General features: G+C 39.1%; 1 protein-coding gene across 1 annotated transcript; it reads right to left on the bottom strand.

Annotated features, from left to right (window-relative positions):
- Window positions 1-45642: 45642 nt before the first annotated feature.
- LOC124277951 (somatostatin receptor type 2-like) lies at window positions 45643-55216 on the bottom strand. Its single transcript, XM_046713670.1, has 2 exons — window positions 55056-55216; window positions 45643-48120 (listed from the first exon to the last, which is right to left on the bottom strand). Exon 2 carries the CDS (start codon window positions 47756-47758, stop codon window positions 46484-46486), a length of 1275 nt encoding a protein of 424 aa, XP_046569626.1. The 5' UTR covers window positions 47759-48120; window positions 55056-55216; the 3' UTR covers window positions 45643-46483.
- Between the last annotated feature and the right edge of the window lie 16873 nt (window positions 55217-72089).

Here is a 72089-nt window from a genome sequence, read left to right as displayed (position 1 = left end):
GATTGTGTTAACGTACCCTGATGTTGTGGATTGTGTTAACGTACCCTGATATCGTATATTGTGTTAACGTACCCTGATGTCGTATATTGTGTTAACCGTACCCTGATGTTGTGGATTGTGTTAACGTACCCTGATGTTGTAGATTGTGTTAATGTACCCTGATGTTGTGGATTGTGTTAACGTACCCTGATGTTGTGGATTGCATATTGCTGTTACGTGATGTTGTCGTTCGGTGATGGCGTGGATTGCGTGTTGTCGTTCGGTGATGCTCTTGATTGCGTGTTATCGTTCCGTGATGGTGTGGATCGCGTGTTATCGTTCCGTGATGGTGTGGATTGCGTGTTATCGTTCCGTGATGGTTTGGATTGCTTATCGCTCTGTGATGGTTTGGATTGCGTGTTATCGTTCCGTGATGGTGTGGATTGCGTGTTGTCGTTCCGTGATGGTGTGGATTGCGTGTTATCGTTCCGTGATGGTGTGGATTGCGTGTTATCGTTCCGTGATGGTGTGGATTGCGTGTTATCGTTCCGTGATGGTGTGGATTGCGTGTTGTCGTTCCGTGGTGGTGTGGATTGCGTGTTATCGTTCCGTGATGGTGTGGATTATTGTTTCTTAATATGTTTTCAGTCATTCCATTATTGAGATACATCTCACACATCTGTGATGATGCTTTAAACAACATCCAGTCGCTCACTATTGTAAGTTGGAAACATTCGTAGTATGATATAAATCGGAGAATGTGTGCTCTTTTAGACTGGAAGGTAATCAGTTGTGCAAGCAATATATGTGGCCCACCACTGGAAACCTTTGTATGCGAGACATAACTCCGCCAGATACGTTATGTCCGGGGGCTTTTGTCAGATACTGTATGTGAAAAAGAGAAAGGAACAATTTGGGTTGAGGTGAAACTGAAGGAACATACATCAATGCTTAGCAATGAAACGGCAATGAAGGACGTAACCCTGGACAACACGTATAGGAGGTGTTATGCCAGGGTAACCATTGTGACGGACACTCGTTTGTGAGCAGACGTATACTGCCTTCTTGGAGCCAAACGCTCAAAGAAATTTATTCAAAATATTTTAATCATTGAGTAAATATTGACCATGGGACATTGGCACACGTCAGAATACTGTTGCCCCCAAACTGGATTTTTCTCTATCTATCATTAGCAGACTGGGGACCCCACCCCAACAAACACAAAACGTCAATGATCGAGGCCACTCTGGACATACAAGGGCAACAACTCCAGCCCAGGACAAATTCACCAGACCGATGGCAGGTCGCGTAAGAATGAGTACATGCCCAGATGCGGGGGAAATCGTGTCCATTAATGCCCGTTAATGAATGTATAATTATAGCAATTTACTGACTTAGGGCTTGGCCGAAGAAATGTTTGTCCCGCTTAATACAGAACAAGACCACAATCACGGTTTCCAAGCTATATCAAAATATAAGTTCGTATTTAAAGACCTCGTAGTAAACAAATCTGGAAAGGTATAACATTTTATCGTTGTCTTACTAGCAATTGTATTTTGGTATAAAGTGATATAATGACTGAGCTGGTACAGTGGCTTTGTTTTCAAACAAGATAAGTTAATGTTATAACATTTGACAGTACGTACATTAATGTATAACATGTGGCATTGTTCTCTATCAAAACGCTATAGTGCATTGCATATGCATGTAAATGATTTGATTATCTAAAAGTCCGATAGAAATGTACAGAAGTGATCATTGCATCAGGTGTATCTATGTAAAGTTGTTGGTGAATTTATAAAAATACCATTTTCAGTACAGTCAAGCCTACTGACATGAAATAATTGAATAGTTCTAGTAACCAAATTTGTAATACAAAATGACCAAATGCGTTGAGGTGTCCCGGACGAGAAAACCGTAATAAGAGCAACTCCGGAATGTACTTACACCCCGATGTTTCACTGACGTTAACTTGGATAGCTGAAATGTTGAAAACATTTTATTAATATCTTGTATCGTAAGTAGTTCCAAGCAGTTCTCAAACTCAAAATCTGTGAATACATTATGATAGTGGAATATCGCCAGGGACAAGGCAGGGAGAGCACACATCGGCACATAAACGTTATAAAGCTGCGACAAATTGTTACTATGTCCCATTACACGGTCCAGCATGACCATCATCTGTAGCTTCTTCCCAGCCGCAGTTACATTGTAACACAACCATACCTGTCATTACTTTCACAACAAACATATGTATGTGTTTACGTCAAAACCATCGATCAGTGTTTTCGAACATCAATCCATGAAAACATGTCCGGACCACAAATTGTCAGAGGCGGCTCCACCTGTCATCTATTTGCAACACAAATGTTTGTTTGTCTGAGAGTAATATGTACATGTTTGTATCAAAATTCCATAATAATAGTGGCGCTCACATATATCTGAAAATGGACGATGCGGTCCTCTAAATTCAAGAATGTTTCAACATGGACTGACATTATATCAGGTATACACCAAACCATATAGAACGAAACAGTTCGATATAAGTTCACTACGATTCACAGAATTCGGCTGTCATGTATTTCTACATTTACGTCTCATGTTAGACATTTCCAAATTGATATATTTTTCACTTTCATGAAATTTAGGCTGATGATGAATATAAAGCGATTCGTTACATTGTAAATAGCAGCTGGTCTTTAGCTATTGGTTGGCTTAGGCTCTGTCGACGTCGTCATTTCACATAGTAAGAACATCGATGATGAATCCCCTCTTTCACAATGCAACTGGCTACAGCCTTCGTGATATGTTACTGTCTTTGTCCTTAAGCTTGTAATTGCTTAATTGGTTTGTAAACTAAGCTGATTCCCTGGACGGAAAAAGAGGGTATTGATTCTCCATATGTATTTACTCACTTCAGCTAATATATCTTGCCGGAGGAAGTCCCAACATTGGAGCCCTGACAGGCTGTCTCAATAAAGAATCACATGTGAGATAGCCGTGTTTATTGAATGCAAACCTAGCCATATGTTCAAAAACATGTTCGTCGATATAAACAACAATTTAATTATAACGTGAATCCTTACACGTCTCCGGCCGACTATACATCATTAACTGTATCTCGGGGACTGGCTGACCACCAGGTGATTAAGTACTGGAGTCAACCTCAGTTGTCAGTTTCACCTCATTTATTTCTAGTAGTGATAACAGAAAGCGTTGTTACTGATGATCATCAGATAACGATCCGAACTTGTCAATAGACTTCATAGGTCTCTCTGCTCGGCGGTGTCGTAATATGAAGCCACTATTTCATCAATCCGAAAGAGAATTTGTATGCTCTGAGGCTGAAGACAAGTTTGTATTTGAGATATCGCTGTAGAAATCAAAGCGATATCTGGGGACACCATTGGCATTATACAGCATCTAAGGACAATTTCAGAAAGGCGTTAGCTATCGGTTATATTGCGCGGATTGATAGATTTAGTGGATAAAGACTGAGATGTGGTCGAGGGAATTGGAAAGTGATTAATACGTGTTCAACGGGGGCATGCGTTTAGGATTGATTAATATTTTTTAAAAGAGAACAGATGATATATCATATGAAAAAAATCCATTTCAAAGGGACTGCGTTTGAAATTGACCGAGAGATTAAAAGCATCTAGTTTGTGATAGGAATACTTTGTGTCTGTCAGACCAGATTAAATGAGCTTAATGGACTCTAGCCCGGGTTGAACAGATACGGCAGGATAAAGGACATGAGCCCCCCAAAACGTGGAGTCTGGCATCCTTGTGAAGAATAAATAATGAGAAGGTGTTTTCAGTAGATCCTGTAGTTATTCATCTCTAGTTATCAGGGACGTTTCTGGGCTGTAATAGTATAAATTTGCCTTCTTTTTAGCAGAGTGTCACACTTGACAACCTGAACTTTGTCTTACTTACTCTTGTGGACAAAAACCTGGAATATTTGGCGATTTCTGTGTTAGAAAACTTCCTTGAAAAATAATTACATTGCACTGGCACTGGATCTTCTCTGTTATCCAGTCGGCTTTGAACTTTTGACAATTTCTCACATTATTTTAGCCAGTACAAAGACGTTAAACATTGTGTGGTGATATTCATTATGTCAGTTAATGTGTTTCAAGCGTGTAACCCAGAGATTTTCCAACACTAATTGTTTTATTGAGAGGTAATCTTTAAATGATCCGCTAACGTTAACGCATCATGTTTAATTCTGAATGTTTCCCTGATGTCCTCCAAACTACACGTTAATGTATCCACTAAATGTCACTGGATTCGGCTCAGCGAAATTTCATTTGTCGGGAGTGGTAGTCTGGGGTTGCAATCAACGGGTTCCCCCACTCCATTCAACACCTTCTTGTAGAGGGCTCGCCATGCATTAAGGGGCTTTACCGGGCGTAAATGAACTTTCCTACATGCCAGAAACGCTCAGTACACTTCCTTGAATTGGGAGGCTCAATTCACTGCACAGTCCGCTACACGTGAATAGCACATCCCAAGAGAAATGTTTGAACGATTAAATGTGTCAATTTCCAGCGCTGGTAGAAATTACACAATGTTATTGACAGTTGGAAATTCTTATGGTGGTACCTCGTGCTCAACGAGTTATGCCAACGTTCAATTAATAGATAAGATAAACACAGTGCTGTGACTCTTGGTGAATCTCCACTTAGTGTTCGCAATTGTGTGCTTGATTTCACATGTCCAAAACAGTGTAGCGCATGTTTGTATATGTCCCTAGACTGTCATACCCACTACCCCTGTCAAGTCTCATGCCTCGCAATAGAGTTTTAGTGTGTAAGGTGTTATATATAATAACCGAGTGATTGAATCCACGTCTAACTTCAGGGTTATCTACTTGTTTTACATCAAATATCTCATACAGTTTACGAGTTTTCTTTCATTGAAAACCTGTATAGTCCATTCTCTTATCTGGGTGAGTGAGCGAGTATTGTTTTACGCCACTTTTAGCAATATTCCAGCAATACCACGGCGGGGGACACCAGTAATGGGCCTCACGCATTTTTTGTCCATGTGGGTAATTGAACCCGGGTCTTCAGCGTGACGAGCGGACGCTTTACCCTTAGTTTACCCTACCACCCCATATCTTATCTGAGGATAAGAGGTAACTATGTTGGTCCAAATGGAACGGGATGAACACCTGCATTTGTTTCAGTGTCAGTTCAGTTTCAGTTCGTAAGAACTAGTTAAATATTCTTAAGATGTCCAATGAACGGCTTTCTGAAATTACAGAAACGCACAGTGCAAAGAACTGGACTGATGGGAAATTAATTTTGCATGTTAGTCACTAAAACCCATTTCTCCCGTACTCCTTTAGCCACAGAATTCCACATCCTTATAGCAAATGCGTTCCTTGTGGCATGCAGGAATTTTCAAAGTGTTGGTACCAGACAAAAGTTACTACACTGAACATGTTCATTGGTTAAACAAAAGGACAACCACTGCCTGTATTGATCGACTTCAGTTTTCAAGACATAATTCCGGCTTTACCTATTATTAGTAAAGATATATACACCAGTCATACATTCAACGTTATCATATCTATAAATATTGAAGAAAAATATAACAATAGCTACACCTTTGGATTTCATTAAAATGATAATAAACATTAAGTCAAAACCATATTTAACATTCCTATGTCCGTATCTGTTCATTGGACTGTTCTATCTTGTGTAATTGTGATCTTATCTGAGCGGCAATAACGGGCAGACAGTAAAGACATATGTATGTCGAGGCAAACATATGGAGATGAAAAGATTTACATGTGTAGTGTGAAACTGGGATTTACTGCACAAAGAACAAGGACATAAATTATCTGTCATTTCTGCTCTGTCGTGGTTTCATGTCCGTGGGATAGCCGTTCATCTGACCTCTCCTTACGTTTCTTATAATTAACACTCCCATTTGTCAAACACGAAGGAACGGATTGGATTGCAGTTATATGTTTTGTTTGAATTTCATTTGTGCAATAACCTACAGGAAATCGTATGATTATTGATTAGATGTCTTGAATGGAAATAATTCAAACGTTGTAATTGCCTCACCTCTGTCAGCAAATGACATTTACTTTATAAATATATTGCCTGTATTTCTTTCACAGACAGAAATTAACTACTTCAGTTTCGTTGGCGGTGTGTTCCTATGCAGAGATGGGCATTGTTGATAAGAAAGTTTCAATGAAGGATTACAGGACGGTAGTGAATTAGATTGAAAAGTTTCCCTTCAAGTGAGTAGCCATATCAAATGATCTGCCAACTCGGAACAGAAAGTCAGCATCATACACATTCAGAGGCAAAGCATGAATATTACGTGCAGAAAGCGAAAACTGTCTACTTTTGGCAAGCTAAGACATCCATCAGTGTTATTAGCCGTGGATGCAGAATTCGATTTCCGGGCTTCTAGGCCGACGCTTCACATTGTGGTCAATGATAGTTATGAAACGGAAACCAGATATCTGGTCCTATAAAACCTAAACCAAAGAATATCTTGCTCCACTAGACCCGTGAGCTAATAAACTGGATTTACAGAAAATGATACAACCGAAGAAAAAAGAACGCACAGAGAGAAGTCCTCTGGGGTCTTTGTTACGAAATCCCTTGAATCTTTGTCAATTACATTACGTCGTGTAGATCAAAGATTGAGGCACAACCTTTTAATCCTAGCATGGCGATACAATATCAGAGAACGGGTCTGGTTAGGGGAAGCGAATGTGCAGATGAAAAACACTGCCTCATTACAGGGCCAGATTGGGTGACGCTGTAGAACGCTGCCGAATATGTCCCTGCCATGACAATGGCGATGTGACGTTCGTGGCACTGACGTTATATACACTGATAATCAGCTCTTAGCCATTACTCAGAACATTGCGGACCGGCGTAGTCCACAATAGTTCACTAACGTGATCTTTGCTAGATTGAGAAAATGCCCCCAGCTAAATCACTGCTGCAAGAGGCCGCTGAAGAATCTTGACAACCATTAGGTTTCCAGCAAGTGAAACGGTCGTGGGGACGTGATCTCTTGTACCGTCTAAGAGAAACCTTGTGTCGCCCTAATGTTAAATATAGTGGCCCAATTAGCGACGTAGCCCAGACAATAACCTAATGGCGTACATGAATTCTTCTGACTAGGAATTAGGTGACATTGGAAATAGGGCCAATTTGCTGTGAGATTTTGTATCAAGGGCTGTTTAGGGTGGTTATTTTAGATCCCGAAGAGCGTGGAGGAACGTCCCTTGAAGGGGGGATCTGATTTGCGCTGTTAGATTTCGAGGTGGTCACAAGCTCACCACGTTAATCTCGAGTGCATAAATCTTCCAGCCATAGCTTAGTCGAGATTTAAACACGAATATGATTCAAATTACCTTGTCAGAGGAATTTCAGAGAGCTTAGTCTGAGAAACCGCTATGCCGAAGGTGGGCTTATTCAGTATCTTAGTAACAAGATTATTTCCATTAAAATATCATTGTTTTCATCTGATTCTGTCGTGGCAAATCATGGATAATACGATTCAGCACTTATAATCGATCTGGACAGCTTTACAAAAAATAAAAGGCCAAAACGCCTCAATTATTTTACATCTAGAGGATTTCTTCCTATCACGCGGACACGTTTCAAATTAACGGTAAAACCATAGTCTTGTATGACATTTTCAGCCAATCACCGAGGACTTTGCAAATATTGAAGAAGACTTATTAGTGTTCGTTGTCATTGGTAACCATGTAGCAGTAAAAGCTTCCTGCTTCACAAATGGCCCACAGCAAGACAGACTGCCATGAGTGAAATTTGACTTTACAGTGAGGCCAATCTATTTTTGATCACAAGCAGAAATTGTCTAGCGTATAGCCGTCGTCACGTTGAAAGTCCCTGTCAGCCTTCTAACAAATCCTAGAGGACATTATCAACGAGCTCATCACATTTCTTTTTTGTGAGCAAATAAAACTATGTATCCGTTTATTTTTCCTGTACTCTTAACGCGACAACAGAGTATCGCCATAGTCCTGCGGCTGGTGCGAGGTCCTCAGGTCGTTTGAGACAAAAGCATTGTGTATCAAAACAGAAAGACATGAAGGCTGACTTTGATTAGACGGATCTTGGTATGAATGTTTGAACCTCCATTTACAGGTCGCTATCTAGCGAATGTTTATAGATCATATAGATGTAGATTAGATATAAATTTCTATGTCACTGATTCATATTATGCATGCCAAGAAATTGAATTTACACCCACCCTCCCGAAATGTTATCAATATCTTCAATGAGTTGAGTTGAGTTGAGTTGAGTTGAGTTGGGCTTTACGTCACATCGGCATTATTCCAGCCATATAGTGACGAGAACAAGTCTGCATTAATAAACATTTTAAGTACAGAGTCAAAATGAGTTTTATTTCAAAAACTTGTATTCATCACATTGTCTTCAAGCCAAACACGAGTCTTACCCATTTAAATCTGATTATGTGACTCGGTTGTTCGTGTTCTACATAATGACCGACTTTTACAATCGACCCAACAAAGTCCCGAATGTGAGACTTCACACAATTCTCTACCCACACAATTTCGTGAGGTATTTAAAATCGTCGTAAAATGCTATGGTTTTCATTAAACAAATCTCCATTGGTCGTTCACTTCATCTGACAATAGCTTCCTAACTCTAAATATGTGAGGAGACTTCATTGACAATGGGGAATTCAAACACACAGACTGTCTCCGACAAATGAACGAAAAAGTCTCTAAATCCGACGACAGACGTATATTATATAATCAATTTTGGAGTCTAAAAATACTGAGGCGGTGTAATGTATCACGTTACGAACAGATAGTTGTCAAGAGTGAAAGGACAAAAAATATATAACAAACTATATGTGACTGCCAATGTGCGCAAAGGCAAAAGCTGCATGGAGTGTGATATTTTCAGCAAAGGACACCGATAGCCCACGGTTACATCAAAACGTCTTTACGTCATACGTGGACAGTTTTACCACACAAGCGTTATAATGACGGAAAACATATGTCTTTCCTGCAAGGTGTAAGGAACGTTCTATAAGTAAGTGACTATAACGTTGGTCTAACCTCCCACGACCAATGTTGCACTCGCTCGAAATCATAATATGCCGAGTTTTAAAGAACAAACAAACTTTATTTTTTTGTACTCTTTTAACTATACATATGAACGATCTGTGGTTAGTCTTATGCGGAACACCAAATTCATTCTTTAAAAAATTGTGGTTAATTAATACCGAGCGATTAAAAGTTGCCAAAAAGTCGCCTGCTTCACTCTCGCCCGCCAACGAAACCACAGACAGGTTACGTAACTCTGTCGTCGGAGCACAGCAGTGACGTCATATGAGGAAGGCTTTTCAGTTAGTTGTATAGAAAGCGTGTAGCAAACTCGTCATTTTGATGATTTCTCGACATCAACGAAAACATGCCAAATCGTTGTGTTGTCGTCAATTGCTCCTAGGGGTCGGGCAATGGTGTCACCATGCACAGATTTCAACAGGACCCCGCAGTTCGTGCTAAATGGGTTATGTTTGTGAGTGCGAAGCGAGCGTTGTGGAAGCCTGAAAAGATATCCTACTTGTGTTCAGATCGCTTCACGGAAGTTAAAGAATCAAAACTACTTACTAGTTGTAGTAAAATATGTATATGATTGATGACCATAAAGATTTTCCATGACACAACTTGTAACATAACGATTTCTTCCTCGGAAGCGAGGCTGTGGTCGAAGTAACAATAATACTGTAAGAAGTATTATATTGACACTCACCTCGCTTCCACGAGAGAAATTGTTATGTTATAAGCTATGGCATGCAAAATCCTATTGGCCATCAATCAAATACATATTTTACTACCAGTAGAAAGTAGTTTTGATTTTGTGAAAACAAACCTAAATAGCATTTATCCTCAGACTGGCGGATGTTCGCGACAGGGCGCCGCCATTTTTGAAAATCGTAAAGTCACGGGCTAAAGTCTGTTAGAAAATCAAAACTACTTTCTACTCGTAGTTAAATATGTATTTGAATCATGACCAAAAGGATTTTGAATGACACAACTTATAACATAACGATTTCCTCCACGGAAGCGAGGTAGGGGTCGAAGTGAAAAGAACCAAGTGAAAAGAACCAAGTGAAAATGCTGCGCGATAAATGTCTTGCTACATTCACGTGGTTAACGTCCACTCACCAGTATGTAGATACTAGTCAATGTACGTCTTTATATTTGGTATTATAATCCTAATTAGTTTATTATCATACTTGTATGCATTTTGAAACTTAATAAAAAGCAGGCGATCTGCTGATACTTATAGTGAATTTATAACAGGACTGTAATATCTGGACATTTTATAGTTTGCCAATGTGAATCATAATTCGTGATGTGTCTTTTAACAGTCTAATATACGAAAAAGTGATATATCATTTCAGGTATTTCACATTGGTGTATAGTCTCATTGGTCACCCAAGATAGCACACCTTGCAACTAATTGCATAATGTCCGCCATTCTTTTAAAAAAAAGTAATTTAGTAAGCCAATAATGAGCAATCAATCAATGTATTGGCGGTTAATCCTTTGAAAGAAGGACGTTGTTTTTACGCAGACACAGACACGACAGAGTGTATTCAGTATAGATTAGTAAATCTACATACATAAACACTACCTTTTGACAAATCCGCTGTGTAGGATAAAAGTAATTAATCAATCAGCGTGTAATCGGTTAATCCAAATGCCAAATGGGAACCTTTGTCGGGTAATCTAAGTGGTGTTATCACTAATTTTACCTGTTATAAATTCATTAACTGACCATCAAGTGAATGATGACAAATAACATGTGTAGGTTTTTACCACCTAACTCGGGTTACAACAAGGGAGTATTATAATTACTGTATTGCATTGGGCCGACACTTTTTTGAGAATACAAACAGGACTTAATTGTCGCATAAGAAATACATATAAGCATTTGCTGTTTGCTAAAACTGTATGTACCTATTTACCTAAGTAAATTTTCAGATTCTTCTAGCAATGGCAAGGGTTGTTTAGTTTACGGATTCAAATAAATCAAATGACAATTTTTAATATCATACGTAATAGACTCATATTGTCACATGATATGATTAAATATCGAGGTAAAAAAACACAGAAATGGCATCAATTTGGATCAGTCATTATACCATCCAGGCATAAGAAAACCTGAAAAATATTTATTTTCAAATAACTGCATCTGATGGGCATCCACCCTTCTTAATGTTGCACTGTTTAGGTTGAAGAAATTAACCGTAACGGTGATGAGCGAGGCTGATACTCGTTTTCGCTATCACTAGCGTCTGGCTCGAACAAATAAGGCCTAGCAACACCAAGCGATTTTGACAGAATCGTCTATGAAAACAAGTTGTAACTCGGAAACTAGGCAAAGCAGGAGACAACATTAAATGACAGTAGATTGTGAGAATATATAGCTTTCATTTTTCACAACAGTTGTCACGATTTCAGGTTTATACAAACCTGTAAACAAGATAATTTACCCCCTGAAATGTACATGAAATCTGCATCGGCCCTCATATCTATTCCTCATATGACGTCACAGAGACGCGCCGCTCTGATTGGTTGAAATTTCGTTCGCGGGTGAGAATTGTGCACTGTTGTCAAAAAGGTCTATTTAAGTTAATTAAAGATCGAAATGAGCAGTTTTAATGACGAGGTTTCATTTATAACGATGCCAGTTAGTGATTTATGTATGTGTACCCCCCTAGAGTATATGTGATCTTTAATTGAACGCCCCTCGTTAACAAGTATGAATAAACTGTTGACATTGACACCGCAATACATTGTATTTGGTATTTTTCCACAATACAAAATATCCTCTACATCATAGTTTGAACAGGCAAGAGAAGAGAGTGAAGAATTGAGGTATCAGTACTTTCACCAATGTTACAATTAATGTTAAATGCAAAGCATTGACTATGACAACAAGAATCTCAACTCCTCTTCAAGGAAAAAGATGATTTTTTCCATGAATCAATGAGGCAATAATACGGCATGACTTGCCGCCACATATCCTTTAGCATTTAAAATAATAAAAAGCCTAGCTCCACACGGTAGTATTTCACACCAATTCAAAACAAATATGCCCCTGGTAAGGTCTTTACATTAGATGATATTCTTTGTTAACAGGGCCCACAGGGACCAACAGTTCTGCTGTATAATTCTCCATATTTCTCCTTAGTTCGTCAAAAACATGACTTGGAGAGCGTGATGAGACGGCTTTAAGCCCTGCAGATTTTTTAGCAGCTTGTTTGAGAGAATCAATATATGAGGTCGGATCAGTAACGGACCTTCTTCTCAAATGACCTAGCGGTTTCTCTCTGTAAATTGCTTGCATGTTGGAGAGTGAAAGGTATTGGAAATCACTGTCCAAGTAGAAACGTCGTTACTAGAGAGTAAAATGAATTATTTAGACGTTTAAACATTGAAAGAAAATAGTGCGACGATTTTAGCCCCAAAGTGATAGTGCATTATCTATTACAAAATCTTATTGTGATTTAAAATGAGTATTTGTGGAACAATTACGACACTAGAGACGTTAGTTAACGTCTCATGTGAACGCGAAATATCTGGTTGATGGTACAGGCGTTACAAGTGGTGTAGATATGATGGAATAGGTGAGGTGAAATTGGGTTTTACGTCGTGCTTGAGAATATGTTGCTCATATGACGACGTGCATGCGTGTGTTTGTCTATGTGCAGCTGCTTGTACTAGCCCAGACTGAAGCTGGTTTTATAGTGCTAGCCCACCGAGATACCATGCCGTAGTGAAGTATGAATACCCCACTCAGACACATTATACTGACTCCGAGCCGACCAGTCCTTGTTGTACCCAGTAATGCCGAGTGCCAGACAGGGACCAACAAGTATCATATCTTAACGTCTTTGGGATCGAACCCGCGACCTTCCGCTCTCCGGGCGGACGCTCTAACCACTACACCACGGAGGCGGTCTGATGGAATAGACCAGTTGCAGCAATATGCACTCGTTCACTATCAACCCATTTGATGTTGCCATTCGTTAAGACTAAAACAGTGCCTGTAGCGATAAAACCTTTTAAAAATTATTACACATCTCTCCCTAAGGTTTATGCCTTTACAAATAATAAATAAATATATAAATCCGTATGTTTTGTAGTCATCCATATATTCTTTCTGAGTTGACTCTTGGTCTCTGTTGATCAAGACACTGCTTCCATTCATCAACAAACCGTTGTTTTTTTGCTGATCCCAAATGGATTCTACGGATCCACACATAGCTTCTATTGATCCATTCATTGTTTGGCGTTATCCACAAATGGTTTATATTCATTTACTCACAATTTCCATCCCATACGTAGATATACCACACACAGTGTGTATTCATCCACACGAAACCTATTCAATCCACACATAGTTTCTATTCATCCACGTAACTTTTTTATCCATTTATTGATTATGGTCACATGCACATGGTTTCTATTCATTAACACACAATCTCCCGTCATGCACGCATAGTTTCTATTCATTAACACACAATTTCCCGTCATCCACGCATAGTTTCTATTCATTAACACACAATATCTCCCGTCATGCACGCATAGTTTCTATTCATTAACACACAATTTTCCGTCATGCACGCATAGTTTCTATTCATTAACACACAATTTTCCGTCATGCACGCATAGTTTCTATTCATTAACACACAATTTCCCGTCATCCACGCATAGTTTCTATTCATTAACACACAATTTCCCGTCATCCACGCACAGTTTCTATTCTTTCACACAATTTCCCGTCATCCACGCATAGTTTCTATTCATTGACACAATTTCCCGTCATCCACGCCCAGTGTCTATTCTTTCACACACAGTTTCTATTCTTTCACACACAGTGTCTATTCTTTCACACAGAGCATCTCGTCATCAACACATAGTACTTCGTCACCTGTCCATAGTTTCCTCTCATCAGGTCACTATATGGCTGAAATATTGCCGAGGTGACGTTAAATTGTAACTCACTCACTCACTCCTCTCATCAGCTTATTGTGTATAATTCCCAAACACATACATATACTCTCGCGTACGTGCTCAAACAAGGCTATTTACCTGTTGCTTTAGAATCTATCATGGTCTGTAACACTAGAATATTCTTCTATTCTGTCTTCACCCAGGATTAACATGATATGACATTTAAGTTTGCTATTCAATATTTCAGGTTCTACATATATGTCGCTTACATTGAAAAATCTATCGTATTCGAATGTTGACGGTACACATATTAACATCTGTTAATATAACAGGTTCCTTTATCATTATGCGATTTTGTGTTGTTCCGTATCATCTGACAATGACACAGACAGCAGACCATTAAATCGGAGTTTTGCTTTCGTGATATATTAATACGATATGACACTCATTGGATGTAAATACACTCCCTCCTCTTGTTCTGTCTACGTTTGATGCTACTATTCACAAAGGATCTTTAAAGATCTATGTGTATATTTTTCAAAGTATCAATATGTTGATAAAAATCTAAACAGGTAAAGAACGAAAAACTGTCGTTTATTCATAAAGGCAACCATGGCAAAAAAATCTACTCATTTTCTAGTGCTGATAACTATGGCCGTATGACGTTAACAAGAGAGGGTCTCATGATTCTGGCGTACAATCCTCAAGAAATCACATTGGTATCAATAACCTAGGACAATGTCAACTTCCACCAACTGCGACGTCCTTGACCCTACTGCTCATTGACTGTATGAGAGGGTGAATTTGACGTTGGGATATGAAGTTCTATTCTTGTCGGAGGGTTTGTTACACAACATCAAGATTTCTTACTGGAGGATCTCGCTGGCGTATTCTACGACCCATAACAAGCTCTATGCGATTAGACTTCTTGCGGGCCAAGGTAGAGGTGCTATCATCTCTTGATGGACGAAATCACCAACGACATGGGCATGATGTCAAGCATTGTCGTCTATGAAGTCTGGCCTTGTGTTTAGAGGATGACCATCGAAATATGGCACAACAACCCTGTCTCTGATGTTGGTGATATGCCACTGTCCGTTCCGATTTTGGAACAAGATCAAGTTTGCAGTCATGTGAATGGCACCCCCACACCATCAATGAATCCCCGCCACACGCTACTTGCTCCAAGATATTCCGTAGTGCATATGAAGTGTTTCTGCGGCGCCAAACAATTCGGCCATTAGCCATGAACAAATGAATTCGACCTTCGTCTGATCAGTGGACCCCACCATGTCCTCAGATTCCAGTGACGTCGAACGTGACACCAAGCTAGACGTGCTGCATTGTTCTCTGTAGATAACAACGGATAGGTCGTCTGGCTCTATACCCGGCAGATTTTAGGCGATATCAGACCGTTCTGTTTGACAAACGAGGACGTGGAAGTCACTCTGTTTTCAACACGCCACTTGACTTGAACGGATGACGTCTTGTGATTCTGAGATGTCCGTATCCTCCCCAGGGTTTGTCACTCGCGGTCGACCTAAACGCTAACGGTCCTTAACGTCATTAGTTTGCTGATGTTTTCTTGCCAATCGGCTGACAAATCGACAACCAAATAGCCCTCAATGACATGCCAAGATTCCTCATACCAATAACTTGCCATCTTGGAGCAGTTGCAAAATGAGGAGGCCCCATCTTTGCTTATCAACAACGAAATCAATTGATTTTCCAAGTTATCGAACTGAAAGAACGGTTTAGTGATACTCGAAAATATGTGTATATTTGCTTAATTACGGGCTCGCGTTCTGAACGTGATACTGGTACTTGATCATTGCACGTGCATGTCTGCAACCAATGTATGGTGCGATCGAAGAGTCAAAATAATCATACAATCAAACATGGTTATGATAAGACTATATATGTCTATATTGGGCTACAAATCATAGTTTTTGAAAATGGCGATATGTAATTCACATGCCGGTCCAAAATAAAACAATGTTCACGCCGGGAAATGTGTTTGGTACTCAATTCAATCTCTAGAGGACGATGATACTGATGACTGTGCAGTATTTTAGTGGTTCCAGTTATGATTTGTAGTATCCGAGAGTAATCTAATAGTGTTACTTGGAATCTGTCAAAAGACGACAATGAGGCACATACATCAGTATCGTTGAAGAGATACAAACCGCGGAAGACTTTGAGACAGAGATGGAACACAGAGAAAGCTGATTCACACTCAAAATCTCAATCGTTGACTTCATTGCAAGAAACACCATTGATTGCAAAGCATGTACCACCAAATTTGTTTATAGTTTGGACACAATTAATGAATTAAATTCGTCCTAGAACAGAAGAAATCAAAATAGTCAATAAAATGATAATAGAAGCACAGTCAGTAAGGAGGACAAAACGTCGCTACATACAAAAGTTGATATGAGAGACTACGTCTTTCGTTTCTGTGCCCCAATACGGAAGATTATATGATAGATCCTATGGGAGTTTGATCGAAGTTCCTTATGTCAAGGGGCTGTCAAAGGCAATCTGTTTCATATATTGCTACAGAAGCTTGTTTTCTGGAGTCTGAGGTTTTGCCTTCCGTGAACACCGCAGTTCCATTGGACGGGTGTATCGTATTGGTTGTTATAACTGAAATTAGCCTTTACAAATTGCTTGACATGGTATGTAAGTTATTCTCTGAGGTACACGGGTATATAGAAATAGTTAAATTTCTAAATAATTGTACGTTGTTAAAGGTCCAGACTATACAGTTGCAACATTTCTGAGTGCGGCGTTAACTACAAAGACCAAGACATTTATTGTCGATTGGATAAAAACTACATCAAGTTAATCAAACTCATCGACTTAAAACCCATCAACTTTCTCAGCTGTCTATACTTGCGAGGCATATGAGACCTCCATTACCTCTCGTATTACTACAGCTAAACTTTTCAATGTATCATATTTAGTCGTTAGTATAATTAAATAAAATGAAAAACAACTATGCATCTGTATTTAAAAGAATTATATATTTTTTTATTTTAACGTTTATATTTCCCAGTACATGTTTACATGACATTATAATTATGAATAGATATTCACATATACAAGGCATACATAAATATATATTATTTACAGGCTTGGCATAGGGCCTTAGTCGGTGTTACATTGACCATTCGTTCTTTGCAGATATTACATATAGATAAGTGGGCATCGGTACATAATGTTGTTTTGTATTGTATATGAATTACAACTTGTGTATGTTTGACTACCTCTGGTAACATGCAAGGTATAAGTCATTTACATTACCCATTATTTCTCAACAGATGTTTACCTATACATAAGTATACAAAGTACAGTGTATGATTACGTCTACTGCATGTTTGACTGTTTCTAATCACCTGCATGGCAAATAATTTTAACATTAAAGTGTACTCTTAAAGGTTTACAATTAAATATTGAGCTACAAGTCTAAAAATACCGTGTGGATAGAGGACCAAAATGTAAAACAAATGTTGATTTTTGAACACCAAATGCTTGAAATAATGTGATATGAAGCTGACACTTTCCCTAGTTGCATGTAAAACAATATTATCAAACATTAGATGTACCTCGTAAGGAATCTGTGACAGATAAAATGCATTACATTAACAATATATGGAATAATATTGCTCAGAATTCTTACAACATTTCAGTCTTTAAATCGGCTCTTTCAAATTCCACTCACAACGTTCAAACGTACTTGTCCTTTAAGAAACAGGTGAAAACATATATTCACCCTTAGAACACCTGCTCGTCATTGGAGGTATTTTGTGGATAGTTTTCTCTTTATAAAAAATACGGACTGTCCAGGGATAATAACAACCATCTTCTTTAACCAACTCTGCAAATCCTGAATGATTGGGTAATTTATCGATTGGAGTGGTTTCCGACACAACCGTCAGATACAAAGCAGAATGCCGCAGATGGTTCGCCTTGCAGCCCAAACAGTCCCCAGTGTTTCTACACTCCAAGCAACTTTGTGTAGCTGCCTGTGCTGAAGATGCTTATTTTTTGTTGTTGTAAGAATGTTCTTGACTCTGTACAATCAAAAACGACGATAGTTTCTGACGCGTTAAAATGATGTAAGCACGCATATCTGCACTTTAGATTTTAAAGCAATTTCAGAACTTTTCCAAATGTTTGTGACTTGCATCCTTGTCCAAACAGTTTCCAACACCTGATGTTATACAAACAATATAGCTGTATAAGAAGAAAAATATAATTACAAAAGGACTTGGATGATAATTTCACTTAAGAGTGGTGTGCCACCTATTGTCGTTCACAATATGCAAGCTTTAAATTATGAAATTCTGAGACGACCAGCTCTTATGTGCATCATTTTGTACTCACAAAGCTCGCAAACTATTAAGACATTTCCTAAAAGATCAAATTAAAGTAGTTTTACAAACTTGATGTAATTGATTTGTATCCATTTCCTTCGGAATTTTTTCTATGACACCTAGAAACTTGTACATCACTTCAAACGTCAACTGTACATATGGCATAACGGTCATAAATGTATTTTGCAGTTACCGTACAAGGACAACACATGTGACAACTTTCATCCCTACATAGTATTTGAATAATGAGGCGGTGCATGTATAGTGCACATATTAGTTCCAAGTAAAATTATACATGAAAATGATATACATTAATTCAATTTAGAGGCCGATTTTCGTGATAAAAGCAACATCTAACCGTTTTAACCAGCTACAAGCAACAGGACTAGTTTCCAACCGAAATAGTCAATATTGACATGGTCATATAAATACAAGCATTTCTGAACTTGATTGTGGTTGAAAAGCTGAACAAACTGAATTTTAGTAAAGCAGGTTTCTTGTTTGATATTATCACAGAACACTATATACAGCTGCAATAAGTCAACCACAGAGAGTATCCACTGGCCTCGTGCGCGCTCGCGCCCCCGTGTGTGTATGCTTAAAGATCAGTCAGAGCTTAGAAACGATCTTAACCCTGATCCAACCAAGCTTTCATCATATCTATTACCGCCAAGTGGGCCTGTGAGGCCCGGTCACCCCCTTTTTGATTTTTATCATGAATATAAAATATGTGGAGGCCTGCATTCGTACTGGGTGATTCGTCACACTCGCGTGTTTTCACTTGTATTCAGAATGCAGAATTTCAAGCGAAGTTTGAGGTATAAATGTTTTTAATTTTTGTTGTTGAAATAACTTAATGCAAGTTCATTTTCCAACCTTTGTCAAATATCTAAACATCATCATAGTTTGTCCTTTTAAATTTTTACTGCAGCCTTACTGCTCCAGATGGACTAATGCACAGTCTCCTTCATTGTCTGACAGTGTCTGATAGTGCCCACAATGGTTATCCCATTTGACAGTAACTATGTTGCAAGAGTCAAATCAGTGGAAAGTTGTCAGTTGTAACGTTTCTGTTTGTCCGAAAGAAAGGTCTGCACAAGTCCAGAGTTGTCTGTCTGCCCAAATTCATCTTTACCCTCCTTTCCAAGATAGGGAATGCATCTGAGTGGGTAAAATGATCCAAAACAATTTCAAACCATATATGGCTGGCTTCATTGGCATGTACTGGGTAAAAGAGCATCTGCCTCTGTATGGCATCAACTGTTCGTCCACCGTTGGATTGGCTCCAGGAGTATAATAACGCATCAGTGATAGCTAAAATAATTCCCCCACATCACGGATTGCTGCTAGTTTATCTTTTTCCTTGCGTTTAGATCTAGTTGTCACGTCATCAAAACGGAGAGCAGTTCGCAAATCCTGGAACCTCCTTCTTGACATTTTAGCTTTGATGATAGGAATGCCATAAGTCTGATACCCAGTGTGAGAAGCATTCCAATAAGAGCACGAATTTCCATCGCATCTGTGTCTCTCCAGTTTCCTTTCTTGGCTTGGAAAAGTTACTTCCCTTCAGCATTTGTATGCTGGACTATCTGGTCGATGGCGAACTGAGAAAAGTAAAGGTTATGCTTGGGTTACACTATCCCGGCGTGGGATTTTGTCTATCACAGTATCCGTGATGGGCCGTTAGGCAAAACGGGCTGCTGAGTCCCGGAAGCTCAAAGGCGCACTACGGTTCGGCCCGCTGTCCACTACGGATGCCATTAAGTTTCCTCCCGGCAGGCTGTCGCGTTCTGATGGGTTCCCTCACCTTTCTCACGTTCTGATCAAAGTTATACACGTTTCGCGCCTTCTGTCAAGAAGTTCTACGGATGAAACGTGGACGCCGGCCAGCTTGGGACCACGTTTGTGCCCACGGCATTTAACTAAGCCCTTCCAAGCAATAGCAGTCATTGTATCCTGAGACACTAGAGCAGCTTGAACCCCCATGATGAAGAAGATTTTGTGTTTGTATGTTTGGTGGGGGCATACATCGAGTCCTTGCGTCAGCAAGAAGGCCAGCATCAGCTGCAGAGAGGGAATGCCAGAGAACGCAACGTGCCGTATCTCGCCTGCCCTGTAAACCGTCACACGCCTGGATGCGTCGTGATAGAACGGGACGAATCGGCTACCATACTATCTAGCTTGCCGTGAGCACCGGGACAAAACGGGCAACAAGGGTGAAACAACCGTGACAAAATGCCAAACAAACGTGGCGGAACGTGACAAAACTTGAAAGGACCGTGAGATGCCGGGAATACACATGCCTCTCGTCCCACTACGGACCGTCTGCAAGTTTTGTTACGGCCTATTACGTGTTGTCACGTTTTGTTGTGTTCCCCCTGTTTTACTACGGTCTGCTAGGTTTCTCATTAGTACCGCGACTGCCGTGGCAAATTTTTGAACAGTTTAAAAATCTAGCACGGCATCCACGGCAATCACGGACTGTCACATGTGCTCATTCAGTCCACGGGGGCGCAGTGGGCGAGCTGTCTAAGGCGCCAGGGAGCTTGGAGGTGCCGGCATCGAGCCCACCTGTGACCGGGTGTAAAAAAAACCTTGTAGTCAACTTTGTGTGCAGACTCTTTTAGTGTTGTCACAACCCCTAGAGTACAGTACACAACCCTGTGCACTTAAAAGAACCCACGAATCCGTTGGTAGATGACCAGATGGTGGCCACATGTTTACGTGCAAACACCAGTCCTAGATGCGGATACAGCAACGTGCAGTAAACTTGGACAAAGTGACTATGTGTCCCAATCCACCAGCTGCGAATGGGTACCTCGTAAAGATGGAAAAGCCACATTAACTCGGTGCGCCTAGTAGGCAGCAAGAGTTGTATGATCCCCAGGGAGTTGAGATTGAAAAATGCCGTTGTGATGGATATCCAATGATCGTCTTTGAGAAGTTGGATATCGGCGCTATACAAATGTTAGTATGTATGTACGTTGTCTCACGTCCATCCCGTTTTGTCCCCGTTTCAGCGAAACGGGGCTGCCATGGAACAGAGTGTAACCCTAGCATTAAATGCATCTACTTCGTGTGCGACATGGTCACAATTGATGCTCTTCTACAAATGACCTGAGAGGATATTACGTGCGTGTATGCGTGATTGGGGCGGCGATATTGATGACCAGACTGTTCCATCTTTACCTCCATACTGCTCACCGCTTGTGTCAGTAGAAAGATGTTCTTCTTCACTATCAGTACAGTCACTGCTGTCACTAACACTTCCTTCAGAGGGCGGTTCAAAGTCTGATCCACTATCAGAAGGTACTGCATCAGCACCACCACCATCATCATCATCATCATCTGCAGCAGCAGGGTGCAGCAAAACATCGAAAATTTTTTCTCAGACTTGTTTGATGAATCATCTTTGACTGGGATTTTTCCATCACAAGGGATACATATTTTAACGTTTCAGCTATGAAGGATCTATTTAACATAAACTGTCGTTTAATTATAGGCTTTTCAAAAATAAATTGAGCTGCTTCACAAATTTTGATTTATATCTTTTTGTATACACTAACTTATTTTAATGTATGGTCGAATACATTGATAACTGAGATTGTTTGTGGATGTACCCTCAAAGAGGGTTGATGTAGTGTAAAATAATTGTCTCCCTTGAAGGGTACTAAGACCACGTCATTCAAGGTATTCGTACTATGTTTTCAAATTGTAGAATATGTGTTCGTTTAATCAATGGCTAATTACCTCAAAATCGCTAACATCTGAATGGATGGTATAAGTGGATGGTATAAGTCCATGCAGGTAGCAAAAGTATTGTAAGTCCCCATGGTTATCTACCTTCAGTTGTTGGCGATCATTTTTGTAGCCATTTTCATATTGTATTGTTTAATGATAAATTGCTAGTTTTAGGTCTTAATCTGTGATAGTCTAGTTATCTTACTGTCCTTTGTCGACAGATATTTATATTGTCTAATCTTATTTTGATATATACAGCTCTCATAGTCACGATATGGCTGAAATAATGCCGATGTGACTTTATATTTTACCTCACTCACTCATCTTTGACTAGCAGTTACTATGCAATGTATTCCTAAGGAACCTTTATCAAGTGGTGTTGACTGAAAGCTGAGGGGGTGACTGGGCCTCAGAGGCCCGGCATAGCAGTTACTGTACAAATATTTGCTTTTTAAAGTTAATGGTAATTATTTCAAAATAATCAAATTGAAACTTGTTCACAGCAATTAGTATTGTGATTTTTTCAGGAATACATTGAATACTGAACAATTATATCAAGAAATAAAGTTTTGACATACCATCAAAGTGCACTCCGGGCCTCAAATGACTCACTTGTTAGAATAAGGGTTAAATTAAAGAACACACGAATAACGCATCAAATATTTAAAAAAAATAAATATAGCAATTGCGATCCCCAAAACTATGGAGTCGAAAACCTAAAATGTCATTTCTAGCCATGTCTATTTGGAAAAGTCTGAAACAATACGATAAGAAACCTTACGGTAGTTTGAGGAGAATAAAGCGGATGGTCTCGGCAAGCTGAAGTTGTGAGCGTGACCTTTGGGATGTCCCAAGAGCAGGTAATATCAGTTCATACTCTAGTTGGTTGTGGCTTCCCTTGTACATGTGCCATTCCTCGACGAGCCCTTGAAAAATAATGTATCGTAGGCACGTTTGAACAGTGTTTATCAGGGATATTTATGATATTCCTTGAGTTATACAAATTGAATATCTCTCTCTAGGTAATGACCATGCTGTCAATGGAAGTGAATCAACACAACATGACCATTGTCAGTATGGCCACCACCATAGAGTCCTTAGCTGCCTATAATCAAAGTTAGACAAAGGCTGGTTGGCCACTGAAGCATGACGATGTGGATGACCAGACATCTGTCGTCAATGCAACACGTGGACAGTCTGATCAGAGCCTTAGGGATAAATTGAGAATGCTTTGGGTGAGTTGGGACTTGACCCTGAGACAGCAACTAGGCAGGTTGGCTGACCATCGCCTCCGACATGCCGCCTAGTCATTGTTGTAACATCATGTATGTTTACATATTGAATCACGAATAAAGTGTTGTGGACCCACTGATGGACTTCTGTCATTGAAGACACAGAGATCCCTCTTAACAGCCCGGGATAAATGGTACAAATTTCATAACGGACACAGGTCCGCCGCTATACCTTCTGTATCGCAAATGTGTGAGTTATATTTTACTTTCGCATTTTATAAAAATAACTGAAACCAAACACCTAGATTATCTAAACTAATGACAGAAAAAAAATTACGATACCACGAGTACTTTGTCTGCGGAACAAATCAAATCAAATGAATGTCATCAGAATTCTCTCTTGTTTCCATACATAATACGGATATCGTTCATTGGTTGAAATTAACTGAAGAATATAAAATAAACCTTTGGTTTTACCAAAGGGATCTTAAAATTTTGCATTTAATGGACCTATTGTAACAAAATAGGGCCTGTAAGTCTCGCGAGGTGCTACTTCCGGTACTAAGCTGGTTCCCGGCTCAACTTGCGATATGCGAGATTTCCGGCGACAAGCTCGAACTACTCGCCTCTTTCCGTGACCTACAAGAAAACTCGTACCTGTATAATACGCCATTATTGCCAAATATCCTAGCAAACCAATCAAATCGCGCGTAGTAAAATGTGAAATGAGGTCAAAGAGTTTCTTGGCGATTATCGATTTTCATTATTATTTCCGTTATTATAAATTATCTTGTTACTGATATTTGTTAACAACATAGGAAACTTACTGAAAGTGACTTTCGGGTTGTATTATGAATTAATTGGCGTTTGCTATGTGTAGCCATGTTTGGAAATTCAGAGTTATCTTTTCTTGGAAATAGTCCTGGACTATTTTTATCTCCGTGCCTGTTTGCGCTTAGACAAGGGCCAGTCGTAAAGATGGCCAAGAGAGGGGTACGAGTCGCCACCCGGCCTGCCGGAATGACACGAGTAGTTACGAATGCGGTGACAAGCATATATTCAAGAACCAATTCTGGTTCCAAATCAATTCTGGTTCCAAATATGACTTTACTAGACCGATACTCTAGAAGTGTACAACCATGCTTAGCTGTCACAGCTGTTGAAAGTCGTAATAGTTGGCTAATTTGGGGATGGTTAGATAGGAAATGTGTTATTTCTGAAAGGATTATCGGTTCCTTGCTGTCAACTGACAACCTTGAGATCATTCGTACAGGTATGAAACGTTGTTTGTCACCGGAAGTACTAAAGTCTCACGAAGTGCCATGACCTCTTTACTGGCCCTATAATTGATTTTGGTATTTTCAAAATTCAGCACTACCAGCTGTATAGTCAACTCACTCAGTGTATATAACATGTATCTGGAATGCTGAATGTCCACTGTTCTGTCAAAGGTTTCATCACTGTCATTTAGAATGACCTCCCTTACTTTTGTCCTTGACGTATTTCCACAATGTTTCATGCGTTTGCGAGGGGAAAGAGTGAAGTGTCTTTGAGCATATTTTTATTAATTCTAATACCAATTTGCTGAAACACTACTCTTTTTGATAGAGATATTTCTTGCATTTGAGTAATTTCTCTTTCTTGGCAAACGTCTAGATGTAGATGTATCAAATGTAGGATTATATAACAAATAGATGGGTGTTAAGTGATGTGACTTGACAATGTAATCATGAAGTCTGTGTTAGTTCTCCATTGTGTCAGCGACTGGGAAAACTCCCTTTTTACAACTCCAACAGAAATGAGTTCTGTCAAGAGTTACGATAGGTATCGCCGCTCTGTACAATCTGTGACAGGTTTACGACAGTAAACATTATGTTATGGCTTCTATCCAATACTGCGTTTATCAATGTATAAATATATGTCCAACCAAGTGAAGTACACTACATGTAGCTGATACATTAAGTTACAGCATATGTCAACCGTGTGTATAGAACTAGGATAACATGTTGTGTTAATCCCAACATTTACCGTTCTGTAATACACGCATAAGAGAATGGTTGAGCGTTATGGCACACAAATAGACAGAAAAAAACCTCATCTTATAGACCCCATTGGTTATTTTCTTAAGACGCCCCTTGCCGATAGAAGTAAAACCACTTTTCAGAATCAACTAGTGTGTTATTTATTATTATCATTATTTTTGTATCTTATTTGTTCAACTTTCGCGCTGGTGTGTATGAAACGAGAATGAGGATGTTAAGGTTTTCCATGTCTTGAAAACGAACACGATACCCATAGCAATAGTGTAAGTGGCACCAGGACTGACACAGTACCTATACACGGACACTATATGTTAATACAGTATTTGAAATGTACATTCAAATTTACTGCAATATACCTAAACTTCTTTACGGTGTAACATGTGTCGATAATTGCCGTCACTAAAGCATATATTGCGTGGACGTTTGAGAACTGTCTACTATTTATGTATTTCTAAAATATACGAACAACGGAATTATGATAAACAAAAGGAAATTTAAGCTAAAGGTCAACATACATCATTTGTGTTACTTAAGCCAGTTTTAATTGTGTGGGTTCCCATGTGAAACTAATGATTCTGACGCACTAACTGCACTATGGCCTGACCAGGCTCAGACATAAAAGACGTCCCTCGGGGACCTGGACAAATGGCGTCGGGAAAGTCGTTATGTTCGGCTTAAATACAGATGAAATCCTTTGAAATACGTCAAGTGCCTAGAAACCAACCAAAAGGATGATGAGAAGGATCCACGGCGTTGTTTACTAATGACACAGTTACAGATGAAAGGAAGGAGACATGAAAGCAAATGTTGATGGTTTCTCAAGAACTTTGTTATCCATGCATATGTAGTAACAGCTGCCTATTGTTCCAGAAGAGACAGAATGTGAAATTATTAAATCATTGTTTTGTAAGTATTTGTATCACGTGCTATACAAGACAGATATATATTTGATCTATTTCCTCCATGGTATTACAATTATAGATGTATGGTTAGAACATCTCAAGGGCTAATTGGAAATCACGAGTAGCTGATTTACATGTATAGTGGCGCCCTATACATAAGTACATGCTATATGAAACATGGTTGTTCATTGTTTATTCTTTGTATTGTGAAACTGATATTAACGGAATGTCTTCTGTCAAATCAAATATACAGTTTGTGTTAGTAAATTGTCATTATTTCTCCTTGCTTGCAATCCCCCCGTCGAATTTCTGTGATAATAAGACGATTGTAACAGGAACAGGTTGGATTTATCAAACGAAATCTAAACCATTCAGTTTGAGAAATGAGCTTCATTTAGTTGAGGCATGATATTGTAGACAATAATGAGCCATAACATATTTGACGGCTTTGAACCCACACAATTTGAAACGTTTTGTCTTAGTCATGATACATTTTGAAAACATGCTACAGCTAAATACTTAGCCTACTTATGATACAAAGGCATGCAAAATGATCGTGAGATGTCACATGCTGTTTTGAAGTTTTTAGCTTTGCACCTGTCAAATTACAACACGTTGTAACAATTGTATAACGTTGCACTGGAATATCAGCAGAATGTGGCAAAGGGTAACTGTTTCATAGCTGCAGCAGATCGGGCCAAGTGTTTAACATTATGCTAAGCCTATTGAAACCAATTTTGACAAGTGTCGTTTAAACGTTGCAATAGCTGGGGCTATAGCAGAAGAGCGAGCCAAGCGCTAAACGTTAAACTCTGACAATTGTACTGCTTAAGCTGTTGGCCCTTAAAGCAGTACACATTGGACGACATGTGCTCACACTCTTGAGGGAGAAGTAAGTCTGATTTCACCCTGCACTGATAGGTGTTGTAGTTATACCATTGTGTCAGTTACTGTCAGCCGATTACCTTCCAATATGGACACATGAATGCGGATATGGTGCTACCCAACCACTAATATAACCATTGCGAATTGGCGATACGAACACACGATCATGGGACGCAGTCCTGCACAGATGATAGTTGTATCTGGACAGTCAACACGTCTCCCCTACTGATAATAAACAGCAAGAGACCTGTACCCGTACTGCGTCCTTAGTGACACAAGTTTGTGAGCTGTGATAAGGTAACGCCACGTGGAAAACTGCCTGTACGTGTTCTAACCCAGATGTCTTTATACACAGAGATGAAACCACATGCTCGTTTACTTAATATAAACTGACAGCACGTGAATACTTGACGTTATTTTCGTTCCTCCTTCACTGCTTCTGGCAAACCTCGATGTCGTGTTTAAATAGCCAGCTGCAAGACATGCGGAGGGCCACGTATGTAGCCGGGGCACTCTTTGCAACCATAGTTACACACGGAACTAATGTCAATTAAATTCCCCGTCGGGGGGCACACGTACATTTATCTGTAACACATATACACTCTACCGTGAGGACATTTTCAGCAGCGAATACTCCAACAAGATTCAAAGCAGAAAATACATTAAGATTGATGGCCGTCATTTAGAAACTTCCTAATGAGTAATAGCTGTAGTGTAAACAAAGTATTCCCACGCTGGAAGAGTTAATTGTTTACGTGCTTCGTGAAACTCAGTCTACAGTGTTCCAGATTTAAATTGAATGCTTAACTTTTAATCAATTCTCGTTCTTTCATGCTTCGACTTGAAAAATATGTATTATTTAAATTCTCTTTGAAAGAGCGCTGTGTTCGATCATTTGGGAGAGGTAAATGTATTACCCATACAGTAAACTTAATTAGACTTATCAGAGCACACACATCCTGCTCGTTACAGGCATACAAACAAAGGATGCCTTCGCTACCGAATTAAAGATTCCATTCCAGGTTATTTGAAAGGGATAGCATACATATAAAACAGACATAAATGTCAGTTAATCATACAGATGGAACAAAAGAGAAACCATGATATTTCGTTCAGTGTTCGGAATATTATGTCGTAATTTAGTGCAATATTGTTAATTTGTTTTTTGGCACTATGCTGACCACATGACGAGGGTCTGGACAAAACATACCACACTATGAGCATTGTGCCTCACTGGTGGGGCACCATGACATGAACTCATATTACCTTGACATATATTACGACAAGCGTATTACGCATTGTCTACATTACCCGATAGTCAAGCTTAAGATAGAACAGATTCAATGTTGCTATAACGCTGTGTGATTTCAAATACTAAAACCTTTGAGAGAAAACGCTTATCTCCATTAAGCTTGTAGCCTCCCTGTTATAGTTTCTAAATGCCTATCACAGATGAATTAATGGTATTCATGCGTTAAATGTGTCAATAATGGGTTTTCTATGACACATAACATAAACTATGATTACAGTATCTGTGATATATCAGGAATTTTGATTGAAAAGTGAGATACCATTAATATATTATATTAAGATCCAGATCAATATTAATTAGAAACTGTAACCATTTGTGATGTGGTTAAAAAGTGTAACAAACAAGAATTGGTATTTTTCAAAGGTGATGTATTTCACAGTTTGAAGCCTTTCCACGACTGTTTTCACCCCAGTAACATTATGGCAGCGTTTGTAATTATGCCTGGCAACCCAGGCACGTCAAAGCGATTTTAACACTTCTTTGCAAGCTATACTAACTGTTCGTGTTGGTGCAATTTGGAACAATTTAAGCTGGACTGAAAAAAACGATTGGAATTTAGACGAATTCTTTTTACATGAATACAAATGCGTCGCTTCAGATGTAAGCCATTAACAGTTTTATAGCAGTCGTGTTTGCAGTGCGAACACTGGATATGTAGCCATTAATGCTTGTGTAAATGAACTCGTCACTGCGGACGACAAGTTGCATTAATCGAAATCGCCCTCACAGTAGTAATTATACGAGATTTTATGTTACCATACAACCGGACGCTACAGTTGAGTATTATTAATCGATGGCTTAGTGTCCGAAGGAAACACCGCAATGTGCTGTACATTTGCCACAGAGCGAGTTTGATCAACAGCTATGTATCCTAAGGCCAGTGTTTCAACATTTCAGCAGCCTTGCGGACATGCTGGCCATAGTTAATGATGTAGAGAATAGGCCGTGACCGCTACCATACCTCAGGACCACGGTCTTAGTTCGCCAGTGCGAAGATCCTTTCCTCATCTCGATCTAAGATTAGGGCTTAACTTGAAGCCGCTGTTGGGCAAATTGTCTCAATGAAATGAAGCACGATATTGCGCGAGGTCTTTCCAGTAGATGACATGGAAATAAAAAGGAATTCCTTTCGCACCATAAAATTAGAGCGTAATTATGGCCGCTGTCGTACACGGAGAAGTTAACTGGGGCTGTCGGTGTTCCATCACTTCCTTAGAATGTCATTATGACTTGCAAAAAAATATGTTTGAGTTGCGCAGAACTAAAGAGAATATTGCCGTATGAAGAGTTTACAAATGGATTATTGCACCAGGTCTCTCGAGTTCACGACAAGAGCAAATAGAATGACGTCCCCAAGTCATAAGAACATCTTGCCACGACATTATTAAGGCACTCCCACAAAGACCCATTTCTATGGAGATTGTCTCTGCGAAAGTATAGGAAGGTGGTAGAACGGAAACAATCTCTGTAGGATTACAACATCATTTTTAGTACTGTGAGATTCAACGATTATTATCCCACTCAAACAACATGACAAATGGAAGGACTTTTGACCTTCACAACCCTGTTCTAGTTTTGAAAGAACGATATTACATTTCTAACGCTGATATTTCAAGAGGATCAGCAACTTAGATATATGTATCAGTTTATCTCTGGTCTAAGAAAATGACTTATGACTGGCATTTGATACACGTTTTCAAGCCATATTCCATTACACAGAGCACTGTCTTGCTCTACGTTTCCAACATTGATCCTTCCTTGGAGGCACCATGGCTTATTGTAGCATATGTCGATATTTTCATGAGTGCCATGATTCCTTCAGGTCGATGAATATAGTTTGATCTTGTCAGATCACACACGTAATTGTTTCCTTAACAACAAAAATGGGCTGATCTTAAAGATTAACAGCCATGTTGCTCAATATTTTTCGTTAAGTGTTCCGTCCGCCTACAGATATATACTTCAAAAGACCAGTATAAATTTCCTAAATACAAAATGCCAATTAGCAGGCTTAAGGAAGACATTTACTTCAGTCTACTTCCACTGTGTATCATTTTTCTTTTTATTATACCCTCTGTACAATGTTACAAGGTAGTATGTATCTGATACTTGGCTCCCAATATTATAGTCATTGTTTGCCTCATGTGTCACACTGTCTTCACCTCATCTCTAATTTTCACCCTATACCGCGTTAATCAATGTTTTACTCTTTCCTTTCATGAAGGATTCACATGCACGACTATGTTAAACTATCTTAAAAATAATAATTGTAACCGGGGATGTTCAGGCATAACACACAGGTCGTGTTTGACTGACTGACTGACTGAGTTTAGTTTTACGCCGCTTTTAGCAATATTCCAGCAATATCACGGCGGGGGACACCAGAAATGGGCTTAACACATTGTGCCCATGTGGGGATTCGAACCCGGGTCTTTGGCGTGACGAAGGTCGTGTTTGAGTTGTTGAGGATTTATTTGAGGAGTCAGAGTCAGAACAAACGCCTCTGTGGGTTATACTGGGGCGCGGACTGACTGCACCAGTTGATGCATCTGTAAGAACCTCTGGTTTGCTCAGTCTACAGTGGCTTGTGTGCTGTGCTAGTGCTGAGAATTAGTATTTTACACAAGGCCAATCAGACGTAAGCTGTCTTAAACAAAGGAGTGACCCAAGCTGTACAATCTTACCCCACAGCTACCCAAAGCAGTTAAATAATATTAAAGTTGAATTAAAGAAAAGTGAACCAGGAGCTAAATAGAAAGCAAATGTATTTTATTCTGTTCACCATAGTAAAAGTTAATACATTATTTCATTACAACATTAAATATATACAGTTATGTAAAATACAGACATATATACAACACTGTCACATGCTATTACTGAAGTGTCATCAATTCCAGGCATAATGCTAAGGTGTTAGAAGCGTTCCCAGTCCCACCTAATTCTGAAACTATGGTATATTATTGCTGTATGATTCTGTTTTAATTGTTCTGCTACGTGGCTAGCTTATCCACATCACACATCATGTAATACACTGGCTGGAACACAGATATGAAGACATTGCGAGTAATGTTTGGCATAAATGTATTCATACACGTCCCCTGGTCCCTAGTTCCATGGCCAGTACTAAATTGTCACAACAAATAAAATTCCAGCTTTAGCATTTTGTTGTATAACATCTGGTATGCATAATGACCTTTTGAATATATACTCTTAAAAAAGTAGGGGAACCTGAACTTTCAATTTGGATAGGAAGTATAAGCATTAACAAACTTTTCAAAGACAGACATCTTATGAACGCACCACCATTTCTCTCTATCACCGCCCCTAAACACACCGCATGGGATGCACATGCACAACACAGTAGCGTACACGTGCATGGGGTGTCATTCTTGATTTTGGCGGTTTTCAAGAAGGCCGATAAATCACTGTAGGCAATTTATTATGACAATCAGCTTGCAGTTGTTAGTGTTTGCTTCTAGTCGTTTTTTTTGGTTTTGTTTGTTTGTGTTTTTAAATGAAAATTGTACACATACTGATTTCACGTCATACATACATACTAATATTTGTATAGTGTCGATATCCAGCTCAGCTCAGCTGCTCAAAGTCGCTTTGTTTTTCCCTCGTTCACTGGATGTCAATCTCAACGGCACATCGTATTGTCAATCTCAACTCCATGGGGAGCATACAACTCTTGCAGCAACTAGGCGCACCGAGTTTTTGTGGCATTCCCATCCTTACGAGGTACCCATTGACAGCTGGGTGGACTGGGACACATAGGCACAGTACTTTTTCCAAGTTTTACTGCACGTTACTGTACCCGCAACTAGGTGTTTGCACGTATTCATGTGGCCACCATCCGGTCATATACCAACGGATTCGTGGGTTCTTTTAAGTGCACAAGGTGGTGTACTGTCCCCTATGGGTTGTGACAACACTGAAAGAGTCTGCACACAAAGTTGACTCCAAGGTTTTTACACCCGGTCACAGGTGGGCTCGATCCCGTCACCTCAAGCAACCTCAACAACAACGTTGGGATGAAGGAAATGGCTTACCCCTGTCAGCTGTAATTAACGCACTTACTGCGCCCTGCGCCCTACATTCTGTATATAACATTATTGCCTTTTGGGGACATTATAGATAAATCACAAACAATATGACACATGGTAATGCATGTATGCAAAGTGTGCCCCTTTGAGAACCAGAATGACTGATGTAACTTTCAACAAAGCAAAGCCAAGCCTTTAATAGTCGGCATGATGTATTACAATTCAATGTTGTATCTTCCTTGTTTGTCTACAAGCGTTGTGTTTGTATTTCGACGAACAATTCGTGGCCAGAGCAAGGGTTAACATGTGTCGTGCAGCCATCTCTCCGGTGTTACAGAGGTTTTCAGGAAGAATGTATTTCGAAATTGATTTTTAGCTTCTTGAAATTATGGACAATCTTGACAGATGGATTATGCATGAAGGCATGGAAGGTTGCATTATCACATGCCCCACAAGCTCTCGCTCTCAATGTCAAACCATTCAATTCATCCACTGTTACATGAATGTGAAGCTTAAAGGCACTTTGTCACACCACACTTCTCTCAAAATAAATAATGCATTCCTCTCAATAATACTAACTATCCGCTCTCAGGGAAGCTACCATATACTATCATTTATTACCCCAAAAAATAATGCGTATTTACATTACAATATTAAATTAAAAACTTCGAATGAATTAATGCAACGTTGCATTAAATCGACTCTCGCTCCCTTTACCGGCCGAACATTATTTCAAGCGAGCCCCCCGATAGATTTATGTCGCTTGGGGCTCTCTTTACGAATATCCTACGCACAACTTGCGATTGAAACCAGTTCGGCAAACACCGACAACACTGCGTGCGACAGTTTTCGATGTACGGAGTAATTGTTTACATTCAATTGTTCTCTATTTGGAAACTGTGCAACTCAAAGTTTCAGTTATCGATTTCAGGCAAGTGGTAAGGGATGATAACTTAAAGTCTTTTATTTCATCAATAGGAAGCTGAAGTGAGTGCATAAGCCCTAATATATATATATATATATATGTGTGTGTGTGTGTGTGTGTGTGTGTGTGTGTGTGTGTGTGTGTGTGTGTGTGTGTCTATAATACAGGCAAAAATATTTTCGAAAATGTGTGACATTGTGCCTTTAAACGCTGATCCGTCTGCATGTAATATGCAGTTCCATTAATTCAGTTCTTTTGGCAGCCGTCAGTGATCAGACCTGACGTCGTACACTCTCTTCCACAAAATGAGTCCTCCATGAATACACGACCAAAGCCAGAGTGTGAAATGGTGTGTCTCATGCGATCTTCAAGTAGTAACCAAGCGTAAAGAAACATTCGGTTTCTATGGAGGGTGGGGTGTGCGTCTGTGACTGGGGGGTGTCTGTGGGGGCGGTGACAGTTGGGTGCATGTGTGAGTGACCTTGAATGTGAAGGAATGTAAGAAATTGCTCATGTGCGACATTGTGTTGGTGATGTTATTGTATGTATATGTAGCTGTGTGTGCAAGTGGGTGGTTTGTTGACCCCGTATGATGGTTTATGAGTGTTCATTGCATGGGTGAGTGCTCTTTTATTATTATAATGGTTTTCTTGTTGTTCTTATTGTGTGTCTCGTATGCCTAAATAGGCCGGACCGTTTACCAGGGTGTGACACTTTGTAATAAACTAATTTTCTTCTTCTTCTGAGAAAACATGCGGCGTTTAGTGCGCCAGACATTCTAATGTAGTTTAATAAAGCAGGTGGTGTGGCGTTACCAATAATGCTATCCAGCACCAGGTATCCTAAAGTCCCAGAGACAAGGTCGCAACAAAGGCAACATGTGCAGAGATGGGCCAAAGCGTGCCAAACTTTGAACTTCAGGAGTGAAAACCGTTATGAAATAGTCCTTTAACGTCGTAGATGTAAAGAGGGTCCAGAACAGGTGGTACTTTAACGTCGTACATGTTGATGGGATAATGCCATATAATGTTTAGTCCTGTATCATTTTAATGCCGTCTAATGTCAAATACAATATAATACCTCGTATAATATATAGTGCCGGGTCTAAAGCCATATAACATCAATTGTAATATAATTTCGATTGCCTTATATTGTCAAATGCCGTGTGATATCTCATGACGTATAATGTATACTGCCATAAAATTCACCTGACGAAGGGGCAAGAAATAGCCCAGAAACGTTGTGTTGTAAATAATATAAAAGTTGTAAATCCATACCATACGTTGTTGTGTCTAATGCCTGTAATCATGCCTAATGGTCTTCCCGGCGAAATTGTACCAATGATATTGTGAACCGCACGGTACCAATGGCTGGTTTCACTGTACTGAAATGTCCTTTGAAGCAGGGTCAATAATATTGAAACTCATCATCCTCATTTGCAATTACATGTACATTTCCAGTTAATAACCATCCGTTCCAGCAAATTTTATTACAATTCTAGAGCCGAACAGCTTTTTTAGAATATGAGTAAGCAAAACATAACAACTCGGAATCAATCTGATATCCCGTATATGACGTGGATTGTTCTTTGAAAAAATATATTTGATTACAAGATAAATATTCCAAACACACTTCTTTTCAAATTAATTATAAAATAATACAATATATCACTCTCTAAAATGTATGTATCAATTTATCACCATTGTAATGGAACACATACAGTGTGCGAAATTCATACTGTCATTCATGATGTACTATATAATTTAAAGCAGACCTCCACTTGAACTTTGGTTTATTATTGTTTAATAATGTATTTAGCTAAATAGTCTAGTGCGTCTTTTTTTTTTATTAAAGAGGTACGTTACAGAGACATTCATTTGCTCTTCTCCTATTTTCCTAATGCTTTATCTGCATTCATCTCACCGTCAGTGATGTCCAGTCGAGAAAACTGTCTATGGTTCTGTGTTAAACGGTGAGGACAGTAGCAGGGCAGCCGGTGTGGGAGAGTAGCAGATGTAGGGAAATGTAGCCTAGATTAAATCCTCATACAAGACTTCCGTGACGCACATGATTGTCACCAGTGTGGTTTCCCATACGACGTATCCCAATTTTATGAGTTTTTTTCAAGCAAGCGATAAACACCTTTGGTAATGTTTCATCTTTTCCCACAAGGAGGAATATTGGAGACAGTAGATTACAGACTATTGCCGATATTCTTGCATTTAGTGTCAACACGTGAGAAATCCACTTCATCAAGGAAATTGGTAGTACACTTTCCTTTTGCAAAACTTTCTGACAACAACCGCTCACCAAATCACTAATGACAACAATGTTATTTTGTTCTGACAAATTGATATTAGTTGATATTAGTCTGTCTCTCCTTAGGGAAATGCAATCTTTATTAGAAAGCAGATAAATGACACCCACTAAATAGAATCGTGCATTTCTCATTTTTCATCATTACTGCTTTTTTGAGTTGTCAGCTAGATATCTCTGCGGAAGGGTCTCATCAAAAGGCCACTTAAATTGTTATCATCTTTCCTCTGTCCCTTTTCCAGCTTATATCGGGAAGTATTTCTCACCAAATGCTCCTTGAAGCTTAAGTTTTATTTCACGATATGGCATGATTATGTTTGGTAAAAGTAATAAACCAAAGTAAGATAATAATTATATATATGCAAGATTCAGGAAAAGCGTTCTAAATATGCGGAGCTCGCCTTTGAAATGTCTCGCTTCCATCCCAAGTACACTGTCTTCAGGCTCCTCATTGTTCTCGGTGCCCTTGGTTTGGTACATCCGGATCTCTTGGCGCAGATCAGGAGAGTGCCCGGGTTCTCCACCGGAAGCACAGCCCTTCTGACACTCTGGCAAATGCATGAATCCTGCAGCATTGGGGAGCCTTCATATTCTCCGGAAAGTTCTTGGTGGGTTCGACTAGGCAGCGTATCCAAGAAAAGTCCCATTCGCTGTCTGGGCTGGGTGTTATCAAGCAAGTGTTAGAAGCTACACCGAAACGTCGCTCATATCATATACTGAACATCATTGAAAACGCACCACCTGTAAATTTTGAAATGTGTTAAAGGTCACATGCAACGTAAAACACAACTTTGCAGATTCTGATACCTTTCGGTATGGACTTACCGAAAAAAAGCGTCAAAAATGCAAATTCAACTTATAAAGTTGAAAAATAACGCGATGAAAAAAACGCGCGAAATCGGAGTTCAAACATTTCACTAATTTTCCCCAGACTTTTCTGGGGAATACGGGTTTCAACAGCTGGCTGCGCTCATAGCACGTGCGCAGTGAAATAGGTTCGCTCAACTTGGAAGCGGGCTGTCTGGTGAATACTCAGTGAAGCCTTTGGTGTGAGCTAGTTTCATAATGTTTTGTTGATATCTCACAGGCGCGAGCTTTTTGTATGTTATGACAGTAAATAAACTGTTTATATAATTTCATTTATCTATTTCACCACACGTTCTTCTTACCGAGTCACTTTCTCAGTTCGATACTTAAAAGCAATGTCATTATTTAGAGTTGACACGATTTCTAACTGTGATATAGATATGTAGCTGTCACAGACAAAACTCAATGTCTTGTTTTATTGACACCAGTGTGTCTGCCTGCCTGTCTGCTAATGACAATATGCAATACACAACTGCGATCACTGACCACATGCAATTTGAACTTAACACCAATCAGGCTATACACCATAAACAAAACGCATTGATTTATGGCCCGAGTTCGGTCTCTGTCACATTATGTAATTACACAGACAGGCAGGTGTGATACTTGAACACATGACATGTTGTGATGTCTGTTGATTGCAAAATGTTATACACAAAAAAATGAGCATGTATTTACAAAACCCAACTTTCTATATATACACACACAATGACCCGTGAAGGCGGCATCTGCTAATGAACCAGCCGTTACACTTGAGTGCACACCCACCCGCTCTGACTTGGTTCGGTATCCCGGCTGCTTCGTTTCGAGAGAGGTAAACCCAAGTACACAATATTGCACTTTTGATTTGCGATTATACGCTTATAATTTTGTTTATTTGTTTTTTCATAATCAGCAATGCATATTATATGTCATGAAGAAGTGATAATTGTGTTTTAATTATGTTTGATTTTTTGGTTGCATGTGACCTTTAAAGAACCAAAATACACCAAAAGTTTTGTCAAATTAACTTTTTGTATGAAATTGGTGTTAATCCAAATTTGAAGATCATTCCAAAACTTCTTAGTTTCACAACATTCCCAGTAAACATGGCACAAGTTTTCATCCTCATCTTTACAAAAGCTGCATGAGGCACGTTGGATAAGGTTCATTTTTAATAGTTCCTTTTTTGGTATAGATAATACCATGTAAAAATTTAAATTGGAAATCTAAGAGTTTTACATCATTAAGGTCTTGTCTGAAAGACATAAAAGTCATTGGCCAATCAAAATCAGTATCATCAAATACTTTCTCCCATTTATGACACATATGAGGGTTATTATTATTAAATAGCAATATATCATAAAATAATCTTGATCCCTGTAATGATTTCATAAAATTCTTTTGATAAGAATTTAGATTCAAGTCATAGTTATGTATATATCTGTGATTTGTAATTGTATTTTTCAATGATTCAGGTAAAATAGTTAAAACATATCTATGATCTAGTTCTGTCCCTTTTATTGAATATTTACTTTTCAAAGATTCAAAAGACATCAAACCTTCTTCGTCACACATGTCTTTGATGGTTAATAGTCCTTTATTTGCCCAATGTCTGATATAATGATTTTGGTTTTTAAAATAATAATTAAACCATAATGGCTGTGCTAAAATTTCATCAATGTTGCTTTCCTCTATGGTTATGTTAGAACAATACATTTTCCATGCTTTTAAAACATCTTTCCAATATGGATTATGAATATCAGCAATATTATATAAATTAACACCAAATTTCATGATATCATGTAAAGGAAAATTGCATGGATTGCACATTGTTAATTTTCTCAAAAAAAGTCTCAAAGTGGACAGTTTCAAGGCATTGATAAAGGTATTTATGTCAATCATTCTTAAAACCCAATGTATATAATCTTTTTTCAACTTACTTCTCTTAATTTTGGCATTTTTGTCATTCCAAATGAATTTGAAAAATATTTTATCAAGGCAGGTAACAAAATCTTGGGGTGGGTTTGGTAAAGTATTGAAAATATGAACTAACTTTGAAATAGCCGGTGTCTTGATAACAGTGATTTTGCCGATTAGTGTTAAATGTCTTTTTCTCCACACAGCCAATAATCTGTTAATTTCCTCTAGTTTTTTCTTTGTATTGATGATCCATAAATCCTTCAGTTCGGCGTTAAATATAATTCCCAGAACATCAAATTCACTTTTTCGCCATTCAATATTCAAATCCTGACATAGTTTATCTCCGCAGCCTGTTTTTTAACCAATCCAGATTGCTTTAGTCTTATCAATATATATTTTTAGTCCTGGCATCTTATAGAAGGTATTATTTGTAATTGTAAAATCTTTAGAGACAGTATCAAATGCCTTTCCAAAATCGATCAAAATCAATAAACCTGGGATGTCTCTTCTTTTTGTCTCAAACATAATGTCATACAGTAATCTTGTGTTTTCGCTTATATTTCTACCAGGTATAAATCCAGTCTGATTTTCATGAATCAGAGAGTACAAGGTTGTTTTTAAACGATTAGAAATACAAGTGCTTACTATTTTATACAGTGAATTCAATAAAGTTATTGGTCTCCATTTTTTTAAAAGGGTTCTGTTTTTATTTGGCTTGGGTATACATGTAATGACACCTCTTTTCATTGTAAAAGACATTTGATTCTTTTTAAGACTATCTTTAATATCTCTATAGATCCAATATTTAAGGTCTTTCCAGAAATATTTAAAGAAATCTATTGGAAATCCATCTACTCCAGGACTTTTGTTATTTTTCATATTTTTAACAGCCAGGTGGTACTTTAACGTCGTACATGTATAAAGGGTCCAAAACTAGGTGGTACTACTGAATTCTAGTTTAATGTTCTCTTCAAGGCCTTACTCTTGCAAACAATTGCTGTGAGCGTTAAAGGTTTACAATGGTCGCATTTGTGCAGTGCAACAGTTAACATAGTTCAATTATATAATTATTGCATTGGCATTAACTTTTTGTGAATTAACAAAATCACCATTCTAAGCATCACCCATACGTTTCTAATTTTAGCGCATTTGACCTTGTTTCTCAATAGCTACACAGTGTACAGGACAGCATGATTATTATCTTGCCAACCTATCTAGAGTACAACAAGGTTGGGACTTCAGAGGCGATCATCACACGAACAGTAGCAGGTCGACCACGCATAGCCTAGCAGTCACTGGAAGTGTTGACCTAGTCAACCCATCTTTATAAAAACAAGGCGCGGACTTTGGAGTAGATAATCTGTCTTCATCGTCGCCCAGTTAAACCTAGTCGTCTAATTAACAGAATTTTCTTCTTGTTAAGCAATCAACTACAGCAACCGCATAAGTATACGTACAGTAAAGTATGATATTTGTAGAAACGTATCTTGGCCTATACTTCACCAATGAGCATTTAGATGTAGTGCAAATGATAGTAATTAGCAAAACAATGACAAAACGACGATATTAAACGGTAGCGGAGCTGCACAAAGAACATACGCGCGCAATACCAGAGGTTGACATTAATACACGCAACTGCGTGACACTACTTACTAAATATTATCAACTTGCTCCGAAATAAATCCTCATGAAGTGCAGTAACAAGATTACATTTCCAAAGAAAGGAGAAAACGACTGAAAACATGGTGATTATACAAGTTTGTATCATTGTGTGGAAACTAGTCATGCAGTTTTGTTCCGGTTACAAAACATTCAAGCTTGACTTCATCGCTGGAAGGGTTTCTATGGGCAGGGGGCACAGTGTACCTCGTCAAGTTATACAATAGTCTTCAGCATCTAATGATTAACATGGCTGACAGCTAGGAGGTTTTACTTTTGGAAACGTCAAATAAAGTGTTAATGATTTCTATGTTCGCCAAAAATAAACATGTTTTTCAGCACCACACAAAGTCTTATTAAAAAAGAATTGCGATGTTTTTTCAACCATACATGATATTTACATGTACAAACACATTGTCATGATTACCCATGAGGACTCTGAACATGCACATGCATACAGGCTTTTCCATGCATATAATCCCATGAGTAGGAAATTCAGGTTGGATGGAGAGGTACCGAGTCAGATCAAAGACAGAGTAAATCGTTTGAATTATGAAAAGCATCCATGTTGACTGCAAAACCTCGTAAAGGTTATGCTACGCCTGTCAAACAGTTAGTAGTTGCGTTCATTTTGAATTGCTTGAAACCGGGACTGGATAGAGGGTTTGCCAGGAGTTCTGGTGTTCATCGTGAAACCATATTCAGTCAGCGGCCGGAACCACCAGCATCGCTAGGGACCGCCATGTTTTGAATGTCCAGCAATGATGAGACATCTTAATGATATGAATTACGCAATACGTTTTAGGAAGTGATCAAATATAACATATGGTATACTACGGTTTACACTTTATCAAATTCTAGCAGTGTTCTGGGTTACGTTCGCTCCAGGATGCGAATCCACGCTTTCAGAGCGAGGCACCTAAAACACCAGAAAACCAAGTCTGCTACCTAACCCACCCTACCACCGAGTCCAGATCACGTATTTTGTGTGGCCACCCAGTGACGGCACCACGTATTTAAATGACGTCCTCGACTGGCAGCAACCTCCAATCACACAATTTGCATTTTCTTTATGAAAGCCCACATCAACCTTAATGTAGATTTAAGGCTACTAGGTCTACATAACTCACAGAGCTTTGGATATGGTGGCTATCATATCACAATATGGCTCTTTGGTGATTAAGTTTACTTCCTAGTCTAGGAGTTCAATAGACGGTAAAATCAAAGTTGAATGATAGTTCATTTATTCCAATTTTGCCACAGAACCTTCTTCAGTAGGAAACACACTGCAAGATTACAACGCCTATATATTGACAGTGGTCACCATTTGTTATGTAAATACTATCATTGTGCGTGTGCGTGTGCGTGTGTTTGCTTGTGCGTTTGCGCGCAAAATGCCTGACTGCTTCATTGATTATCATGAACAGGTTTGTATCGTTCATTTGCTGCATGAGTGACTACAGTACGGCATGATCTTGAATACCAAAAAGCAATGAATTCCTCCACTCATATCTTCCATCGTGTGTGTAAAACTGAAGACGTGATGGATGCTGCAATGGTATGCCACTATATCACGTCCACACGATCGAAGTACTGCAGGTCACGATTCGTCTATTTTCCTGTTGCTAATCGTTGTTCAAATGTCTGTTTCATCCCCTTTGTTCGGATATTTTTAGTTGATACAAAGGCAGTTGATCATTTCGTATATTACACGTATCTAGACCTGTCAAAACAACCTATACGAAACACGCACGTGTCGACGTAAGTGGACTGAGTGTACAAATGTGTTTCAGAGGATGAGCCCCCTTTGTAATGTACCCAGCCTTGTTTACATGTTTGGTTGCAGTTAGGAATGAGCGAACTAATGAATGACAATCAGTCAGTAGTGTGTGAGTTTAACTTTACGCCGCTTTCTTTTAGCAATATTCCAGCAATATCACCAGAAATGGGCTTCACACATTGTGCCTATGCGGGGAATCGAACCCAGGTGTCCGGTGTGACGGGTGAACGCTTTAACCACTAGGCTACCCCTCCCGCCCCTCCATGACAGTAGTACTAGAAGATAACAGTTCACACATCAGAGCTAAACACTGACCCGATGTATAGATAGCATAGCTACAAACAACGTACAGGTAAATGTTAAACAATTCAATACGTTTTTAAGTCATCATTATTGAGTTAAGGTGAGTAGCACACGAAGCACATGTGATACATGTGGTCTCACCTTAGGCAAGTGAGTTTGTTCAAAATTGCCTCTGTTCGCCCAGCAGAAAATGGGAATCCGTTGGGGTTGGTCATGTGACTATTAATCTTCTAGAGCCTCACAGGCAGTTTCGCTTTTCCAGGAGAATAATGTGCTGTGATATATTCATTGCTAGCGCTATGTGGGGTGTGGAGTTGGCACTGTATAAATGGGGACATTATTACTATCATTAGTAGTGGTAGTTGTTGTGTATTAAAATGATGTTAATGAAGCAGTTACAATGTAGACAATATCAGCGTAAGTTAGTTTCAACTTGAAAAAACAGAAAAGAAGATCCCTGTCTACTTATTTAGTGTCTTATATTTTACTGTAAAATATATAGCACTAAGTAGACACGGATCTTAGTTTTTGACTGACTGAGTTTGGTTTTACGCCGCTTTTAGCAATATTCCAGCAACATCATTGCAGGGGACATCAGAAATGGGCTTCACACATTGTACCCATGTGGGGATTCGAACCCGGGTCTTTGGCGTGACGAGCCAACGCTTTAACCATTAGGCTACCCCACCGGCCCCTTAGTTTTTGAAGTTAAAACAACTAAATACGTGGGCCGCATCACGACATCATGGATGAGTTGTCTCAACTGATGATTGCCAGACGAGGCGCTTGTAGTTTAGTCATAGGACACATATACATGATATTACCTTTGCAAAAGCACAGGATGTTATCTAGATACGAGTACGAGCTACTTCTGTGTCAGTTCCTTTTGCACCAAACGTCACTACTAGACCCAAGAACCTTCCATGCTTATGTCCTTCATGAAAAATATTAAACGTGAAACATTATGAATCAACTGTCTGAACACGTTATATTAGTTTTACGAATTGAAGCCGAGCTTGATGCCGAGCTTCAATTCCTATAGTGACAATACATAATCGGTGTTTAATGGCAAGCTCACAAACATGAATATGAACTTCTTAAGTTTGAAAAGAAACAGTCAATAAAAATCAATATCCATTATCATTTCAGTGTACCAAAGCAAAACCGTATTACATTTTGAAACCTGAAATCGGCTAAAATCTCCTTCTGCAAATTACTATCTCCAACAATTCATCTGCTCTTGGGAAATTCCGTGTAATAAACGATGTTTCAAAACCCCCTTTAGATTTTAATACTGCATATAAAACTGCCATGCTTTGACTTTAAATAAACCCCATAAAGTACTACAACGATATCTTAAACCATGGGGAATTGGCATCAAGTAATTAATTACTTTATGAAACTATATAATTTAAAATATTCTACGCAGTTTGGAACCAATTTCATGTGAACAAATCCTCTTGGCAATGTGTGTTTATTCGTGGTTGCAAACACCAGATGTTACAAAACACAATAAGCTCCCTATAGGAGTCCTCACACTAACACGCTCATGGACATGGTGACGCTGCTGTAATGTATAGATGTATGTGGAGAAGGAATATACACAGTGAAAGCTTGAAACCTGATTACAGTGTAAACAATAGTTCGACACTGCCATACTTTGTTAGGCACGTGTGGGAGACTGGAGCAATGGGATCGCATTTTTCTGACAGCTGACATACGGGGAACGAAGCAAGAAGCAGTAATCCTATCAGAAACACTCAATACCATCATGATGCGCTCAGATCGATATCTCGGTATTGATCTTATGTGCAGGCCGGCACTAAGTGTCCATGTCTATCCTTCTAGGAATGTACAGTGAAACATTAGCAGCTTTAGTCAACATTACTGCACGTCCCAACTGTTATATTCATCTTGGAGGTTTTCTTGCTAAAGGTAAAATCCATGGGTTCGATTCGTTTAATCAGGTCGGGCAGCAGAGACACAGGATGCGAGACCTTGCTACTGGTGTTCCTTTATTTCTATCTTACTCATTGCTGAGCTGTATTCCCGGCGAAGTCGGTTAATTGACATATTGCATGCCAGAAAATCTGTTCTGTTACTGTCCTGAACAACATTTCCAGATATGTAGAGTTGGACTATTATTGCCATACGGAAACCCTGGTTTTGTACAAAAAGGAACTAAAAAACCCGTTGAATGGTGTATCTTTTAGTAAATTATCCGTAAATTGAAAACAATTTTGAAAAAAAAATGCATTAAAGAGAGACTTATAGAGAGGCATGATGCCATAAGTAAAAAACGTGTCCTTGGGTTATGTCTAGACATAAATTTCCGTACATTATATAAAAAGTATTGTCTCGTGTATGTCAGAGTAACATAGCACTAATGGAAGTCATGTACGGCAGCCAAGATAATGGGTGAAATCCCTGGGTGAATTTAATGACTGTCTCGTGTTCTACATTTTGTATTCCTCTATTTTCCTGTATACCATCATCTTGTGTCGCTGCAACAATCTTGTTAAAGAGGAATTGAGCTGGTTTCAGTACACTTTCGTTCTTAACAGTATTTCAGTGTATGACAGCAAGACGGCGCAATGAGCAAATGAGCACTATATGGTTAGAACTGACCAAACGATCAGTGGTTCCTGATATGGCTAGGGTACGAAACCCATCGAATAACGCCACCGTTAACAACTTGACCCTCAGCAGGCTGAGAGAAGATCTGACTCATTTAGTTTTCAGTGGGATCTCTGCCATCTTTCACAATCTTCGTTGTATCACCAAAAAGCTACTGTAGTTCACGAACGGAGTTCAAACATTCAAAACCGTCTGTCCACCATCATGCCCATTCCTACAGTATTTGTAAGTTTTAATGGAGTATCAAAATATGTTTTGTTTCGTGATACGGAATGAGAATCTAAAGTTCCTAGGAAATTGTTCGATACTTTCAATTTGTTTTACTTGGCTGATGAAAAAAAATCTTTGAAGAAATATGATCTAAAATAATCTAATATTGTATCAATGAAAATCCTCGAGAGAGGAATAAACGCTCATAGATATCTCGGTTTTAGTCAGGGGCGTTAGAAGCCTTTTGTAACGATGCATGTTCAGGACAGAGCTTGCTGTGCATGTATCACTAAACACCAGACCTGCTATTTTTGAGTCACGTGCAAAAATCAAATTGGTGACAATAGCACATGAGCAATATTGCTGTCGTCTTCTGCAACAGTGTCTTTTCCAGAAGAAGATATTTAGCACTGATTAAAGTTATAACTACTCTTTACGTTTATATGTAAATCGGCTTATTTCATCTGTCACTTTACTATGTGAAAACCATCAAAAGACCAACACGTTCCAATATTCACCCCATTTATGCATAGAAATAACACATGATTACATCCATCTGAAGAACACGACAAAGCCAATGCAAAACAATAACGTAATGATAATACATGGTTTCATTGTGGACAAAACAACAGTCATTTACTCGCTATAATAGAAACGTCATGCAGAAACACTAACAAAGCAGCAGCCAGCACAGGAACATGGCTTGAAGAATATATATGTTACACACTATGTCAATACTTGTTCATCAATATATCTATACTGATATTCCAGACGCACATATAAACATGGTGATGTAATAACTATACAGGCATACATTGCAGGGAATAACACAGGTTGTAGGGGTCCTTTATGGCGTATCTACCTATTTGCCCTATCAGACAAGCGCCACCAAGCTATCTAGACTCCATTAAGGCTTCTTTCTGGAAAATTACCTGTTTTGATAGTATGACTCTAAAGGCCAAATTTGATCAGTGTCTTACGTACACCGACGTATTCTAGCTCTCAACAGTTATCTGTCACCTTTATAAACGTCTATTGATCGGGCTGTCTCTCTTGTTAAGCGCCCACTGACACTACTGGATAGACCTTCGGCGGCATGAAATAGTTCCACACGTTGTTGACAATGTCAACTCACTGATCGGAAAGCTCAACAGGCATGTACACAATAAGGTTTATGTCTGCTCGTCCTGATAAAAATATTGTTGACACAGGTCTGAGTAGGTCGGCAGTAAGATCACCACAATTAACGCCACAGGGGGAAACACGCCGCAGGTTTAATCCCACGTAAACATTAACGGAGAGTAATATCATCGCAAAAACGGTGCACGAGAAACATAATGTTCTTGGTCTCAGAGAGCAACTGGCTTTAAACATCCCTTTTCGTCTTGAAGTGATTGATCATTTGGTTCGCATACAACGTGGCTTGTACAGTTTTGTTGAGATTCAAATGTCGACAATTCCATTCTTTCATCAATGGTAGTATTCGTTGCTACACTCTTGGCGTAGCTCTGGCTGGTCCTTGGAAACATGCTATTTTCGCCGCAGAGGGACTTGTTGATCTCCGATGGTGATGTGCACTTAAACGCCTTCATGAAACTCTTCCGGAAATTGTCACTAAGAAATGCATACAGGAAAGGGTTAAGCATACTGTTTGCAAACGTCAAGACTGTGAGCGCGTTAAATAGTACAACCTTCCAGTCAGTTAATCTCTGCGAACCAGTTTTGAAGGTAATTTCCACTTGAAATACCCAGTAAGGTAGCCAGCAGATAACATAAACTGACAATACTGTCAGCACCATCCGCGTCACTCGTCGGTGAGATCGTTTCTTTTCTTTTGACTTCTTTGCCGGTCCAACTGTGCGCAGTCTGAGCACGACCAGGATATAGAACACAGATATCAATGATATGGGTATCGAGAAACCCAAGATGAAGGTGTACCAGATGAAAGCTTTGTCCGCTGGAATGGGCTGACCATCGGGCCAAGAGATCGTGCAGGTCTGTCTGCCCTTGAATCGCGTCGCCGGTAGTTGGGGAACAGTTGTAGAATACAGAATAATCGGCAACATAACAAGGAAGGACACCGACCATATACACAGGCAAACGATGAGTGCAATTCTTGGAGTGCGATAGCGGACAGATCTGACGGGGTGGCAAACCGCAAGGTAGCGGTCAGCGCTCATCACAGTTAGTGTGAATACACTGGTGAATAAGTTGATGGAGAAAAGCACAAAGTAGATCTTACACATGGCAAAGCCAAACACCCAGTATCCTAATAGCGTTGTCGTAGTAAGAAATGGCAAACTCACGAGGAATAGGACGTCCGAAATAGCTAAATGAAGAATGTACATGTTCGTAACAGTTTTCATTTTGGCGAATCGAACGACGACATAGATTACGAGACCGTTGCCTAACCAGCCGACCAAGCAGATTATAACATAACATATAGCGAGAATGATGGGTATGACTTTCATGAAATAGGGACCTCGTCCCATCTGAGTTCCATTGCCAATCGGTCCAGTTCCATTGCCAAATGGTCCAGTTTCATTGCCATAGTGATCGCAGAGTGGCAGAGGTGACTCGTCCAGAGGCGACATCGAGCTGATGAGGTATGAAACGTTTTTCATCCTGCTTGTTCAAGTCGTCTTCGAAAGTAGAGAAAATGAGATCTTATGCAGATGTAGTATTTTTCTCTTTCTGGAGCCAAAGAAAATTCCTTTTATATTTCAGTCAAGTTGTCGTCTCATGTGGCATATCGTGCAGCGCACAGCTCTCCAGTGTTACATTGTACCGGCACTACAACAGAATCCGTTAGCTGACGGTCCTGCCTTACAAAGCACAGAGGCGTACAACTGATAGACGCATCGATTCCAGAGTCCCTTTCTCCATCGCCCTCTTACGGCAATCACAGGCAATTGAACTGATACTATACCATCCTCCAACTTCTCACAAACGTTGGCGCCTCAAAACTAACCGGATCACCAGAACCCTGAAAAACAACGTTTCAAGTCATAATTAAACCATAAAACATATCAAGAATACTCGAAAGCAGTCCGTGACAACTTTCACGTTGTAACAAAGCAGAGTATTTAGAATCATTTTGGGAAAGAACAGGTGACACTCATCTCGTCAGTAATTATAGTATATTTAGCGGGCCTATCATGATAAATCTAGTACACCGTGAAGCATAAGGGCCAATAAAAAGTCACACGGGTCCATGTAGTGGTTAGTAAAACACTGTAATTTACAAGTTACACTATTGATTGCTTTTCTCATATAACCAAGACTATAGTTGACACAGTCACGAGCACACACTAGAAAGTTATTTACTCTTTACTGGATATTTGCTCTCCATGCTCTAATCCACAGTCTTATCAGCATGAAATATTACTGAAATTGATGTTTACAGGATACCAAGAAAATCTATACTGACATTGTTTGACAACAGTTTACATAAATACATATCCACTTCTCTGTTCGCATTTCTTTGAATACGTATATAATTTTGAAAACCATCTGTTACACACGCACGCACGCGCACGCACGCACGCACGCACGCACGCACACACGCACGCGTGTATCATTTGGTTTCGACTACGTCCTTGCATACTAATGCACTACAAAAGCATGTCTTTTCCACTTGACAATTTCGCACATCATATCATATGTACACGTGTACCACTCACATAATGGTAAAACAAAATATCGGTATGCCTTGAATAGTGCATTATATCCTCGTTCATGACTTTCATTTCAAACTACATACATTAGGGTTTGCTTCCACGATGTTGATTAAATTTATTTTCTTTATTTTTTTTAATCTAAAGTAGCTGTAATTGTATTTTGCACGCTATAATCGTTAGACTGTTATCATCATAATGTCATCAGCTGGAAGTACATACTCGTGTAATTTCACAGACTTTATATATCCACTTTGTTACATCACCGACGACGATGATGCATGATAATTGCATATTGTGTGTGGTGACTGTAATTACATTTTCTCACACTGTATGTGTTGACTGCATGTATACATAGCATGTGTGCATAGCGTATGTGTTGACTATATTCACAGGTTTCCCAACTGTATGAATTTACTGTATTTACAGGTTTCCATACTATTATGTGTTGACTATATGTACATGTTCGCATGCTGTATGTGTTGATTGCATTTACGTGTGTGCATACCGTATTTGTTGACTATATTCAAAGGTTTCCATACGGTATTTGTTGATTGTATTCATAGATTTCCATACTGTATGTGTTGACCGTATTTGCGTGTTTGCAAGCTACATGTGTTGACTGTACTTGCATGTTTCCCTCCTGTATGAATTGACTGTATTTACAGGTATTCATACTGTATGTGTTCACTATATCAACACGTTTCCATACTGCATATATTGATTATGTAGTTTGTGCCCACGATATTTACAAATCTGTAAATACTGTTTGTGTTGATTAAACATATATTTAACTAAATTCTATATGAAATCAAGTCAAATAAGGTGATATCTCAACCAATGTCCACTTTGTAACGGTTGATAAAGTCTATAAAAAGGAATTAGAAATGAAAAGTCAGGCATGTCAGTGGAAGTATCCAATTATGTCATTTCGATGGATGACTTGTTAGTTGGAAGAACTGCTTGCGTTCGGTTGAAGACAGGTGCCTTGTTTGATAGTCACAGAATATCCTGTTTAAGGACCTACACGCCATCACAGATTACCTGTGAGACCGGAGAGAATCAATGCTGGTGAGACCAGAGCTTTAAGTTTTGGCCATGAGCTTACTACATGGATTGACGAAGAAGATATAATCGATAATCATACTTTCGGTATAGGCCCTTTGCTTATTACCCCGTGTCACCAGTGCGACAATATTCGAAAAGATGCCTCAAGAGGAAAATTGTAACTATGAGATAACCTTGATGACATTGACCTATGTGTCCGACGGGTGAAGTCATCTGTCGCACTTTACTGTAAACGATTAGGATGCGCTTGCCTCCTCAACAGCCAACAGAAACCTATTCTGAAAACATGCCGCCAGAAAGTGACATTTATCTTTTAAATTATCTTTTATGTCACCATAAGACATCGTGGGTTTTTTACCTGTTAATTCCTTGCTGGTCCCAAGTACGCTTACCGATAGAAATATTCGATTGTTGACTAATTGCCCTGCCTGAATGAATAAGCCCTGGCAAGAATATTTCTAGAAGTTTCCGATTCGTAAAGCGAACTGTGTTTTTATAATACTGAAAAATACTTGAAGAAGGGAAGTAATTCTGACTTTTTTTAGCCCTTCGTATTGTACGTCTTCAGAGCTCTCAACGCCGGTACCGTAACCATTTTGTTCATATTTGAAGCAATCAGTTGTCGGTAGGTTCGACAGGCCGAACTTACATCCGATGACGAGGAACAAACATTACATCACACATGTAACATCATTTAGCAGCATTTCTGAATATCGTTTGCTTGTACAAGGCCACAAACGTTGTTTTGAAAGATTATCGCCGAGACCCCTTTGTTTCAATAATAATAACAGTTCATTTTATATAGCGCCTAGTATCCAGTTTAAAAAAATTCCTGATGTGCAAAAATGTGATGAAATTTGTTAAATATATTTGAATATTACAAGTATGTGAACTGCAATCAATGCAAATTATTCAGCCACTTTCAAACATAAGACAGCAGATGTTATTGGAAAACAGTGTAATGAAATCAGTTCCAACTTGAAAATACGGCACCAGTGTCCTCACCCTGCTTGGCGCTGCAGGCAGGTGCTGAAAGTACGAAGGTAATGGCTTCTTGAAATGTAAAATCGCTATCAATTTCTCTTTCCCCTACTGCAACCACCTTACGGTCATACGGTATAAGAGGCACACGCGTATTTTATAGACATGGGTATTTTAAAACCTTTTGTTCTGACCAACAGAAAATGAATACGTGCCAAATTTGACACGATGCCAAATATACAGTAGATTCTCAGTTGATATGACGACTGAATAGACTTGCACGTTTCTGCTACAGTTAATAAATGTAGTAATTGAACATACCAAGTGTTGTACTGTGATAATTTGGCATACGTTGCATACGTGAAATTAAGTAAGTATACAGAATCGGTATAGGAATCAACGCGTCCGTAATTGGATGTGAAACCTGAAGATACGTATGCAAGGGCGAAAGTGGCACATATGAACGTACTGGGTTGGATAATTCATCAGACTTATTGCCTGCCGTCAGTACGGTTACTGGTTTGGTTTATGTGGGTGATGAAGCACAGTGAGTTCCTACAGCTCATTAAACAGCTGCTGCAGCCAAGGCATGAACATGCAGATGGTCATCTGATCACCTCATGACAACAGAGAGGCATCTGCCACTACGTAAGCCTATTATCACCATGTCGGGCCATTATTAGCGTCTTTGTGCTTACAGCCATCTCATTCTTTGTTTTCTATATTGCAGGTGATTTGGGCGCTTAAAGATATTGCTGTTTGGTAACAGGGACGTTAGCACTTGCTTATCTCTTTGATCAATAGATATGTGTGGCAAGGGATTCGGGTTGCTCGACTCAAGCTTATCCTTGACAATATCACACATTTATAACGTGTTGAAAACACCTTTTTCTTTCATTACTGTTGGTAAGCATTTAGTAAGTTAGTAAGTGGCATTTATGTCTTAGAAGAGTTTTTCTTCAACATAGATATGAATATATTAAATAACGTCTGACAGATTTATATAAATAATATTTATGGTATATTTGCCAGTACAAATGAGAAACATTATAATTATCCTTCTACATGAATATGTATAAACCGTTTGCACTTGTGCGTGCCTGTGCAAGCCCAGCGTTCTTCAATTGAAACAGCAACTGCTAAACGAGTTCAAAACAACCCCGACTCATGTGATTATCGCTTAGAGAATCAGTACTTTTTTGTATCAGTTTGATGCACTCTTTTTGTTCAGAGAGTTCACAACAAATAGCAGCTCCCACGTTGAAGACACCCACTTGAAGGCCGAACGTTTTTAAGTTACAGATAGAATTAATACATGAATTAACTACTGTGAGTAATTATTTTATGTTACACATGAACGTGCTTGATCTAATGCGATTTCAACGAAAAAAATAAGTGCATTTCTTCCCTTCATTTTTTCGGCATTTCCATCGTTTTCTCGTGTCTGATGCTGTATAAACCTAGTTAATTTGAACTGGCACATCGAACTTGTCTCCCGTTAAAAGCAGTTAGTTGCCGCTGGGGCATTTCTGACTTCAACTTCAGTAAAACACTATTTCCATAGCAACGAGAGATAGAGATTTATGACAAATGGCAGATACAAGTCATGGTCGTGCGAAGATGTATGTACGGCTTTGTTCATTTGTGAAGTATATTCACTGAGATATATTAACTCAATAACGCCTGGTTAAAGAGCGTTTGTCAACGAACATTGAAATATTACGGTCGGCAGATCATTCAGCTGTAACCAAGTATTAAGGATGTTACTTATGGGTTTCTTCAACTCATGTGTGGTGTATACACGAAACATCAGTATGAAAATGAAACCTAAATATGTTTTATGCACACGCTTGAAAATATGTCCAATATGTTTGAATATACATGTAGGACGTGAGATCAACGCCCTTCTAGTAATATTTTCCCAAGATTTCATTATATTTCTAATCTGCTTAGGCCTTCTATTTATTTAATCATTTTATCATACCTGTATTGAAATTGTATGACGTCTGAATGGCATAGACAGTATTACTGTTAATATTCGCCGACACAGCTTGAATAACTCCACGTTGGTGAGCAGCAGCTTGACTCTGGATAAGGGTTGACAGACAGCACTGGATTGTATTTAGCTATGATGTGAATTCGAATGAAGACGAAAATGAAACTACTCAAACCCTTAAAGCATCACGAAGGAGAGACCAAAATTACTGCAAAGTCTATATCAGATATAAACAACAACATACACTGTTTCTATTGTGAAAATAAACATTGAGTAGAGACATCGTTTATTGAATGTTAAGTCTGTTAATTGTCTATTACGCGTAGTATTATACCTGAAATGTGCACGTATTCGTCTTGTATGCCAACATATTGTGCAGTCACTAATGGATATAACTGTTGTTGACAGAATCAACAAGTTTGTGTTACAACTATCAACTTTACTTGTATACTGTTACTTGTAACTTTACAGTATACTGCCAAGGAAGAATCGCATGTTCATATACATTGTCCGTTTGAAGTGAACACAAACACAAAAAGTGTAGCAAGCGCGCCTAAACTGGCAACTGGCTTACAAAAGGTTACATTTGTTGTTAGAATGAACTAAACCATATTTCGGAATAGCATTTGTAACACGGACGAATTAAAGGACAGGCCGAAAGAGCTGAGTGTTTGAGTTTGGGACGTTGTAGACAGATTAATCAGTGCTGTAAGTTTACCTCATTATATGCTGCGGTTGCCTGGGCGTGCAATCAATCACTTGTCAAACCTGCTTCAAAGCAATGATGTAATATGAGACGACCATTATTAATTGGGAATGTTGGGAAATCCTACACTGGGCTGATTAATAATTGGACTGGAAAGACCTATGCCTTCCACAGTGTGATTGCTGTGTCTGCTGGCAGGACAGAAAGCCGAAATCGATACTAATTAAGAAGGCTGCAAAACAAGTTTGTTATTTGTATCTTTTCAGATTTGACATTAAGTGAACACCAGTGACGTGGACGTTTTTCTTTCTCCCGAGACAAGGATTATTGTTCAGATACTACTGAGGTATCATTTAAACATAGTTTGGCGCTGTACAGAGAATCTGTCTTTGGTCACGTATTAGCAGACATGTTGCCCCTTAAGAATCTGCTGCACGTCCTCGCCGAGTCTGCAGGTAGTCACTGTCTAGGTTTATAAGTCAGTGGATCTGTCTCAGATTCTTGACATTTTAGTTTGTATCTTTTAGTCTCACATGCCTACCAGTCGCACTCACTGAAAACGCGGGTGAACAGTGACAGATATTTAACACATATAGAAATGGCCCAACAATTGAGGTTTCGAAGTTACGAGACGAGAATATTTAGGGGCATATTATACTTTTGAAGTAAATACAGAAACAGATGTTTCAATGTCCAACATATGCATACATTATTCCTCTATTATTGCTTTAAGTCATTTATAGATTTGGGAATTCGTAAAAAATGGAAATTATGCCTCACTGGTTTGACATAGTTCAGGCATCTCAGGTTTCAATTCCAAAGAAAAATCAAAACACGGGTGAACATCAGTTTGAAAGATGAGTAAATCAATCAGAAGGTGGACACAAGCTGACAATCTGGAGATAGGGTGCCGTGATGACAGCCAGCAACTGAACAGTTGACATATTATCATTGTTAGGTGATATTAGTTCGCGTTGCTTTTTAAATAACAAATCATTAAAGGGTAATGGTAATTTATGATAAAGAAACTCACATACCTCACACATCGGTAATATGCCCCCTCGGTTTGCACTATCTCAGATCATAATTAACTTAGCAAACTCGGGCGTTAGGTAGTTAACAAGGCTACTTGTATTGCACATGGAATAAGATAACACACTTCTACCAGATTTCTGACTGATCTCCACGAGAGGCGAGCATTTCATACATAACCAAAACGAAATACAATCTCCATGTCGCATGTATAATTCAAAATGGTACACATGAACAATATGCATAGATTTTACATTGTATATTTACACATCACAACGTCTCATCAAGTTTGAACAAGGTACATGCATATATCAATTATAAATTCCGTTTAAGATACCATCATATCATGACATATAATCAACATTATTGTCTTAATTTCCAGAAATTCCAGCATAAAACACATTGAAAATATGAAATAGAACTCTCTGCGCTATTGTAATTAATACAAAATGTGTCTGTACCTGTTGACAATCATATTTTGTTGTAAGATCCGGCCTGTCTGTGGCTGGCGTCGAAGGGCTACTGAGCGACTGGCGAGCGAGCGACTGTGGCAGCAGAGCGCTACTTCCACCGGGCAAGCAAAAGTGATCGAACCAAGATACAACGGCCTTCCTTAACCACCGTGGCTTGTTACGTCCAACGTCATAGCATTTGAGAGTGACTGACGTCACCTACCGGAGGATAGCCTCCCCTGTCTGTGTTGGCGATAAACACTGTTGCACAGCAGGCGGCCAAGGCGAGGTCTTCCCGTTCAACTACAGCTACAACGAAAGCTACAGCAAGAGGACCGAATTGATTTGTATAGTGTAGTGTTATATATTCCCTTCGTCGTTGACAGACAATAGGAAGATTTCAGAAGCTGAACCAGGCCTTAAGCCTCGTACTCCGTAAGATACACATAGGAGAAATGCGTGAAAAAATGAAAAGCTCAAAAATCGATAAGGACCATATCAGTTAAATTGAAGCAATATATATTTGTGATTGGGATGTAGAACAGGCCTTGGGGTTGCACTTAACATTGCCGACAACATGTACCCTATAAACGTCAAGTAAGTTTGTTTCGTATGTTTAAAGGCCATGAATAGACATTGTGTAACAAAGGTGCAGTAAAGCTTAAATGACACCCAGACGAATTTCTTTTCTCTTACCCACATGAACCGTATTCGGAGCAGTCCTTACGTATAATTATACTGACATGTTGCTGATAGTTTTTGTAATATTGAGATCTGAATGAACCAAGAGTTTGTATTACATCGGCGTATACTCTCGTATAGCATTTATCGGGCGACTATTTCATTTTTAGCTGCTAATTGCACAATGTGATCACAGTTATTTTCCATGACTTATATAATGTATGTTTATGATAGTGTTATATAAGAAGTGTTAGATGCGCGGGCTTTGACAACACCCTTCAGTACACATAACGTTACAGATTGGATACACCATTCTTGAATTGAACATGATTTATATACATTGGAATATAAGTTTTAAACTCATTATCGAATGGTCTTGTATGTGCATAGTGTCAATGTTGCCATGTAATTTTCAACATAAACACACATACAAGTGTCAGCATTACCATGGATTCTCAGGAAACATGTGATGTACAGAGACGCACAAAGGCTTATTGAGAGTCCCGACACTTGAATATTGGCCAACCACTTCGTACCCTGGACATATCTAATACACTGGTGGTTTCAATATAACACTCTGACAGTGCATTTTAATTAAATAGTGAGCTGGATCAACATATATAACCAGGCAAGACGTGACTAGGCGAGATGACTGCGACTTGACCGATTATCGTCCCCATAGCGACAAAGAATGGCTGGAAGGGGTTGTACAGTAGACATGACGTTCATGTTGGTCAAATGCGATTGGATGCGTTTTAATCTGCCGTCTTGCTTCTAGACGACAAATGGAAGCTTTCTTTCACACAAATCTGCTTAACATTGAAGTTGGACGCTATGCCGAGTGTAGCAAGTCGAATCGAGTAGCCAGCCTTACATAATGGTTGGTCCTTTAAATGACTGCTTCTCGACTCGTTAGTCGACATATTTAGTATGCGGGAGATCCTGTAACGACTGTAAATGCTTCCGATGGCATATTTCCTGTACGCGTATTACTTGACATGTGTGAACATGTTATTTGACATAGTCATGTGGGGTAACGTGATTATTTCGTTGAGAAAAAGGTAGGGTCAAGACATTCTGAGTTTGGCAAAACTGGGAGCGAAAGTCTCTTCTTGGCGTGCTTTTGTCCCTAGGATATCCTGTTGGTTGAAGTATTTGCTCGCCAAATCAAATGTCAGAATTATTTGTGTCCACTGTCGGGATGCTGCTTAAATGAGACTTAAAGCGGCGCAAATCCTACCTGCTCACACGATCAATAACACATCTCACTATTGTTAAGCGATAAATGTAATAATGTTTACGGGAATTCCTTGCCGGGTCGTAGATGTGTTCATTTTATGATTAGATGGTTAGTATATACTTTACAATGAAAAGCTGAACATGTTTAGTGACAGATAATGTCAATAAAGTTACTTCTAGGTGACATTTTCGTCCGTTTCGGATTTTGTTTCTGTCTTAGATAGAATTAGTTTATGATTATGATTATCTAGTCCTACTTTCCAGTAGGTTGGCACGTAGAAGGTAATTGTCCCAGTAATTGTTGAAGAAATATGGGTTGCTTCGAAGAGACTATTAATTGCAACCTTAAATGTATTCTGTGACGTGGATATGCTGTCAAAAATACATGTCAACACGTCAATCGTCCCTTTATACAAACTGAACATGTTTTAGGCAATACTATCCCATTTCCATTCCCATATACCGACAAGAAGATTAGAAAGAGAAACATAAACTTCAGTTACCGTCAAATCAAACCGATTCATATCAAACTTTGTTTGCCAGCTATGATTGTAGTTTCTTTACTACTTTTGAGCAGACACGACATTGCGTTGTTTGATACACACGAAACAAATGATATCGTTTTATCTCAACACCCCAAGAAGGACCTCAAACAGACAGGTAATTAGAAAAAATAATAGTTTCTCTGCAGGGCAGTCTGGACTATTTATGTACATTGGGTAGTCACTTCAGATTGGCAAATTAAAGTAGTTAATATTCAGTATTTTGTAGTGTCAGGCATGACTCTACCACAGCGTGTAGCTAACTGAATCCCATCTCGGCTTCTTTCGAATGCATTTTCTCCAAACATGGTCCGAACATGCTGATCTCATCCGATTCCATGTGGGTACTTAATATTTCATTTGCGCTAAAAGTGTTGCTCAAACGAACACCAAAAACTAGAAGTTGTCATTTGCCTTTCACAAAATCTTTGTTATTACAAAAAATCATCTTTTAATTCTTACAAATAATGCCGTTAAGTTGTTGTAAGTTGAGATGTTTGACATATCATAGTCAAACAACATTTCCTTCACCTTTACAACTTCTAGAAATGCCTCTCAAAGCATTTGACTTCGCGCTAGTTACAAATGCTGCGTGTCCTCCCTCATCGATCAGGTCTATCGTTTTGCCTTTCTTTCAAAATGCTTCACGATTCTGCAGTTTTGCACGGTATCAGGTAGACATAATCGATAAAGACTCTTTTCCGTTTCCAAGTATAGATGGAACTGAGAGCCAGTATCTTATACAGTTCCAGCGTTTCTTCCGTACAGCATTTTGGAGTGAGTGAGTTTAGTTTTACGGCGCTTTTAGCAATATTCCAGCAATATCACGGCGGGGACACCAGAAATAGGCTGCACACATTGTGCCCATGTGGGAAATCTAACCCGGGTCCTCGGTGTGACGAGCGAACGCCTTAACCACTAGGCTACCCCAGCACCCGACAACATTTTGGAGAGTTCAACGACGATTACATCCGAACTATATTCAGGATTCTGAGAAACCACGCAATGCTTATGAATCTATATTTAAACAACTTATCATCAACATCTCTTTACATAATATACATCATTACTAGTACCAGCTGATGGTATATGTGCGAGTGAGTGAGGGTTAAAGCCGCTTTCATCACCATGCAGGGATTCATTTGTATCTCGGTGTGTCGTTTTCATTTGGGATGAAATTATCAAGTGCACTATATAGTGGAAGTCGTTGTGGCGGTGATAAACTGATAATGAAGGCCACGAACAACGCACGCAACTCTGCACTTCTGAAAGACACACGATGCAATAAACACAGTCAACATTACGGAATGTGAGTAAAGCAAAATAGGAGGCTGTACTTGTAATGAATTATGTCCGATACATGTAAAATCATGAACATATGACATGTATATGTGTCATCAGCTTCGCATGATTTCCAACACAACTACGTCTTAAACCTTTCATCATGGAAGTCACTGGAGGTTTGTCGGTTCCCTTCAGCCATAACCAAATTAAACAGAGTCTTAAGCAAAATTTACACAGTGTCTATTTCTAGCTCCAAATGGTAAACTACAGAGAGATCCATCACTTGGAGCGTGTGTGTATGCCATATGGTTGATGTACAGAAAGCCGAACACCGTATGAGAAAGATGTGTCGGCGTTTCATAGCACACTTTTACATTAACCAACGGTTTCAGTCTGTATATAGTTCTTCACTGGGAAGTTTAACGCTTATTTATCCTCTGCTGTGGTTATTCACGCATGTTAATGTCACAATCTATTTTTATATATACATACATATCATTCACGATTATGTTTCCACCTGATGTAATGAAATGTAAATCAAATAAGTTTAACATTTGCTGATATCTTTAGGAATATGTATCACAAACAATTACTGATTCCATAGATAAATATGACAAGCTTTCCCTTTCGAAGTATAAAAAGCTGTCACAGCGTCATAAACTATAAATGGATTTCGATACGTATCAAAGAACAGCTGCAAAATAGTAATCGTTTATATTCTTTAGCGTTTCTGCAAAAAAAAAACATTATGTACGCTACAATGAGTTATCCGCTGACCTTTTGGTGATCTGCTGTTCAAAACAGCATATATTGACATGAACTGTGTCCAGTCGACATATACTAACTAGCCTTCTGTCCATTGCGACAATTCCGATCGATGACTTCACTAAACAAGGCTTCGGCCTACCAATATTAACACAAACCACTCTGTATGGACACCATGTCGGCCAAATGTCCCCTTCGCATGTACATTGATGTCTACATACGGATCTGCCCCCATTTCCGTGCCTTCCCAGTAACTGGAATATAACTATTGATAAGACTGCGACTGCAGTGGCTTCAAGTCGACAACGAGTCTGTGATTAATCAACGCTAGGGTTATCTTAGTCGGTCAAGGAACGTGTCGGTTTTAAGAAGCAAGCGAAGAGTTATTCCTTATTTGCAAAATATGATCGCTTGCGTCATTGTGACATTACTTTGACATTTCGGCTTTTTTGACAATGCTGTATGCGCTCAGGTTGAAGATCCTGGTTGCAAACTAATTACACACATTAAAGATTTTCTGATAGAATAGATTTCATGATCGCACGACTGTTACGCTTTGTAAACGAGCACTCTCCTTATGGACATAATAACAGAAATACCCTTCAACTCCCTACATAACACCTATTTCTGTCCTCAGTTATGTTTATGCAAGAAATAATCAGTAAAGGTAGCCTTAAAAGATTGTTCTCTGCCCTTGGTCCATGTCAGTTATTTCTTTCTTGGCTTAAAATCTTATTTGTGTATTTTTAGAACAAAGAACTAATACACTGTGAAGGTATGGAACCGGTTAGACAGGTTAAACTTATGGTGTAAGTATCTTACCGAAAAGCTCGTTCAAGTGAACATAAAGATTCCTGTCATGGTACATGTTCTCAGGTTCGTTACACGCAAAATACGCTGTCATTTAACCGAATTTGAGGTGAGGTGAGGTGAGGTGAGGTGAAATTGGGTTTAACGTCGTGCTTGAGAATATTTCGCTCATATGACGACGTGCATGCGTGTGTATGTGTATGTGCGGCTGCTTGTATTAGCCCAGACTTAAGCTGGTTTTATAGTGCTAGCCCACTGAGATACCATGCCGCAGTGAAGCATGAATACCCCACTCAGACACATTATACTGACTCCGAGCCGACCAGTCCTTGTTGTACCCATTAATGCCGAGCGCCAGTACCATATTTTAACGTCTTTTGGTATGACGCGGTCGGGGATCGAACCCGCGACCTTCCGCTCTCTGGGCGGACGCTCTAACCACTACACCACGGAGGCGGTCTAACCGAATTTGAACGCATCTCATTCAAAGGTCATTGTTTAAAGCGCCAACCCAACATAGGCTCGGATTCGTTAGGCTGACACGAACACCTGACTTTCAAGAAAGTTCTGCCTATTAAATACTATACCACGGCGTCTGATTTTCCCAAATGGGCAATACTTTCGTTACAACACAAATATACATGCCGTTCGGATAAAGGTATAGAGGGATACGGAAAAAGGAAGGATTAGGTGTAATACTGAATTGAGCAAACAGCCAAGAAAGACGACAGGGTCATGTACGCAAGCAAGACTGTAACATCTGTGAGACTGGCAAAATATGAGAAAATGTTATCAGTAATGAGCCATGCCCTAACGATTGGTCAAACAGTCGTTTTTAGCATGGTCCGAATCTCTCAATGGTAGCTGGAGAGTGTCCACTCTTCCTGCAGTTCCAGGTCCAGTTCGACGCCCGTTCAGAAACGACATGTGGACGATGGACACGACATGTGGACGATGGACACGTCTTGAAAACTAAAACATGTACCGACAGGACGAACAAACTGCTCATATATTGTGTATTGTCTGGGTAATCATGTCCAGTGACACTTCCGTGGACAGCATTCAGTGATCCTGTCCATAATATTACAGATTACAGATCCATTTTGTGATGTGACATTCGCCTGGCGTTCGATAAGACGCCTTCAGACACATCCACGGTTATCCAGAAACTAAACAGTGAAACCGGACACGAAAGCATAACATGAGAACGTCGGCGATTCTAATCCCTAAACACCAGTGATGTCTGGCCAGAATGCCTAGATTTATTAACGGTGTTACCAACCTTGGTCACCGAGCATGTAGGTCAACTCCATGCAGAATTGTCTGGTCAGTAGCGTAAGATCCAGTGACCTAACGCAAGTGTTTAAAGACTGGTTTCTGATTAATCGTTCCTGGACTTTTGGTGTTAAGCTTAGGCACCATGTGCGAGGCCTATCATTGACATTTTGTGTCAGCAGAAACCCAATCCAAAGTATGTAAATTACAGACTTTGATAACCGGTTACTGACATTTACCAGTTTGAAGTATGGCAATAGCCCTTTGTGGCATGCATTGCGTTGTTAAAGACACTGTCACAATCGGATCATAAATACTGCGGTTAAGCGCGAGCAGAGAGCTACGTTACGACGGATAATAAAACTCAAATATATGTTATCAAAAACAATAGGCGATGTTCTATATTGTCGTCATAGCATTTGGGAACCAAGGTCTATGGTTGTATATGGATTTAGAAAACGAGTATTTCATTCACAACGTGTTATAAATTTCGTGCAGACGCGCCAAATCCGTGCAAGATTTTTGTATTATGTGCACGTGAACATGGTCGAGGAAAAACTAGAAACTTAAATGGAATGTGTCAATGTGTGGGAAAAATAAACTGAAGGATGCACTGATATTGTTTTAAATTCAATGATTTCTTTTTGACATGCGGCGTCTGTCACGTGAGGAGTGAATGTGTCCAATTTGAATGTTGGCTAAGAGCTTTGAACATTTCACAATAATTAATACACAGGCTAGTACGATGGTGCACCTATATGTAAGACAGTACACAGGCTAGTACAAAGGTACATCTATATGTAAGACAATTAACAGGCTAGTACGAAGGTATATCTATATGTAAGACAATACACAGGCTAGTACGACGGTGCATCTATATCAAAGACAGTTAATAGGATAGTACGAAGGTACATCTATATGTAAGACAATACACAGGATAGTACGAAGGTACATCTATCTGTAAGACAATACACAGGCTAGTACGACGGTGCATCTATATGTAAGACAATTAACAGTCTAGAAAGAAGGTGCACCTATATGTAAGACAATACGAAGGCTAGTACGACGGTACACCTATATGTAAGACAATTAACAGGTTTGCACGAAGGTACTTTTATATGTAAGACAATACACAGGCTAGTACGACGGTGCATCTACATGTAAGACTATACACAGGCTAGTACGACGGTGCACCTATATGTAAGACAATACACAGGTTTCCACGAAGGTACTTTTATATGTAAGACAATACACAGGCTATTATGACGGTGCTCCTATATGTAAGACAATACACAGGTTTACACGAAGGTACATCTATATGTAAGACAATACACAGGCTAGTACGACGGTCTACCTATATATAAGAGAATACACAGGTTTGCACAAAGGTACTTCTATATGCAAGACAATACACAGGTTGGCACGAATTTACTTTTATATGTAAGACAATGAATAGACTAGTACAACGGTACATCTATATGTAAGACAATACACAGGCTGGTACGACGTTGCATCTATATGTAAGACAATACACAGGTCTGCATGAAGGTACATCTATATATAAGACAATACACAGGCTAGTACGACGGTGCATCTATATGTAAGACAATACACAGGCTAGTACGACGGTACATTTATATGCAAGACAATTAACAGGCGAGGACGACGGTACATTTCTATGTAAGACAATAAACAGGCTGGTACGACGGTGCACCTATATGTAAGACAATACACAGGCTAGTACGACGGTGCATCTATATGTAAGACAATACACAGGCTAGTACGACTGTACATCTTCATGTAAGACAATTAACAGGCTAGTACGACTGTACATCTATATGTAAGACAATACACAGGCTGGTACGACGTTACATCTATATGTAAGACAATACACAGGCTGGTACGACGGTGCAGCTACATGTAAGACAACACACAGCTTTGCACCAAGGTGCACCTATATGTAAGACAATACACAGGCTGGTACGATGTTGCACCTATATGTTAGACAAGTAACAGGCCATTATGACGGTGAATCTATATGTAGGACAATACAAAGGTCTGCACGAAGGTACATCTATATGTAAGACAATACACAGGCTAGTAAGACGGTGCATCTATATGTAAGGCAATACACAGGCTAGTATGACGGTACATCTATATGTAAGACAATTAAAAGGCTAGTACAACGGCACATCTATATGTAAGACAATACACAGGCTAGTACGAAGGTACATCTATATGTAAGACAATTAACAGGCTAGCACGACGGTACATCTATATGTAACACAATACACATGCTAGTACGACGGTACGTCTATATGTAAGACAATACACAGGCTAGTACGACGGTACATCAATATGTAAGACAATACACAGGATAGTACGAAGGTACATCTATCTGTAAGACAATACACGGGATAGTACGACGGTGCATCTATATGTAGGACAATACACAGGCTAGTACGATGGTACACCTATATGTAAGACAATACACAGGCTAGTACGATGGTGCACCTATATGTAAGACAGTACACAGGCTAGTACAAAGGTACATCTTTATGTAAGACAATACACAGGCTAGTACGAAAGTATATCTATATGTAAGAAAATACACAGGATAGTACGAAGGTATATCTATATGTAAGAAAATACACAGGCTAGTACGACGGTGCTTCTATATCTAAGACAGTTAACAGGATAGTACGAAGGTACATCTACATGTAAGACAATACACAGGATAGTACGAAGGTACATCTAGCTGTAAGACAATACACAGGCTAGTACGACGGTACATCTATATGTAAGACAATACACAAGCCGCCGTAGGGTTCGGACGTGTGTACTTGGAGCTCCCGATAGCCCTGTCCTGTTCCCGCTTATGCCCCACATATGACGAACATGGCAATCCCATATGACAGACTCGCGTAAATAACAATCCAGTGTATGGTTACCGAGATCTATTTATGTGTGTTTACGGATATTCATGGATCATGGGCATACGGATGGCTTGAAAACTCTATAAAGCACGTCAACCAACAGGTAAATACCTATGTGCACTATCCTCTACTGATATCATAATGACTGAATGTGTCTCCCCCCAAACCTATTCTACACAGAATCCTGACAATGTTGATTATGATATTGTGAAACAGCTGGATGACATATTTGGGGAAAATGATAGGAAAACCTGCGAAGGAAAACTGCTTGGAGTCTACGATAACGACGATCAGGGACTCAATAATATAAGATTTTCTCTATATGATGTGACTAAATCCGAATGTGAGGATTTTCCTGAAGGAATACTTATCAGACGTGTGAAGCGAAGTGGCCAAACTAAAAGCGTAGCTGAGAAATATGCTTCTGATGCTTATGTGCTTTATAAGTTTATCAAAGGTGTAATTCCTGCCCATGTGATTCAAACTGATGTTCTGACCAGACAAAAATCTGTTCAAGATAAACCAGGACACGAACATGTTCATGAGAAGGACAAAGACCTATATGGGAATATGATGTCAAAACTGATGTTTATTCATGACGACATGAACAAAAAGTTTGAAATTGTGTGTAAACGTTTAGCAGAATTTGAGGACAGATACAATAATGATATGGTCAGTCTCCTTGATGTATATGATGCCAGAGTCAGTGAAACAAAACACTATGAAGCTGAAAACCTAGCGTTGTTGTCCAAAGAAAAAGTGTTGAAAGCGGAAAACCTAAAACTTTGCAATCTACTTAAACAAAGTGAAGCAGAATTGAGCGACTCAAAGGACACTTTCATTATAATGCTAAACTCTATTGATAAGAGTGTACGTGCAGTTGACGGGAAGATGGATTGCATAAACACAAGAAACAAGTTATTGTATTCGGACACTGTAAAGCTATGCAATCAGTTGTCAGATGCTGACTTTGACGATATCCACAAAGTGCATGCTCAAACCCCAAGCGCACCCACAGCAGAACAAGCCCATCGTATGCCAAGTTCACCACAGGTTATTGTTCGCAAGGATACACCAATCACTCCAACCGACAATGACGTAATCATCTGTGAACACTCTCACCCCTACGATGAGCGTGCTGATAATGAAACCCAGAGCAATACAAGGAAAGCCAGAACTGTGACATTCAACAATGAGTGGAAAAAGTCATTTAGTGGTGTTTCGAAACGTTTAGTGCTAAGTTATGTCAGGGCTGACAAGTCTTTTGACATCATCAAAGACGCTATAGTGGATTACGCTAAAGACCGTGGTGTTGTGATATCTCATACCAGATTGATGAAGCATTGGGACAGTTCGCGTAACCCGACATACACCATTCGAATTACAGTCACTAGAGACTCTGCTGACGTCATCATGGATGACGACTCTTTCTGGCCTGAAAACGTGAACTGTCGGGAATGGGTTCCGAATAATACATGGTACGGCGATAATGGACATGAAGGGAACGGACAGTAATATATGTCTTGCAATTTATACATACTGATTCTTGTAATGTCATTATCTCGTGTCATTACATGGAATATTCGTGGTGTTACGAACTGTTTGTCGGAACTCAAGTGTAAACTGGATAGCTGTGATATACTGTTCCTAAGTGAGCACTGGCTGAATGACAATCAGAAACCAATTCTAACTGATCTTCATGACGACTTCCATGTGTATGTCAAATGCCAGCAGAACCATTCTTCACCTAGAGGAGCTGGTGGAGTTGCATTGTTCATCAGGAAGCAAGATAGTTGTAGTGTCTCGATATTAAATATACAGTGAACACATCATTGGTGTTAAGCTGACTAAATGTGGCATTCCAGTGTACATAGTTGGTGTGAGACTCCCATCGTCTAATGTCATGGACACTGTCTACGCAGAAGAACTCCATAATGCTATGGATGTAAACGATACCTGTTCATATCATGGACAAACTGTAATACTTGGTGATTTTAATACTGACCTTCGGACTCTCTCAGCATTAAAACCTCGAGCTAAGTGTTTGCAGAGAGCTTTGAAGGAACGTGACCTGATTTCGATTGTACCACTAGACAATCAAAATGCTTACACCTACACTAGTAAATGTAGACAGGTTAAAACTATGATCGATTATGTTTTTGTTAACACTGATTGTAGAAGTAGCATTGTTGGCTATGATATTGACTATTCCATCCCGTACTCTGTCTCAGATCACTACCCTATACTTATTTGTATGCATGTAACTGATGATGTACGTCAATATCACTATGGGGGTGAAAAGTTAAACTGGCGAAAGGCCAACAGCATTGATCTGATGCTTTATCGCTATGAGACTGAAAATTATTTCAGAAATGTCAGTTTAGATATAGCTGATTACAACACACCAGAGGAGTATATTGAAGCCTACCATAATTTCATCCTTGATTCATTACATGCTTCAGCCAATATCAGTATTCCTGCTTCAAAATTTCAATCCCAATTAAAACCCTACTGGAAGAGGGATAATTTAAAGCCATGTCATAACGATATGCGACACGCACGTAAAGAATGGGTCCATATGGGTAAGCCACGAAATAAGGACGATGTACACTACGTAAAATATAAGCAGGCTAAGAGAATCTTTCGGAAAGAACATCGCCGATCAAAACGTAAACGTCAAGATGAAAAGTTCAGGGACATTTATGAAGCAGCCGAAGTTGATCGTCAGGAATATACCAGAGTTACAAAAAAGTACAAACGCAATAAAGAACGAGTTAAAACCCTTGTGTATGAGAACGAGACCTGTGACACTCCAGAAAGTATCTGTAACCTATTTGCTAAGTACTTTAGGGATCTCTCCCAGCCGTATGAAGATATCAATTTTGATCAAGATTTTACCTGTTTTGCTAATAGTTTTATTGAAAGATCTTGTCACAAGACAAGACGTTAATGACTGTAATGACACCAGTCTGAGTCTTTTATGTCCATTTACTGGTGATGAACTATTGAAAACTGTAACATCATTGAAGGCGGGTAAGTCCCCAGGCCCGGATCATATTGTAAATGAGCATGTTAAATTTAGTGGAAGATCACTAATCAACCACCTTCTTACGTTTTATAATGATATTGTTTCTTATGAATATGTTCCTAAGTTGTTTAGTGTGGGGAATATACTCCCAATTCACAAAGGCCATGGTAAAAGTAAGGATAACCCTTCTAATTACAGAGGCATCACACTTACTCCAGTTTTAGGTAAACTTTTTGAAAGACTGCTTTTGAATAGAATCGAAAGCTGGGCAACAGAAGTAAAGAATTTTCCTCACCCTTTTCAGTTTGGTTTAAGAAAAGGTGCTGGAGCAGAGACCGCATTATTTACGCTCCAAGAAACTGTGTTGCTTACTACAATGAAAGAGAAACGCCAGTATACTGTGCATTTGTCGATAATGAAAAAGCATTCGACCGGGTTTGGCTTAATGGTCTTTTCCTAAAACTGCACAACTTTGGAATTAAAGGTAAAATGTGGAGACTTTTATACATACTTTCTTCATTAATGAAATCACGTATTAGCATTGGCGGACATATTTCGGATACCTTTGAAATACGTCAGGGTGTTGGGCAAGGACGGGTCCTATCGGCTTGGTTGTTTACATTGTACATTAACGATCTGTTAAATGCTGCTGATAATTCAGGAAGAGGCTTAAACCTGCCCTGGGCCACTACCCCTGGTATCCTACTTGCAGATGATACAACCCTATTAAGTTGTACACTCGATGGTCTTCAATGTTTATTGAATGTTATATCTGATTATGCAAAAACATGGCACCTTAGGTTTAATGCTGGTAAAAGTGCCTTCCTTCTGTTTGGTGATTATCATAAACACGAATGCCCAGAGCTATATTTGGGTGATCATGTTATTAACCGCAAAACCGATGTCGTATAAGCGGGCCTGTACATAAACACTGCTAAATCTACCCTTAGTCGTACTGTTTTAATATGTGAAAAGCTTAGAAAGCTAGTCAATGTTAACCACAGTCATGGATTGTATTTTGGTGGTCTTCACCCTATGCATGCTGTACGCATATGGGAACGTATTGTACTACCCTGTGGTCTATTTGCCTGTAATATGTGGTGTAACTTATCAACTAAAGAATACGATATGCTTGAATGTGCAAAAATACTTCTGTAAAAAAGTACAAGGGTTCTCTAAACGCACGTGCTCGGTCATTGCTAGAGACTGTCTTGGACTTGTATCACTCCGTGCGTATATTGATCAGAGAGCATTATTGTTCCTTGGAAGACTGCTTAACACTGATATTAGTTTCATTTTCAAACGAATTCTTCACTATAGATTAGCTCAACATGATTGTAAGGATAGTATGCAAAACATGCCGAAGTGTAAATCCTCTCCTTTACACCATATGTTATATCTTACCTGTAAATATGATCTTACTGAATATGTTGACATTTATCGTAACTCATCTGTATTTGTTACCAAAAATCAATGGTCAAATCTTGTAAGAGATAAAGTCTCAAAATTTGAAGCAAATGTCGTTACCTCTGAGCTTAACTACAGAGTCAATCTCCACAGATACGCTCTCCTACGCAATCCAGCTGCTGGTAACAAACTTTGGTTAATAGCTCTTAATGATTCAGATTATTTCTATGACATATCCTACCTTATCCGTGTCGGCACTTTCGCTATACAATCTAAAGAATGCTTATGTGGCACATATGCTTATGACATTGTAAAACATGTATTTCTCTTTTGTCCAAAAACGGAATGTAACAGAGAGCGACTACTTAGCTCCCTCATTGATCTATTGGATGTTACAACCTTTGTAAGTGTTTGGAATGATGATGATGATGCACTGATTAGTTTTATACTTGGGGGAGTGCCAAATGACAACATTCGAGATCTTGATACTGATCTATGGATTCAATGTATGAAAATCACGAGTAAAGCTGATCATGAATGGAAACGGTTTTTCATCACATGTTACTAGATTCACATCCCCCCCATATATACATATCTTTAAATGTTTTTGTATTGTATAACTTTCATACACTTGTACCTTGTAAAATGTAATATCTGCTAAATCATGCATATGTATCTTCAATTTTGGAGGAAATAAAGACGATCTATCTATCTATCTATCTATCTATCTATCTATCTATCTGTAAGACAATACACAGGCTAGTACGACGGTGCATCTATATGTAAGACAATTAACAGTCTAGAAAGAAGGCGCGCCTATATGTAAGACAATACGAAGGCTAGTACGACGGTGCTCCTATATGTAAGACAATACACAGGTTTACACGAAGGTACATCTATATGTAAGACAATACACAGGCTAGTACGACGGTCTACCTATATATAAGAGAATACACAGGTTTGCACGAAGGTACTTCTATATGTAAGACAATACACAGGTTTGCACGAATTTACTTTTATATGTAAGACAATGAACAGACTAGTACAACGGTACATCTATATGTAAGACAATACACAGGCTGGTACCACGTTGCATCTATATGTAAGACAATACAAAGGTCTGCACGAAGGTACATCTATATGTAAGACAATAAACAGGCTTGTACGACGGTGCATCTATATGTAAGACAATACACAGGCTAGTACGACGGTACATTTATATGTAAGACAATTAACAGGCTAGGACGACGGTACATCTATATGTAAGACAATACACAGGCTGGTACGAAGTTGCACGTATATGTAAGACAATTAACAGGTTAGTATGACGGTGCATCTATATGTAAGACAATAAACAGGCTAGTACGACTGTACATCTATATGTAAGACAATACATAGTCTAGTACAACGGTACATCTATATGTAAGACAATACACAGGCTAGTATGACAGTACATCTATATGTAAGACAATACACAGCCTAGTTCGACGGTGCACCTATATCTAAGACAATACACAGGCTAGTACGACGGTACATCTTTATGTAAGACAATTAACAGGCTAGTACGACTGTACATCTATATGTAAGACAATACACAGGCTGGTACGACGGTGTACATATATGTAAGACAACACACAGCTTTGCACCAAGGTGCACCTATATGTAAGACAATACACAGGCTGGTACGATGTTGCACCTATATGTTAGACAAGTAACAGGCTATTATGACGGTGAATCTATATGTAAGACAATACAAAGGTCTGCACTAAGGTACATCTATATGTAAGACAGTACACAGGCTAGTAAGACGGTGCATCTATATCTAAGACAATACACAGGCTAGTATGAAGGTACATCTATATGTAAGACAGTTAACAGGCTAGTATGAAGGTATATCTATATGTACGACAATACACAGGCTAGTATGACGGTACATCTATATATAAGACAATTAACAGGCTAGTACAACGGTACACCTTTATGTAAGACAATACACAGGTTTGCACGACGGTACATCTATATGTAAGCCAATACACAGGCTAGTACGACGGTACATCAATATGTGAGACAATACACAGGCTAGTACGACGGTGCATCTATCTGTAAGACAATACACAGGCTAGTACGACGGTGCATCTATATGTAAGACAATACCCTGGCTGGTACGATGGTGCACCTATATGTAAGACAGTACACAGGCTAGTACGAAGGTACGTTTACATATAAGACAATACACAGGATAGTACGACGGTACATCTATCTGCAAGACAATACACAGGAGAGTACGACGGTACATCTATATGTAAGACAATACACAGGATAGTACGAAGGTACATCTATCTGTAAGACAATACTCAGGCTGGTACGACGGTGGATCTTTATGTAGGACAATACACAGGCTAGTACGATGGTACACTTATATGTAAGACAGTACACATGCTAGTACAAAGGTACATCTATATGTAAGACAATACACAGGCTACTACGAATGTATATCTATATGTAAGAAAATACACAGGTTAGTACGACGGTGCATCTATATCTGAGACAGTTAACAGGAGAGTACGAAGGTACATCTATATGTAACACAATACACAGGATTGTACGAAGGTACATCTATATGTAAGACAATACACAGGCTAGTACGAAGGGATATCTATATGTAAGACAATACACAGGCTAGTATGACAGCACATGTATATGTAAGAAAACACACAGGCTAGTACGACGGAACATCTATATGCAAGACAATACACAGGCTACTACGACGGTACATCTATATGTAAGACAATTCACAGGCTAGTACGAAGGTGCACCTATATGTAAGAAAATACACTGGCTAGTACGACGTTGCATCTATATGTAAAGGAATAGAGAGTCTAGTACGACGGTCCATCTATATGCAAGACAGTACACGGGCAAGGACGACGGTACATCTATATGTAAGACAATTAACAGGCTAGTACGATGGTACATCTATATGTAAGACAGTACACGGGCAAGTACGACGGTGCATCTATATTCAAGACAGTACACGGGTAAGTACGACGGTACATCTATATGTAAGACAGTAAAC

This window comes from Haliotis rubra, unplaced genomic scaffold (genome assembly GCF_003918875.1).
Source record: "Haliotis rubra isolate DU_JTF1 unplaced genomic scaffold, ASM391887v1 Scf23, whole genome shotgun sequence".
Lineage (NCBI taxonomy): Eukaryota > Metazoa > Mollusca > Gastropoda > Lepetellida > Haliotidae > Haliotis > Haliotis rubra.
The sequence above is the reverse complement of the archived record's forward strand: the minus strand, read 5'-3'. Positions and strand labels throughout refer to the sequence as shown.

Excerpts from the sequence above, each read along its gene's own strand:
- LOC124277951 (XM_046713670.1), bottom strand. The coding sequence starts at position 47,758 with ATGAAAAACGTTTCATACCTCATCAGCTCGATGTCGCCTCTGGACGAG.